General features: G+C 34.7%; 4 protein-coding genes and 1 non-coding gene across 5 annotated transcripts in view; 3 read left to right on the top strand and 2 right to left on the bottom strand.

The window, feature by feature from the left end:
* The window catches only part of LOC117782695 (insulin-like growth factor-binding protein complex acid labile subunit), a 6,537-nt gene extending 1,575 nt beyond the window's left edge, over window positions 1–4,962 (top strand). Inside the window, exons 3-4 of the mRNA XM_034619724.1 lie at window positions 38–232; window positions 4,883–4,962. Of these exons, the coding sequence (XP_034475615.1) occupies window positions 38–232; window positions 4,883–4,939 (252 nt within the window). The 3' untranslated portion in view covers window positions 4,940–4,962. The remainder of the gene's footprint in view (window positions 1–37; window positions 233–4,882) is intronic.
* A 1-nt stretch (window position 4,963) lies between these two features.
* On the bottom strand, window positions 4,964–7,206 carry LOC117782601 (long-chain-fatty-acid--CoA ligase heimdall). The gene is made up of 2 exons (XM_034619620.1): window positions 6,110–7,206; window positions 4,964–6,050 (listed from the first exon to the last, which is right to left on the bottom strand). The coding sequence occupies exons 1-2, from the start codon at window positions 7,204–7,206 to the stop codon at window positions 5,075–5,077; spliced, it is 2,073 nt and encodes a 690-aa protein (XP_034475511.1). The 3' UTR covers window positions 4,964–5,074.
* Window positions 7,207–34,951: 27,745 nt separating this feature from the next.
* Window positions 34,952–35,781, top strand: LOC117782698 (epidermal growth factor-like protein 7). The gene has a single exon (XM_034619726.1). It carries the CDS (start codon window positions 34,996–34,998, stop codon window positions 35,659–35,661), a length of 666 nt encoding a protein of 221 aa, XP_034475617.1. The 5' UTR covers window positions 34,952–34,995; the 3' UTR covers window positions 35,662–35,781.
* Window positions 35,782–38,366: 2,585 nt separating this feature from the next.
* Window positions 38,367–46,269, bottom strand: LOC117782694 (very long-chain-fatty-acid--CoA ligase bubblegum). The gene is made up of 6 exons (XM_034619723.1): window positions 46,086–46,269; window positions 42,530–42,791; window positions 42,111–42,456; window positions 41,550–42,049; window positions 39,439–40,030; window positions 38,367–39,373 (listed from the first exon to the last, which is right to left on the bottom strand). The coding sequence occupies exons 2-6, from the start codon at window positions 42,772–42,774 to the stop codon at window positions 39,050–39,052; spliced, it is 2,007 nt and encodes a 668-aa protein (XP_034475614.1). The 5' UTR covers window positions 42,775–42,791; window positions 46,086–46,269; the 3' UTR covers window positions 38,367–39,049.
* An 11,013-nt stretch (window positions 46,270–57,282) lies between these two features.
* Window positions 57,283–57,354, top strand: Trnaq-cug. The gene has a single exon. It is a non-coding gene; the product is annotated as a tRNA-Gln (tRNA).
* Window positions 57,355–72,089: the final 14,735 nt, after the last annotated feature.

Raw genomic sequence — 72,089 nt, 5'->3', positions numbered from 1 at the left:
TAACTGCAAATTTCTTGTCATAATACCATGAATATAGGCAAGTGGTGATGATGTAATACCGTTGACACCGTCTTTAACTTGGCCCAAAATACGCACAGATCGCTTTGATTCGCGATCAGTGATTATCTGGATGTTGGTCGCCATTGCTTTAGCTTTTGCTGGATTACGTTGGGGTCAACGATTTATGGATCGCAAGGAACACAGCGGAAATCACAAGAATACTAGGGGTGTGGTAAGTTCTGTGTGTATATTCATGATGTTGTATTAGTTTAGGGAAAAAAGCGAATATAGAGAGTCATTAGGGTCGTTCACCAGGCTCACTTGCTCCCTCATCATTTTTGTGATACCTCATTATGATACCTGAGTATGTATCATAAATATAAGTTGCCACTTTGTGATACTTTTCTACTTCCATTAGTTGTTATTATCGAATACATTTTTATATTAATTGAACGATTTGTTGTTATAAACGCAGCAGCGTTTCAATTACCTGATTAATAACAATATGAGATTATTTTAATTTAATTTTCTACATTGCTTCCAGAAAGTGTAGCATCGATTATTCAATTATAACTATTAGCTATTTTCTAGGCTAAAATTTAAAACGCTGAGGGGTTCAATGCCTTTATTTTTGTTGGCAACGTCGTCTAAAAATTCTAGCACAAGTATACAAATTTTGTTATAATAGAGAACGTGAACCATTGAACCATTTTAGCTCGGTACCCAAAAATTGTTGTCATATGGATAATCACCTGGATCTCAGATTCTATAAGAGCTATTTATTTACCAAATATGGTGACAGTGCGGCTATGTTGTGCACGCAGATCAAGTTTGCTTCAAAATTTTGCCACGCCCCACAATTGCCAAATTCAGCATACGTATGGATTATCATCTTTATGATGTATGCTGTAATCGGATAATAAACAAACAAGATTTTAAGCAAATAAGTTGTGCTTTGCAAACTGTCTCGAGGGATGGAGGGTAGCTGCAGGTTACAGCAAATGTTAATGTTATACTGGCAGGTTATGCTATTGTTATAATAGCATTCGTTAACTTTATATAATATAAGTTTGACATGGTATATCAATGCTGTGTTAATAATGTTAACATAATATAATTTAATGTTAATATCAGGGACCGTAATCGTTGTTATACCCGTTACTTAAAAAAATAAGAAAAATGGTATATTGTGTTCCTTGGAATGCATGTAACAGGGAGAAGAAGGCATCTCCGACCCTAGAAAGTATATATATTCTTTATTAAATATAGCCATAGCCGTTTGAGCGCCTAGATCTCATAGACTGTAAGAGATAGAGAAACCAAATTCTGCTCACAGATTTTTATAGAACTCACGCAGGTCAAGTTTATTTTTAAATTTTGACACGCCCCTTTGCCCCGCTAATCGCGAAAAACCACCACACCCACAGTTTCTGTTAATAATTTTCTATTATCCCACTGAATCGCATCAAGATCGCATCAAAATGGCGAATTATTGTTTCAATGCAATACAAGAAATTTCTATAAAGTACTTTTTTTTAATTGAAATAAGTAACGGGTAGCCTATGGTCGGGATCTATAGCCTTTCCGACTAGTAAGTTTTATTTAAAAAATGACGCTTTAATGATTATATAATATTTTTTTACGATTTTCTTCACCTATACTCATTATTTTTGAAAAAAAAGAAATAAAACTAAAAAAATAAGGATTATAAATGATTTTGATTTTTTTCGCTCAAAATAAAACTCAACAATAGTTGATGGCTTCTGTGTTAAACTTTTCGACATGTGATAAATCATACGAAAGGTATTAAATCATAGATCAAGAATATGTAATCATATCGTCTTTTTTTGTATTAAAAAAAAAAAAATCATTATTTACGGTCTCTGGTTAACATACATTATTCTGTAAACTCAATATCACTGCGGACGGCAGTTCGCGTTAGTGGCGAAAGCAGCAATATTTACAGCTAATATGGAAAATTTGCTACGACTGTCCGGTCAGATCGAGTTATATACCGATCGTAAGGCTTAGCCCAAACTAACAATATGTTATACTTCAACTTTTACATCTGGTTCATGAGATAGGGGGGTGTAAGAGGGAGGGGCAAAATTTAAATGATTGCAGCTAATGGTCTTTTGGCAAAATTTTTTTATTTCCTAAAAGTTCTTATCAAAAATACGCGTCGATTGACACCTCTATCAACCAACTGGTTCTGATGATAAATTAATTTGAAATTTTTAGTGGAATTCTTAAAATGAAATGAAAAGTCAGTTTTTTTGTCTGTATCAAACCACTGAAAAATTTTAGATTTCAGGATGGTGTTTTATTCCTCTATAAAAATCTAGAAAAGTTTGTTAAAGTTTGCTAAATTAAAACCGTTTTCAAACTATTAAAGCTATTGATATGTGCTATATATCGTTGGAGAGGTAAAATTGAGGGATTTGCACTTTTTTCTAAATTGCTCAGGTAAATTTAGGCGATTAAAGAAAAATTGACATTTAACATTTATTGACACCAAATTTTAATATGTTATCTATATATATAAAATTCTTTGACCAGTTCATTCATTCACTCACTTACTTGTCACAAAATGGGATATCAGAAATTTTATTGCTGGAATATGCTTTCGTCACTAGACTTTTACCTCGTGTAAAGTTTTTTTGGTGTGATATCAGAAATTGTTGCAATTGTTTTTGCTTTTGACATTGTAACTTTACTATTGACCGCATTCACCAGGCACGCTTGCTCCCCGAAATATTTTGTAATACCTCTGATACTTCTGGTGACCAGCACTGATATTGTATCATAATACCAAATTTTTTGTATCATGATACCTGAGCATGAATCATAAAAAGAGACTTCTACTTTGTGCTACTTTTCTGCTCCTGTCAGATTTTTTAATAGAAATACATGAGATGTTTAGCGAATTTGCAACTGCAAAAGCAGTGAATACAATTTATTTTAATTTATTAGATAGTTTTAATTTAATTTCTCATCTTCGTTGGCTTAAAATTTTTGTGAAACTTGTTTAGGGAGCATGTTTTCTGGTAAATGCGACTGTTCATGTAGGCAGATTGTAAAATATATAAATTTATTTGTTGAATTTCTTTCATATTTAAAAAAAATTGTTTCTTTAATTGTAAGAAAACTAGGTTGCTTCGCCCCATGCTCACTTCGCTCGCGTTGCTGCAGTCGAGTATACTCTACTGTCGGAGACCCCGTACTTACTATGGAAAAAAAAGTTTTTCATACTAAGACTTGATTTTCGCCCGATCGGTCCTATGACAGGTATATGATATAGTGGTTTGATTAGAACCAACTTTGGTCAGGATATATAAGTCTAAATTAAATGCATATTCTATTAGTTTGGTTACGATATCTCGTAAAACAAAAAAGTTGTTCATACTAAGACTTAATATTGGGCCGATCGGTCCTATGAAAGCTAAATGATATAGTGCTCCGATTTGAACCAACTTTGGTCAGGATATATAAAACCAAGTTAAATGCATATTGTATTAGTTTGGTTAAGATTTATTATAAAAGTCTTTCACAGTAGAACTTGATTTTCGCCCGATTGGTCTTATGACAGCTATATGATATAGTGGTCTGATAAGAACTAACTTCGGTCAGGATTTTTAAACCTAACCTAAATGCATATGCTATCAATTTGGTTAAAATATCTCACTAAACAGAAAAGTTTTTCATACTAAAACCTAATTTTGACCCGATCGGTTCTATGACAGCTTTATGATATAGTGGTCCGATTTGGTCCAACTTTAGTAAGGATATATAAAACCAAGTTGAATGCATATTGTATTAGTTTGGTTGTGATACCTCATAAAACCAAAAAGTTTTTCGTACTAAAACGTGATTTTCGACCGATAGAAAAATGTAATTATTCACTTAATATCTTACAAACCCCTCAACCAAAATGTATATTTCATATACCAAAAAACGCGAGATTGTTCGTTTTACAACATATTAATTTAACAGAAAACGTTAGAGCCGTTTTGTCAAACATCATCAAAATGTAAGCTAAAAAACATTATTTCACCTGTAAAATGTTACCTGAGTACTTTAGAAAAGCCCTCAAACACACCTTTCCAATGATGTATAGAACATATCTGTAGCTTCTACGGTTTGGAAACTGTTGAGGTTACGATTTTACCGGGATTTAGCGTTTTACCGCTAAACTAGCGGTTTTTAAAAAAAGTTGTAGAACAAACATTTCTAGATTTTCGAAAAGGAATAAATCCCCATCATTACATTTAAGCTTCTTTAGCGCTTTGATACAAACAGACAAACAGACAAACAAATTGACTTTTCATTTCATTTTGAAAAGTCCACTAAAATTTTCAAATTTATTTATCTTTTGAACCAGTTATCGGATTTGGGTGATTGAGGTATCAATCAACGCGTATTTTTAAGTAGAATTTTTAAAAAATAAAAAAATTTACCAAAACGCCCCAACGGCTCCATAATCTGCGATCATATACATTTTTCCCCTCCCACTTACACCCCCGTGTCTCATGACCCAGTCGAATTAGAAAAAGTTTTAGTATTCCATTTTATAAGTTAGGACTAAAACTTTCGATCGGTTTAAAGCTCGATCTGATCAGTCGTAGCAAATTTTAAAAACTTAGCTGTATATATTGTTAGTCGCCTTTCGCACCCTTCGTGATGATTTCGTCACTAACGCGAACTGCCGTCCGCAGTGATAGTCGCCTTCGCACCCTTATAAAGTTATAAAATTTATAAAATTTCCTTTTGAAATACTAAATATTAATTTCAGAATAATTTTAAGCCAATCCACCTTTAACATGTTAAAGAAAATTTTGCTGATCTTATGATGGCTAAGTCTTTCTTTTCTTTTCAATTTCAGAATACTATTAAAGTTGATGTGGAATCACAACGCTTGAAAAACGATCGTGAACGATAGTAATAAAGAAAATAAATGCAATACTTAGTTTCTTGTACGTAGTTTATAAGTAAATATCTGCGGTAGTTAAACAAATGTGTAAAATCGATGGTCAACCATTAAAACTTAAGGCTAAATTAAGTTCTAAACGCTGTTTCATTTGTAAAGTCGCTCGATCAGCTGTGCATACTTGGCGTGAACAATATTACGCCTGATCTTCAGTGTGGGTCCAAGTTCGCCAGTCAACAATGAGAACTCGTGAGGAATTAGAGCAAACTTTTGAACCCGCTGAGCATTCGAAATTGATTCTTTATTGGCCCGCTTGATACCAGCCTCAAGAGCTTCATAGAGCTTGGAGTCCGCATTGATTTTCAGGGCAGCGGAGACAGCATTTGCATCGTTGGGCAGGTGCAAATCAGCGGGAATGTTGAAAAGTTCAGAAAGACGTGTCTGATTTAGACCAATGCCCTGCAACCACTCAACAGTCTCCTCACGCAACGCATCCAATGGTTTTCCCGTTTCCGGATCTGATTTTGTCTTGAGAGCCAACAGCACCGACAAATACTTTCGATGGTCGCCGATCAATAAAGCATTGCTTACACACGGTAGCTCACGCTTGATCAACTCCTCGATGTGAACGGGTGGAATGTTTTCGCCACCGGCCGTGATAATCAGCTCCTTTAGTCTGCCCGAGATGACAACATTTCCGAACTTATCTACTGAACCTAAATCCCCGGTATGCAGCCAACCGTTCTCTTCTATAACCTCCTCAGTTTTTCCAGGTTCATTGAGGTAGCCCATGAAATTGGAACGTCCACGAATCAAAATCTCTCCTTGGCCGTTTGCATCTGGCTCAAGGATTTTTACCTCCGTTCCAGGGATTGGCGTACCGGAGCTATACAGATTGCTGATGTGTAAATGTAGAGTTATGGCTCCGGCTGTCTCCGACATGCCGTAGAGGTCACCCAGTGGCATGTCTAAGCCCAAAAAGAAATGCTTTAGCTCCGCTGAGACTGGGGCACCACCTGTGAAGAATATATGACATTGATCCAGGCCCAGCATCTGTTGTATGGGACGGATCAGACGAGACGCCAGCCAATATTTGGCCATGCTGTAAATCGAAGATTGTTTCCTATCAAAGGACAAACATATTAGAGATGAAGATTTAAAACAGTTTGTGTTCAAACTTACCCAGCAATTGTTGTCAGTTGATGCTGGGCGACAGCATCCCGTGCTTTTGCCAACAGCATGCGGGAATACGGCTTGGCCTTGGCCTCGGCAGCAACCAGACGTTCCTGAAACTTCTCAAAGACCCGTGGAACACCAAACATGCGAGTGGGTCTGGCCTTCTGGAAGGAGCGTACTAGTGTCCCTTTAAGGGCATCCTTATCGGCAAAGTAGACACAACCGCCATGCGACATGGCCAGGAATATGTCAAAGATTTGGGCCGCAATGTGACTCAGTGGCAAATAGCTGACCAAACGTTCCCCACCTTCAACGGCATTGTCCGTGTTCGCCGATACAACCTTCGTATCATATATGACGCTGTCGTGGGACAGCATCACAGCCTTTGGCATGCCGACGGTGCCAGAGGTGAAAATCAGCATGGAGCACTCATTCGCAAATATGGCATTTTCCCTACGCAGCAGCTCCTCCTTTAGTTCATCGCCATAGATGTGCTGCTGATCCTGCAGATACTGCCAGCTATAGTATCCAGGCTCCTGGTTCACAAAGGATTCATATGGTCCATGTAGCTGTATGACGGCCTTGAGACGTGGTAGTCTATGCTTGATGGCTTTAAGTTTTGCCATTTGCTTGTCGTCATCCACAACACAGACTGTCGCATCGCTGGTCTCCAATGAGTGAAAAACTGCCTCTGCGGAGTTGCTTGGATAGATGCCAGCCACGATGCCGCCAGCACGTAATGCTCCCAACTCGGTAAAGAACCATTCGGGACAGTTAAAAGCAAGGATGCCCACTGAACTGCGCTCCTCCAGGCCCACATGGATCAACATCAACGCCGCTTCCTCCACACTGTGCTCATACTCTGCATAAGTCACTGTTTTCCAGACATCTTTACCCACTTCTGGCGTTTCCCAGACCAAAGCTGGCAGAGTCGCATACCTCTGGCATATTTCGCGAAAGTATGACGGTATGGTCTGCGGCTCAATGGGATCATCCTCAGCTTTACGCAGCTTGACGGCCTCATTAACCGAGGTGCTCGTATAGCTCGTTGCGTGCTTTAGTTTGCCACTGATGTTATTCCGCTCCAGAGTCACGTCGTTCATGTTGAAAATGTTGAAATGAATAAACTGTCAGGCAACTGGCAGGTCTCTATTTAAGTCATTCTTCCCCGATACTTTGCTGCGTTTGATAAGGCAGGCAATGACGCGACCCAATCATTAAGCGGTTTTCGTAATCTCTTACAGAGCCCATGTCTGGTTCTAAGTGTGCCATGATCTACAGTACCATTGACTGACCCTTAGACATCTTATCGCTACCAGTCTGATAGAACCAGGCTCGAAAATTACTCACAATCTGGATCCGCTTTTTAACGGACGGCTTAACGACGGGCTTCACGATAAGGATTCCAAATTTCGAAACACTTAGAAATTACCTTCTCAGCTCAGTTGTCGGTGTACTTTATTTGATGAACAACATGTCATTATAGAGCCTATCAGAGCTCTTATTTTCAGAGAAGTCGTGCTTAATGTAATCAAAAGAACAAACTTTACTTACAATCTACATATTTCAATAATAATCTTACAACTTACATGCGTCATATGACTTGCAAATTATAAACAAAGCCGACAACTCGACGAAATCCTAAGAGATAAGGGAGTTCCAAGTGTAAGCAAATACTTCAAGGTGTCTTCAATTACACAAAAAGGCAACAAAATTGGAAAAAACAAAAAACAAAGAAGTCTGATTTTAAGAAATGCTTTCTAGAAACAGTGCAACATACAGATGGTTCGTTTCATCAGATAATTTATTAAAAAAAATTGTAAAATATTTTATGCGAAGCTAGAGTGAGAATACGATCCGAGGGTGTTAAGGTTATCTCTATGTACTGACTGTTTGTTAATCAACGCAAAGCTCAAGTAATTAGAGATATAACAAGAAATTTGACCCTGTATTCAATTTTTTAATTGACAGTTAACAGTTTTAACAGTTTTATGATACAAAATATACCAAAAACAAAATCTGTGGAATTGTTTTGATTTTTGAGCGATCTTGCCATCCGATTCCACCGCCAAGATCACTTCAAAGATGGCAGACTGATTTGCATGGCAACAAATTAGACAGACAGACAAAAACGAACATGGCTATATCAACTCAGCACCCCGTCCTGATCAAGAATCTATATACGGCTTACTTAATGCATTATCACTCGGCAAGCGAATACAAATCTAATTTATAAAGTTTTCTATGGTAGTACATTTCTTAACTACCCCACAAGAACATTATTAATTTTAATATTATTTTCCACCCTTCCGAAACTAACTACTTCGATTACATGTAGCTTTGTATTTGATTTTCCTCACTATTATACATTTAGAATTGCTTTCATTTATTTATATAAATTGAAAAGCATTTCGATCGACAACTAATATATACAGAATGTTCCTGACTTTCCACAATCTGTAGACCTGCATTACAGGAGTCTAGAGTCTAGGGTCTACGCCGTTGTAGCTAAGTTAATCAACAGGCAAGTAAATATGTACCCTTATACTAATACGCACATATGTATGTACGTATACTATACGTTTGTGTGTTTGTAATCACCCCATAGTTCTCTTTAATCCTTGTGTATAGCATAACCCTTGATCTGCAACCGATAGGGAATCGCGGCTCGAACTGTGACCTTCGAACTGTATGGACATGTCAGTAATTTGAATTGTTGTGTTATGGAAAGAGAAGGTTGGAGGGGGAGAGATAGGGAGCGAAAAGGGAACGGGATGGGAACTACCTACTTGTGTATTAGGTAGAGAGTCTCATACTAGCAAAGTACAACTGCTGTTGTCTCTGCAGCTGTAACGGTTGTTGGGCTTTACTCACCACCTTGCCCACCTTCGGACAGGTCACTCAGTTCGACATCGCTCCAAACACATGTACATACATACATACAAACATGAATAATACGCACACGAATACAATCTCAGACATGCATAAAAATGTACATATGTAGATATGTGTGTATGTATGTTTGTACAATGTACATTGTACATACGTACATACAAGGCAACGAAATAGAAGCAGAAAAACTGGCATACAGTGGGCTCGCCCCTGCTGGCTGTCAGCAACAACAAACAACAAACAGCAACAAAAGTAAAAGAAGAAGCAGCCGCAGTAGCAGAAAAGTCGACGTCGCAGTCGACGTCGCAGTCGACTTCTCTATTGCTGTGAACGGCAACAGAATCGCCGACTGTGCATTGATGTGCGCCTGTTCGAGCAACAGTCATTTTTTGTACAAATTTATAATTTATTGTTTAATTTATTTTATTGCAAAATGTCAAACCGCTTTGCCTTTATTGCACTCACACACATGTATGTGTATGTATGTATGCATGTATGTATGCATGCAAACATGCTTTATATGTACTATATTGTTGTTGCGTAAACAACAACAACAGCGATTATGATGTATTATTAACCCAATTGTAATTGTTGCAATTTGTAACTGCGGATTATCATTTGTCAAGCCGCAACAACAACATTATTATGAAATTATTTACCAATGAACAGCAGCCCATGAATACAAACAAGTGTAAATATGTAGTTTCCTTAAAAAAAATACATAAAAATGTAGTGCAGTGGGTCTTTGGCAAGGGAAAGGGGTGTAACTTGTTGGCATTAAAACTACAAATACAAATAGTTGCACATTTCGTTTGTTTTTTCTTTGTATTTGTGTCCAATGCGCACAACATGTGTACATAGAGAAGTTTCCGATGGGTAACGGTACACAAAAGATAAGTAAGTAAATTGAGAGTGTATCAGATACAGCGCACTGTGGAGCGAACTACACAATCATGAATGCAATATTTTTTACAAGTTATATACCGATCGAAAGGTTTAGTCCTTACTAACAAATTGGCATTGTGCACTGTGCGCCAAAAGGGTGAGCTTCTTTGTACATAAAAATTACTTTTAGCGCAGTGCCGAATGCGGCAGTTCGCGCTAGTGACGAAAGCAGCACGAAGGGTGCGAAAGGCGTCTAGCAATATATATAGCTAATATTGACAATTTGCTACGACTGTCCGATCAGGTCGACTTATATGCCGATCGAAAGGTTTAGTCCAAACTAACAAAATGACGTACTAAAACTTTTTCTAATTCACCTAGATTATGTGATAAGGGGGTGTAAATGGGAGGGGAAAAATTTAAATGATTGCAGCTAGTGGGGCTGTTGGGGCCTTTTGGTAACATTTTTTATTTTTTAAAAATTATTATTAAAAATACGCGTCGATTGATACTTCGATCACCCGAATTCGACAACTAGTTCAAAATATAATTAAATTTTTGGTGGACTTCTCAAAAGAAATAAAAAGTCAGTTTGTTTGTGTGTTTGTTTGTTTGTATTGAAACTCTAAAAAAGCTTAGATTTAATGATGAGGATTTATTCCTCTTCGAAAATCTAGATAGGTTTGTTCTACGACTCCTGAAAAAACACGCTAGTTTAGCGGGAAAACGCTAATTACCAAACAGTTTCCATTTAAATGATTTCCGCTAATTGCCAACCCCCGGCTCGCTCCGCTCGTGAGGTGCGGCTACAGTTGAGCACGCTCGACAGTAGGATACCCTAAGCCCATGTACTCTTTCTTAAAAGTTGATTTCCGACCAATAGTTCCTATAGCAATTATATGATATATAGAGTCAAATTAAATCAACTTATATGCATATTCTAACAGTTTTGATAAGATATCTCAAAAAACAAAAAACTTTTTCATACTAAGACATAACTTTTGATTGAGTATCTCTATTGCAGCTATATGATATAGTGGCTCGATTTAAACCAAACTTATTCAGGGTGTATAATATCAGCAGATGCATATTCTATCAGTTTGGATCTGATAACTCAACAAAAAAAAAAATTTCTTATACTAAAACTTAATTTTCGATGTATCGTTCCTATGGCAGCTATATTTTCAATTGTCTCAGGGTATAAAAATGACAAGCGCGAAACTATGAACAACTTTCGGCTTTCTTAAATCACTGTGTTTATCACTGCAAACTACGTTATTAATGCACCACTGAACTAATATATCACTCGGTATTATATTAAACGTATTTAAAATTAATTAGAAACTGTTAAGTTTTTTCTTACAATGATAATAAGCAGATACTTATTATACATATGTGTGAGGAATCGGTAATATTAATAATTAAAATTATTGTTTTGCAGCTTTCATTGCTCGGCAAAGATGCAAAAGTAGTGCTGCAAAATGATCGCGTTTCCTCTCATGCAATTTAATGCATAGCAATCAGCTTCTGCCCGACTATATTGAATATTGTGACGTCATACGGAAGTTTGCCATGCAAAAATACATATTTATATATTAACACAATTATATTTTAATCTAATTGTATTTTTGTATATACATAAACTATACATCAACAATTTCATTACATGATATCGATAATATTTTTGCTTATCGCTCGATTCTTTCTCGATATCCAAAAAAAATGGGTAATATTTCGAACTGGCTTTATGCGCGCCTCACTCGCACGTTCAATTTGCCATGCAAATGTAATTATTGAATTATTGAAATAAATGTAAATTCCGAAATATCTTCTATATTTATAAGTCAATCGCTTTGAAATTTTCAGGGTCGTTTAATAGACTTACGTCCCACCTGATTGTTCAGTTAAGGAGTGATATCTTAAAAATTGCGCCCGTAAACCATTTTGTGCGATTTGTGGGCGAAGGGGGCGTGACATCCAAAATTGAAAACAAACGTGACCTGACCGTGAACGTATGGTATCCAGGAACCTACCTACCTACATAAAAAGTTTGAAGTCTCTAGCTCTTATAGTCTCTGAGATCGACGCGTTCAAACAGACTTTATAATTACCCGCTAGTTAAGCGGAAAACGCTAAATCCCGCTGATAGTTTCCAAACCATAGAAGCTACAGATATGTTCTATATATTATTGGAAAGGTGTGTTTCAGGCTTACCTTTTTTTCTTAAATACTCAGGTAACATTTTACAGGTGAAATAAAGTTTCTTAGCTTACATTTTGGCGATTTGTCACAAAACGTCCCTAACGATTTTTATAAAATTTGAGTATATTGTAGTACGTAAAATTTTGCATTTTTTAGTATATGACACATAAATTTTGGCTGAGGGCTTGGAAGATATTACCCGTCGAAAATCACATTTAGTACGAAAAACTTTTTGGGCTTATGAGATATCTCAACCAAACTGATACAATATGCATTTAACTTGGTTTTATATATACTGACCAAAGATGGTATAAATCGGACCATTATATCATATAGCTGTCATAAGACCGATCGGGTCAAAATTAGGTTTTCGTATGAAAAACCAAATATAGTAACCAAACTGATACAATATGTATCTTACTTGGTTTTATATATCCTGACCAAAGTTGGTTCAAATCAGACCCCTATATCATATAGCTGTCATAGGACCGATCGGGCGAAAATCAAGTCTTAGTATGAACAACTGTTTTGTTTTTTGAGATAACCAAACTGATACAATATGTGTCTAACTTGGTTTTTATATAATCTGGCCAAAGTGGGTTCTTATCGAACTACTATATCATATAGCTGTTATAGGACCGATCGGGTGAAGTCCAAGTCTTAGTATGACAAATTTTTTTGTCATAGTAAGCACGGGGTCTCTGACAGTAAAGTATGCTCGGGCGGAGCACCCTAGTTATCTTTATAATTGAAGAAAAAAATAATTTTTAATATGAAAGAAATTTGACAAATAAATTGTATATTTTACTATCTGCCTGCATTAATGATAAAGTAACAATGTCAAAAGCAAAAGCAATTGCAAAAACATCTGATATCCCACAAAAAAAAGCTCTACACGTGGTAAAAGTCCAGTGACGAAAGCAATTGTGACGAACAAAATTCAGTTTAATATATAAATCTTAAATAAAAATATAAATTAATAATAAAAAAAAAAAATTGGCATTCGGCACTGCGCAAAAAGTAATTTTTATGTACAAAGAAACTCGTCCTTTTTGCGCACAGTGCACAATGCCAATTTTTTTTTTTTTTTTATTTTTTAGAATATTCATATAGCGCCCATAGAAAACTTTTTGTTTAATATATCATATAGCTGTCATAGGACCGATCGGGCGAAAATCAAGTCTTAGTATGAAAATCTATTATGTTTTAAAAGACATCGTAACCAATCTGATAGAATATACATTTAAGTTAACTAAATATTTAATTTTTTCCGTTATTGGTTTTTGCCATAGTAAGTACGGGGTCTCCGACAGTCGAGTATGCTCGACTGTAGCACCGGCCCACTAGTTATATCAGTGTTGTCCAAACGTTGAAAAAATTAGGCTCCAAAATAAATTTTCATAGCGCATTTGATAGGAAAAAGTATTTTATAGTCTACTTTGGACACCAGTGTTTTAAATGATATTTAAAAAATTAAAAAAAAAAACTAGGCTATAGTCGAGATCCCGACCATAAGATACCCGTTACTTACATTAAAACTTTAATACTTAAACTTAAATACGCCATAACTGCCGTTCTTCTTGTCCGATCTTGATGCGATTCCGTGGGATAATAGATAAAGCTAACAAATAACATTTATTATATATCCAGCTTTTAGATTGTTTTAATAATTTGGGTATGAAATTAATTGATTATTGATTATTGGCGATAAAAGGGGCGTGGCTATATTCTAAAACAAACTTGATTTGCTTGCAATATAGAGGAACCTGCATACCAAGTTTGGTGTATCTAGCTCTTATAGTCTCAGAGATCTAGATATTCATACTGGCAGACAGACAGACGGACATTGCTATATCGACTATTGATGCTGATCAAGAATATATATACATTAAAGGGTCGGAGATGCCTCCTTCTCCCTGTTACATACACTGACAAAAAAGACCAACTTCTAAAATCAAGAACATTCATCTTAAAAATATTGTTCTTAACATAAGATTATTTTAAGACCATATTACTAAAACGAAGATGATTAATCTAAATAACTTTAAATCTTAATATAAGAATAAAAATCTTATATTGTTAGAAAAGTAGGTACAACTTCGTGTCAAACAAATGGTGGCACCATGGCGCTCTGGTAAGAAAGGCCGTTTCAGTTGTGAAGCAGTAGGCTGCGGTTCGAATCCCACTTGTAACAAATTAAAATAACATTAATAAAGTTACTAAAACAGAATTAAATATAAATAAATTAAAATTTAAAAATAAAATAAATTATAATTATAAAAAATAATTTGTATTTATTTTATTTTAATTTTAAGAACATTTATTCTTAAAATAAAAACTTGGTCTTATTTAAAATGTTCTTAAAATCAAGATGTGATCTCTTAATTAAAGAATTTTATGTTCTCGACGCATTTTTTACACCAAAAATCTTAGTTCTGAGACCAAAATCTTGATTTTAGAACATTTTTTTTATCAGTGTACATTCCAACGAACACAATATACCCTTTTATTTATTTTTAAAGTAACGGATATAAAAACCTATTAAGTGTGTAAAAGTCTGGTGACAAGAACATTCAAATGCCCCAAAATGTATAATATATCTTCCTTTATTGCACGACTTATTAACATCCATTTTACACGACTTCAGAAAATGTATCTTTAGACCCCATACTTAAAAAAAAGTACAAGGGTCTATTACGTTTGTTTTAAAAAATTTGTGCGTAACAGGCAGAAGGAGGCGTGGCAGACCCTATAAAGTATAAATATTCTTGATCAGCATCAATAGCCGAGTCGATATAGCCATGGGTGTCTGTCCGTCAGTCCTTATGATATGATAAAAGATAGAGTATTCAAATTTGGGACACAGATTTTTATAGACCCCACGCAGATCAAACCACCACACCAATGACTGAGTGTCTAGATAAATTGTTGACAGATCGTCTCTATGATATAGTGGACGGATTTGAACCAAATTTTTTCAGGGTTTATAGTAATAGCGCAGATACTAATTCTATAAGTTTGGTTAAGATATCTCAAAAAACAAACAAAAAATTCATACTAAGACCTAATCCTCGACTAGACCTAATCTTGTCTAGATGAATTTTTGACAGATCGTCTCTATGGGAGCTATAGATATAGTGGACGGATTTTAACCAAATTGGTTTTAAGACCCCGTACTTAAAAAAAGTACAGGGGTCTATTGGGTTTGTTTTAACGAATATGTGCGTAACAGGCAGAAGGAGGCGTGGCAGACCCTATAAAGTATATATATTCTTGATCAGCATCAAAAGCCGATTCGATCTAGCAATGTCCGTCTGTCTGTTCGTCTATTTGGACGCGTCGATCTCAGAGACTATAAGAGCTAGAGACTTCAAACTTTTTATGTAGGTAGGTAGGTTCCTGGATACCATACGCAGGTCGCGTTTGTTTTCAATTTTGGATGCCACGCCCCCTTCGCCCACAAATCGCACAAAATGATTTACAGGCGCAATTTTTAAGATATCACTTCTTAACTAAACATTCAGGTGGGAAGTTAGTCTATTAAACGACCCTGAAAATTTCAAAGCGACTGACTCATAAATAGAAAAGATATTTCGGAATTACATTTAATTCAATAATTCAATAATTACATTTGCATGGTAAGTTTAACCTGCGAGCGAGACAGCATGTATACGTTTATATGCAAGGCGCGCACAAAGCCAGTACGAAATAGTACCCATTTTTTTTGGGTACCGAGTAAGAATCGAGCGATAAGCAAAAGTATTATCGATATCATGTAATGAAATTGTTGTTGTATATACAAAAATACAATTAGATTAAAATATAATTATGTTAATATATAAATATGTATTTTTGAATGGCAAAATTCCGTATGACGTCACAATATTCAATATAGTCGGGCAGAAGCTGATTGCTATGCATTAAATTGCATGAGAGGAAACGCGATCATTTTGCAGCACTACTTTTGCATCTTTGCCGAGCACTGAAAGCTGCAAAACAATAATTTTAATTATTAATATTACCGATTCCTCACACATATATATAATAAGTATCTGCTTATTATCATTGTAAAAAAAAACTTAACAGTTTCTAATTAATTTTAAATACGTTTAATATAATACCGAGTGATATATTAGTTCAGTGGTGCATTAATAACGTAGTTTGCAGTGATAAACACAGTGATTTAAGAAAGCCGAAAGTTGTTCATAGTTTCGCGCGTGTCATTTTTATACCCTGAGCCAATTGAAAATATAGCTGCCATAGGAACGATACATCGAAAATAAAGTTTTAGTATAAAAAAGTTTTTTTTTGTTGAGTTATCAGATCCAAACTGATAGAATATGCATCTGCTGGTATTATACACCCTGTATAAGTTTAGGAACTATTGGTCGGAAATCAACTTTTAATAAAGAGTACATGGGTTTAGGTATCCTACTGTCAGGCGTGCTCGACTGTACACCTCACGAGCGGACGAGCCGGGGTTGGCAATTAGCGGAAATCATTTAAATGGAAACTGTTTGGTAATTAGCGTTTTCCCGCTAAACTAGCGTGTTTTTTCAGGAGTCGGAGAACAAACCTATCTAGATTTTCGAAGAGGAATAAATCCTCATCATTAAATCTAAGCTTTTTTAGAGTTTCAATACAAACAAACAAACACACAAACAAACTGACTTTTTATTTCTTTTGAGAAGTCCACCAAAAATTTAATTATATTTTGAACTAGTTGTCGAATTCGGGTGATCGAAGTATCAATCGACGCGTATTTTTAATAATAATTTATAAAAAAAAAAAAATGTTACCAAAAGGCCCCAACAGCCCCACTAGCTGCAATCATTTAAATTTTTCCCCTCCCCTTATCACATAATCTAGGTGAATTTGAAAAAGTTTTAGTACGCCATTTTGTTAGTTTGGACTAAACCTTTCGATCGGCATATAAGTCGACCTGATCGGACAGTCGTAGCAAATTGTCAATATTAGCTATATATATTGCTAGTCGCCTTTTGCACCCTTCGTGCTGCTTACGTCACTAGCGCGAACTGCCGTATTCGGCACTGCGCAAACAGTAATTTTTATGTACAAAGAAGCTCACCCTTTTGGCGCACAGTGCACAATGCCAATTTTCGCTTTTTTTATATTTTTATTTAAAATTTTTAGATTAAACTGAATTTTGTTCGTCACAAAATTGGATACCAGAAATTTTGGGGCCAATAATTCCTTTCGTCACTAGACTTCTACCTCGTGTAGATGTTTTTTTGTGGGATTTTCTAATATCGCCACTGTGCACTTTAGAAAAAAATGTTCAAGCTTACCTTTCCAACGATATATAGGACATATCTGTAGCTTCTATGGTTTTAAGCTTTCGGGTTTCAATTTTAGCGGGATTTAGCGTTTTTCCGTTAAGCTAGCGTTTTTTTCCAAATGTCGTAAAACAAACATTTCTAGATTTTCGAAGAGGAGGAAGCCCTTGTCATAAAATCTAAGCTTTTTTTTTAGCGCTTTGATACAAACAAACAAACATACTGAATTCATTTCATTTTGAGAAGAAGAATTTTTAAAAAATAAAAAATTTTACCAGAAGACCCCAACGGCCCCATTAGCTGCATTCATTTAAATTTTGCTCCTCCCACTTACACCCCTTTTCTCATGAACCAGGTGAGTTAGCAAAAGTTTAAGTATGCCAATTTGTTAGTAAGGACTAAACCTTTCGATCGATCAGACAGTCATAGGAAATTTTCCATATAAGCTAAATATATTGCTAGTCGCCTATCGCACCCTTCGTGCTGCTTTCGTCACTAGCGCGAACTGCCGTCCGCAGTGATGTACATATGCACACACATATTCAAGCCCTCAAAGTGGCTGTAAAATTCACTTTAACGGAAGCAATGTGCTCCTGCTCTTGTGTATTCTTCTTCTTATTCATCTTCACCGTAATCGTATTGGACGTACAGTAACATGTGTTGTACATGCTATTTACACGCACGATTCGTGCTGGTAACGTAGGAGCGGGTATGTGTTTGGGGTATGCATGTGCATGTCTGTGACTTTTGTAGATTTGTTTGTGTACATATAGATATAGCAAAACAACCAGGCGCACAGCATTGATTAGCAAGCGAAAGAAGAGAACGGCCAAAGTCAAAGCAAAGCTAAAAGTTCATGCGAACAAGTGAGTGAGCAGCCGGGCAGGCAACAATAACAGCAACAAGTACACACAACACACAACAATAAAGAAACACACATTCATGCATAACAAAAACAACATCGATACTCATACAAAACTACTAAAGAGCCAGAGTCACGAGCCCGACGGACACCCGAGACGACGACGACGACGACGACGACAGATAAACAACATTTATATTCATGTACCCCTCAGTAACAAGAACAACAAGAGGAATAACAACTCCAACAACAACAACACAAGAAGTGCTGCACACATACGGCTAAACGTACACAAACATTAACGAAGTAAAAAAAATGAAAATCAAATAAAATGTGTACATATTGACAAACAAGCGAGCATATGTATGTAACATGTCTATATCTGGTCATACATACGTACAATTTACGTCGCACTCATATACATGCATTCACGATTCATTCACCCCGCCAAGAGGGGGCTTTGCAACTCATTCAAACGTATGAAAACAGCGTCAACGTCGACGCTAATCGTCGCAGTAGCATATCAGCAGCAGCGGCAGCAGCTGCAGTCGCTACGTAGGCCGACTCAGAAGACGGAAAAGCAAGCCAACAACGTGTTCATTCATATACATACCACTTGTATCTAAAATTGTTTTAATTCCATCATTAACACACGATGAAACCAAAAGCTGACAAGAGAGCAAACTAAACTAAGCAATGACACTGCAAAACGCGGCTGTGGCGGATGAAGAACATGATGTGTTACAGGTCAGCCGCTGAAACCGCGTTACCACGCGTTGTCGGTATTGTACCAATATGTTTAGCAGCAAATGCGCTGAGAGTAGCAAACCAAGTAACAATAAGAGCTGGCATGGTCACATAATACTACGGCAAATAATGTTAGGCACCGCCAGTGGTTACAGACAGGATAGCAGATATAAGAGGAGAAGGCGAGGAATATGGCGGCGAAGAAGAGGAGTACGCGAGAATGAAGAGGGCATGGCGGAGATGGTATAATGGCGCGAGGCGAAAATGTCACATGCAGCACAACAAATGCCATAATGCTGCACACAACCAGTCACCACAGCCATGCTGAGCCAGCAGCGCCGCCACGCGCTGACGCCCATGTTAGTTTTGTGCCGAATGGCAGGTGAATGAAGAGCGCGCCACCTTGTTGCCGCGTCGTCGCCGCGCCACGCCGCCACGCCACCACCAAACAGTTTCGTCGCCTGCTGTTGCCATTATAGCGCCCGCGCACGACGGTCGGTTGCCACGCCGCCTGCCATATCGTTCACGCCTGCCATGGCGCGTCACCCGTCGTCGCTGCCTACGCCGCCGTCTTCAACGTTCGTCGTTAACGCCAGCCTGTCGCCGTTACGTCACACGCAAACTTTGCTGCCGCCCCAGCCACGTCAACGCCCGTCCGTCAATATTGAGGTCTACAACCAAGTTTGGTGTCACGCGTTTGCTACCGTCGTCACGTCTTCCAGCAAACCACGTCGTCGCCCACGCCGTCGTCTTGCTGGAAAAAAACCAAGCCAACGCGTCAGTCATATTTGTTCTTATGTAATAAGCACATTTTACAGTAAGAGAAATTAAAAAAGTTTACGACATTATACCGCGGTAGATATGGTTATGTTAGAGAATTTAGCTGTAGAGAGCGAATATGAGAACCATATACATAACGTCCGCGGCGAAGCAGTGAGATGTTTACAATGTGATAGCATTTGCGGCGGATATAGAGGGTATAGGCATGATAAATGACAGAAGAATTAATGGTGAGAATCATACAATACACAAAATGGAAAAGGTAAACATATGAAGGTAACAAATAATATTCATTTATTTTATTTGATTGTGAGGCAGGCGGCGGCTGGCAGCTGCGTATGCGTTGCGGCATTTAAAATGTTCTTAAGCGGTAAGAGGTGTTCTGCCTTAGCTTAAGAAGATGTTCTCGACGCTTTAGCCGCCAAAAGCAGTTCTGAGACCAAAATCCGCGCCATTTTTTCAGTGCATGAAATGCGTTCAATAGTCGCCTGCTTTTTGCGCATACGGCGAAACCATTGCCGCTGTTCACCACGCGTCGTTGTCGATGTCATCAGCGCCGTCACGCGTGTGAGAAGGCCAGAAATGGCCGTTGACGTCAACGTCGCCGCCGTCAACGGCACAACGCCATAACGAAAGAAGCCGTGGTGTTTACGTTCAACGTCGCCCCACGCCGGTCGTCGTTTGCTACGTTTGTTCCGCCATTTTACCAGCGTCACGTCGTCGCTGCCGCCCGTTGTCTAAAAGACGTCATTTATCGCCGTTTATACCGCCGTCCCGTCTGTCGTGTCTCAAATTCAAACCGCGTTACTAAGAAATGTTATTGATGAAGCGAAAGATATTCGAGGAGATAACAAAGAAACACCTTGATTTCAGAGACTATTATAGCTAGAGCTACCAAACTTGTTGTCAGTACTGCTATGAAACTGAGATTTTTAGTGGATTTCTCAAAATGAATGAAATGATTTTATGATGAGGATTTATTCTTCTTCGAAAATCTAGAAATGTTTGTTCGACGACTTTTGGAAAATAACGCTAGTTTTGCGGGAAAACGCTAAATCCCGATGAAAATGTTTTTTGGCTCACATTTTGCCTATTTTGGAAAAATTGACATTCAACATTTTTATAAAATTTTAATATTGTATAGTCAATAAAATTTCGCGTTATTTAACATATCACGTAGAGTTGAAATATGACAGCAGCAATAACTTGACATAGCTGCAAAGCTATGTAGCAGACAGCTTTTGCGCGGCAAAAATAATCAGTGTTGCCAAAAAATTGTGTTGCCAGTGTTGCCAGAAAGTTTTTTTTTTAGCATTGCGGGCAGTTATAAGTTAAAAGAATTAATATGTTGGGGTCTTTCTACAACTATTTTTTAATATTAGTGAAATAGCAAGCAGAAACATTTAAAGCAACGAAATTTCTGATATCATCAAAAAAAACCACTTCACGAGGTAAAAGCTTAGTTACAAAAAGCTAGATGCGCCAATTGATATCCAATTTTGTGACGAACAATAAAAAATTTAATATGACTTGATTTCGACCGATTGTTTCTATGGGCGCTATATGATATAGTGGTCCGATTTTGAGGAATCTACACGGAAGTCATAAAAATCAAAAAAAGATATATTCATTAGCTTTATGGAAAAGTAAGGCTTTTGAATATCGGTTTTGCCATTCTCGAGTAATGATGACAAAAATGGGCGTACCTCTAAAACACGGCTCGAAAAAATCCAAATTTTAAAAAGTTCTAAGACAAAAACTCTCCCACAGAAAAAAAAAAAAAAATGTTTTTCGTCGTTTGGGGCCCTATGTCTATCCAAAAAATCGGTTTGGGTAAATTCAGAAGTAACTAGTGGGCCGGTGCTACAGTCGAGCATACTCGACTGTCGGAGACCCCGTACTTACTATGCCAAAAACCAATAACGGAAAAAGTTAAATATTTAGTTAACTTAAATGTAGATTCTATCAGATTGGTTACGATGTCTCATAAAACATAAAAGATTTTCATACTAAGACTTGATTTTCGCCCGATCGGTCCTATGACAGCTATATGATAAAGTGATCTGATTTGAATCAACTTTGGACAGAATATATATAAAAACAAGTTATATGCTTATTGTATCAGTTTGATTACAATATCTCATAAAACAAAAAAGTTTTTCATACTAAAACTTGATTTTTGACCGATTGTTCCTATGGGCGCTATACGATATAGTAGTCCGATTCGAACCAACTTTGGACAGAATATTTAAAACCAAGTTTAATGCATATTCTATTAATTAAGTTACAATATCTTATAAAACAAAAAAAATTTTAATACTAAGACTTGATTTTCACCCGATCGGTCCTATGACAGCTATATGATATAGTGGCCCGATTCGAACCAACTTTGGACCGGATATTTAAAACCAAGTTTAATGTATATTCTATTAGTTTGGTTACGATATCTCATAAAACAAAAAAGTTTTTCATACTATGATTTGATTTTCAACCAATCGGTCCTATGACAGCTATATGATATAGTGGTCCGATTGGAACCAACTTTGGACAGGATATATAAAACCAAGTTACATGCTTATTGTATTAGTTTTGTTTAGATATCTCATAAAACAAACAAATTTTTCATACCAAAACTTGATTTTCGACCGATCGGTCCTATGACAGCTATAAGATATAGAGGTCCGATTTGAACTTACTTCGGTCAGGATATATATGCATATTTAATCAGTTTGTTTACGATATCTCATAAAACAACAAAGTTTTTCATACTAAGACTTGAATTTCACCCGATCGGTCCTCTGACAGCTATATGATATAGTGATCCCATTTGAACCAACTTGGGACAGGATATATAAAACCAAATTATATGCTTATTGTATCAGTTTGGTTTAGATATCTCATAAAACAAAAAAGTTTTTCATACTAAAACTTCATGTTCGACAGATTGTTGGGCGCTATGTGATATAGTGGTCCGATCCAAAAAAAAAAAAAAAACTTAATCTGCCTGCAATATTGAGGAATCTACATACCAAATTTGGTGTGACTAGCTTTTAAATTGTTCTTAAAATTTGAATATGAAATTGTTATTTTCGATTTGTGGGCGATAAAGGGAGCATGGCCGAATTTGAAACAAACTTGATCTGCTTGCAATATAGAGAAACCTACATACCAAGTTTGGCTTCTTATAGTCTCTGAGATCTAGGTGTTCATACGGACAGATGGACAGACGGACATTGCTGTATCGACTTGGCTACTGATGCTGATCAAGAATATATACACTATATAGAATCTGCCACGCCTCCTTCTGCCTGTTACGCACATATTCGTTAAAACAAAACCAATAGACCCCTTTACTTTTTTAAAGTACGTGGTCTAAAAAAAACCTATAAATAAGGATTTTCCACATATTACATAGTAACGATCAACTCAATCAATTGTTCATTTAAATTTGCTTATAAACTGATATATTTTATAAAAGTCACTTAAATTTTTGTCAATTGCATATTATAATAGTTATATAAGTGATTACCAAATAAAAAAAAACCCCTTTAGAGGCCAAACATTGCAAAAGTTGTGATGCAAGCGAACGGCCATAATTTTTTACGCTCAAACCGTCTATAAACGGTCTTCAGCATTCTGCACTGTGCACAAAGATATATGCTACCATGAAATTAAAATTACTTTTTCAAGCAGTGCCGGATGCCCACTTTCGTTTTTTTTTTTATTTTATATTTTTATTTAAAGTTTTTATATTAAACGTTTTTTGTTCGTCACAAAATTGGATATCAGAAATTTTTGGGCTACAATATTCTTTCGTCACTAGACTTTTACCTCATGTAGAGATTTTTTTGTGTGAAATCAGAAATTTTTGAAATTGTTTTTTTTTTTTGACATTGTAACTTTATCATTAATGCAGACAGATAGTAAAATACGTTAATTTATAAAAATTTGTTTACATTAAAAAAAAAATTTGTTTCTTTAATAGTAAAGAGAAAAAGAACACATAAATTTGATAAGCGTTGCGGAAAGTCACAACAAATTTAAATAATTTAACCTAGTCTAAGGCCAGGTTACACTCAGAGCGAAACGACTGCGGAATTAAAAACTTCATACAAAGCAAACGGTAAAAAAAATTTTACGACTTGCAGTTTGATATTTGTTTCACACTTCTCGCTACGTAACGCTACGTATCGGCATAACGTTATGTTAACTATAACATGGCACTGTTAAAGCCACTCTTCGCAATTAGTATTATAAATAGGTTTGCAAACCTGTTTTCGTCAGTCAACAATGAAAAAATGAGCGCGCAAATTAAGAGCATAACAAGATAGCGTTGTTTTGTTTATTTTGGAAAAGTAGATAAGGTGCAGCTTATAAATGCCAATAAAATGAAGAACACAGATATGAATAAATATAAAAAAATAAAATAAAACTTTCTTCAATGATAACATTAATTAAATAAAATTGAATATGTGCAAAAAGCATGCATAACTATGAAGTTACATAACTACAAATAGCAAACATCATTAATTTAACGCTTTAGTGCAATTTATTTGGTAAAATTATTTTTTGTTATTTTGTTTTGTTTATGAACAGATGTTTTGGTTTAACAGGGCTCAATAAAAGCGCACGTTCGATTAAATACGTATACCGACAACAAAAGTACCAAAATTCTGAACCTAACATAACAGCCGATTTTATGCGAGGGAAAAGGGCAAACGTAACGATTTCAGTTCGCTCCGAGTGTAAACTACGTTTTAACCGAAATTTAAAAAAAAATCAAAACCAAACTGTCTGGCAACCCTGGCGGTTTCTGAATATCAAAACAAAATTGTCTGGCAGCACTGGTTATTTTTGCCGCTCAAAAGCTGTCTGCTACATAGGCTTGCTCCTGTGTGACGTTATTGCTGCTTTCATATTTTAGCCCACTAAAGTTTTCAAATCCAATTATTATTTAAACTAGTTGTTGAATTTGGGTGATCGAGGAATCAATCAACGCGTGTTTTTTTAGTAAACAATTAAAAAAAAAAAAAAAATTTACTAGAATTCCCCAACGGCCCCATTAGCTGCAATCCTTAAAATTTTTCCCCCTTTTTGAATTCTTACAAATTGACTTCATATTCGTGATCAGCGGCCCTTAAAACCCTCGGGAAACGAGTTTTAACGAGTTTCAAGTCCGATGAATTTTTCAAAAAAGTGTCCGCCATATTGATTTTTGGGGTTATTTTGAAAACCTGACGTGCTGGGGCAAAATGTACTTCGGATTCGGATTCAGCGACCCAAAATTTATTTAGTAAGCATAGTGAGACCCCCAGATCAGAAAATCACTTTATTTTTGTGTGGCTGTGTTATGCTCCGCTAATTCCGTCGTTTCACCCACTGTGCTATGGAAGCAATAGGATATGCTAGCAAGTTTGGTGTCTCTAGATCTTACATTCTCTGACATCTATGTGTTCGGACAGTGTTCAGACCAATACGATGAAGAACTTAGCGAGAATCAAATTTGAATCGACGAATCGTAAATATCTTTTCTTGGCTTTTTTTATGGATTTAAGTTGTTGCAGTTAGTGACTGGCAATGGCTGCAAGTTTAACAGAGGCAATAAGAGTTACGTCAAAGCTTTCTCTTGTCAACTCAACGACACTCAGTTTTTTGCTACGTCATTATACCGACGGAAGAGCAAGTTGAAACCCGCATTTAGCAGCAAGTACACACACCCCCACATTTGTTTAAATGTACATGAATGTACAAATGCATCAAAGTATTTACACACTAACATATTTGAATGTTGTCGCTCTCCATGTGCTGGTTGTTGTTGATACCCATTACATTTTATTTCCATGCCATTTCTGGTTTTTAGACCCCATACTTAAAAAAAGTACAGGGGTCTATTAAGTTTGTTTTAAGGAATATGTGCGTAACAGACTGAAGGAGGCAGACCCTATAGAGTATATACATATGTATATTCTTGTTCAGCATCAATAGCCGAGTCGATATAGTAATGTCAGTCTGTCCGTCTGTCTGTCTATATGTCTGTCTGTCTGTCCGTCCGTCCGTCTGTATGAACACCTAGATCTCAGAGACTACTTATAAGAGCTAGAGACACTAAACTTGGTCCACTATATCATATAGCGCTTATAGGAACAATCAGTCGAAAATCAAATTTTAGTATGAAAAACTATTCTTTTTATGAGATATCTCAACCAAACTGATACAATATGCATTTAACTTGGGTTTATATATCGTGACCAAAGTTGATTCAAATTGGACCCCTATATCATACAGCTGTCATATGACCGATCGTGCAAAAATCAAGTTTTAGTATGAAAAACTTTTTATTTATGAGATATCGTAAACAAACTGACAGAATATGCTTTTAGTTAATTTATACATCCTTACCAGAACAAATCGGTTTACTATATCATATATGAAGCTGCCATTGAAACAAGTAGTCGAAAATGTAATACAGCGCTCTGCAGGGGCGTCAAGTGAGCAGAATATTTTTGAATTTTTAGCAGTCTTAGCTTTTCCATAAGTACGGGGTCTCCTACAGTCGAGAATGCTCGACTGTAGCTCCGTCCATCTATGTAGTTGTTTTTTGTTTTGTGGCTCGCCGCTCTCATTCATTACAAACATATTAACATACATACATACATACATACATATGGATGGTACATACAAACATAAACACAATTTGAGAATGCCGAAGTCGACGTCGCTGTTACCGTTTTAGCTGTTGCGCCAGCAGCGAAAGCTACTTCTACTCGTACTACATGACCAACAACAACATCGACAACAACAATAATACACACATACGCACCAACACGTACTGCCTACATGGTTACGCTCGCTTGCTTGCTAATCATTGCTGTGCGCCTGCTTTGTGTTCATGTTTATTTGTATATATCGAGCAACACAATCGCACAAAGCTGATATGCAGAAACCCTGGGTACATACAACAACAACATACAAACTAGTAAACATTTCTACACACATTACTAATCATACAAATTCACACATATGTACATGCATTTAGACCGTTATGTACATGTGTACATATGTACATATTTATGCATAGTACCCACTATGTCGATATGTACGTGGAACAATAAGGTTTTGAGTATTAAAGTACGTACATGAAATGTACATATGTTTGTACATGTTAAACGTTTATTGTTGATGTATATCAGACGTATTGAAGGTCTCTAATTTTCTTCAGCTTTTTTACCATCATATGTATGTATGTACATATGTATTGTCAGTAGGCCTTTTAGTTATTATCCGACTCCTTTGATAATGTGAGGGTATATAAATTTACACGGCACATGAATATGTAACTATCAAAACGGAGCGTAATGCATTTACTCATTTTGTGGAATTTTGTATTTGTAACTAATTCCGTTAAAAGTGTATTCATTTACACTCATCGTTGCAAAGCGAAATCAAAAAAAACTCTTCACTAGGTAAAAGTCTTGTGACGAAAGGCTAGATGCCCTAAAATTTCCGATATCCAATTTTGTGACGACAATAAATAATGTAATATGAAAATTATATAAATATTATAATCATAATTAAAATTAAAAATAGTTCGGCAATCGCCACTGCGCAAAAAAACTATTTTTAGGTACAAGGAATGTGGGCTTTATTGCTCAATGTGCCGATTGCCGAACTACTTTTATTTTTAATTATGATTATAATATTTATACAATTTTCATTGGATATCAGAAATTTTGGGGCATCTAGCCTTTCGATACTAGACTTTTACCTTGTGAAGAGGTGTTTATAAAAGATATCAGTAATTTTTTTGATTCATAAGTTTCTGCTTGTTATTTCACAAATAATAAAAAACAGTTTTAGAAAAACCCCAACAATTTCACCCTTTTAACTTATAACTGCCTGCAAGGCTGCAAAAAAAATCTTTCTGGCAACACTGGTTATTACTGCAACGCAAAAGCTGTAAACTACATAGGTTTTCTGCTATGTCAAGTAACTGCTGCTGTCATATTTCAACCCTACGTAATACTTATATCCCACAAAAAAACCTCTACACGAGGTAAAAGTCTAGTGACGAAAGCAATTTCTAGCCCCAAAATTTCTGATATACAATTTAGTGACGAAAAAAATAAAGTTTTATATACAAATTTAAAAAAAATATATAAATTAATTTAAAACTAGTCGGCCGGTGCTACAGTCGAGCATACTCGACTGTCGGCGACCCCGTTCTTACTATGGCAAAAACTAATAATGGAAAAAATTAAAAAATATTTAGTTAACTTATATGCATATTCTATCATATTGGTTACAATGTCTCATAAAACATAAAAGATTTTCATACTAAGACTTGATTTTCGCCCGATCGGTCCTATGACAGCTTTAAATTATAGTGTTCCGATTTGCACCAACTTTGGACAGCATACATAAAGGGGACGTGAAAAAATTTTGTGACATTATTCCAAGCATAATTTTACTGGCACGATGCGATTCGTATTAAGGAGACCATGCACTCAGAAAAATATGCCTTCCTAAAGTTAGGTACTACCGTACTTGAATTTATACCGTTTCGTTCATAACATTTAAAGATTGCTGTATACTAAAAATCTTGAATAAAGTATGAATCGATTTTAAATTTTGCGTTCTGACTGTTCATTCCATTCTGTCCGAAAAAGTAGTCCGGCTTTCACCATACTTAGTCAGAATGACTATGGGAAATATCAAGGGCGTAGGCAGCTTTATAAAATTGATTTATACCAACCGAAAAGCAATTGTTGGTGTTCCTAAAAAAAAGAAACCATTGCTTTCAATTGTCTTAAAAAATTTGAGAGATTTGACAAACTTAAAAATGTATTAAATATAACTAAAATATCTTTAAATTGAATAAGAATGCAATAAAAATATGTTCGAAAATATAAAATCTCCGACATTATAGGACTAATAACATTTCATACGGTTGTTTTCAAAAACATTTCTCTTCAAAATCCCAAGAGATTTCTGGAACACACCAGTAAAGCAAATTTAAAAATTTTGTTACCAAATACTTCAATAATTAAAAATGTTGTTAATATTTTTTGCATCTTCTATGAATAGTACCACAGCTGATATATATGGCCGGTTTTTCAATGTCTAGTTAAGAGCTTTGATAACTATATCAGAAATATTTTGATGTAAAATCTATAGAAGTTAATGTGAAATTTGAAATGACCTCTTTGATAAAATGTAAGGAAACATTGAAAACCGGCCCTGATTGCCTTCCTCTCCCCCTTGCCCTTTGGAAAATATATTATAAGTGACTCCCGTTAAGATACCTCTAGAAACAACTGAGTTATTTGTACTAAACTAGTTAAAGATTTTTTAGACCCCTTACTTAAAAAAAGTACAGGGTCTATTAAGTTTGTTTTAAGGAATATGTGCCTACCAGGCAGAAGGAGGCGTGCAGACCCTATAAAGTATATATGTTCTTGATCAGTATCTATAGCCGAGTCAATATAGCAATTTCAGGCTGTCTGTCTGTCCGACCGTCTGTATGAACACCAAGCAACCAAACTTATAAAATATGCATTTAAGTGAGTTTTATACATCCTTACCGAAGTTGGTTCAAATCACCAACTAGGTAGTCACTTGTGGCCTTTATTATACCCGTTACTTAAAAAATAAGTAAAAGGGTATATTGTGTTCGTTGGAATGTATGTAACAGGGAGAAGGAGGCATCTCCGACACTATAAAGTATATATATTCTTGATCAGCATCAATAGCCGAGTCGATATAGCCATGTGTGTCTGTCCGTCTGTCCGTCTCTCCGTCTGTCCGTCCGTCCGTACGTATGAACAAAGAGACTATAAGAGATAGAGATACCAAACTTTTACTCAAGACTTCTATATACCCCACGTTTGGGGGTATACCTCAAGTTTGTTTCAAATTGAAGCTACGCCCCCCTCCGCCCCCGCAAATAGCGAAAAACCTTTCGCTCGTCTGTTTGAACAAAGGGATCTCAGAGACTATAAGAGATAGCGGAACCAAATTTGACAGACAGATTTCTATATATTTCATGCAGATCAAGTTTGTTTCAAATTTAGGCCACGCCCCCCTCCGCCCCCGAAAATCGCGAAAAACCACCACACCCACAGTTTTTATGATAATGAGTTTTTTGTGAAAATAAATGTCATCTATTAGTATTATCTATTATCACACTGAATTGCATCAAGATCGGACAAGTAGAACGGCAGTTATGGCGTTTAATTAATGTTTTCAAAGTAATTTCTTTAAACAAAAGGATCTCAGAGTCTAAAAGAGATAGAATAACCAAATTTGGCTCGCAGATTTCTCTACACACCACGTAGGTCAAGTTTGTCTTACATTTTTATCACGCCCCTCCGCCCTCGCAAATCGCGAAAACCACCACACCCACAGTATTTAAGATAAAACGTTTTTTATGGGTATTAGAGCTGCAAGCTGCCACATATCTATTATCCGGCAAAATCGCAGCAAGATCGGAAGTAGAACAGCAGCATTAACGCGCCAAGCTCTTGGGCAAAAGTAGCTCCTGAGTATGCAATAGTTTAATATTATTAGACTTCAAGAAAATGCACTCAAATAATTCTAACTGATTCTGGATGACGTGAATAGGTGATATTCGGCTTGAATCGCTACTCGACTCAACCCAAATGTTACCGATGAATCTTCAATGATGATGAAACTGGCATCTATCGAATCGTATTAAGTATTACCATTTTTGCATTTATGCAAGTGTAGTATGTTAAGTTGAGTGTCAAGTCACTGGTTACCATATAGAGAGGTCGCTAACTAAGGGATTGACATTTAGCAAAATTATAAACCTGAAGAAGTTGCTAATTTAAAATTTTGAATCGACAACTAAGTAAACAACAGCAACACAATATGCCAAGCAAACTCTTCTGCCATTCTTGTGCCTAAGAATTCTCAACTGGATCAGGCAATATAAAATAACAAAAATTAATAATAACAAAACTTTTTCCCTAAAAAAAATTCTAAAAAAAATACTTTTTATTTGTTAAGTAACGGTATCCTATAGTCGGGATCTCGACTATAACATTTCCCACTTGTTTTTTACTCTGTTCATTAACGATCTAGCCACTATTCTGTCCCATTCATATATATTATTGCATGCGGATGATGTAAAGCTTATCTTTTCATACACTGATCCCCTTGCTATGCAACTATGGTGCTCGGCCAATAAGTTGTATCTTAATTGTTCAAATTGTATGTTCATGACATTTAGTCGTACTAGCCCTTATTTAGTTTGACAATACCTCAAGCAACGTATAAAATCTGTAAAGATCTTGAGTTTTATTTGATTGCAAATTATGCTTCAATTTGCACATCTCCACTATAGTTAATGACGCCAAAGGAGTACTTGGTTTTATTAAACGTTGGTCGAAAGAATTTAATGATACTCTTTAGTTCGCCCCATCTTGGTATACTGTTCATGCATTTGGAGCCCACAGTATCGAATAAACCAGAATCGAATTAAATCAGTTCAAAAGCAATTTTGCTTTTCAGTTTTATGGTTTTAACTGGGACCCCAAATCTCTTCGACCACCACTTTAATTTTACTAATCGTAGGAAAACTTTGGTGTTGTTTCTTTCTTGCACAAATTGATTATTAAGAGATTGATTCAGTTCTCTGGCCCGCCTTACCTTTTGGTCCCCAGCAGGTTTTACGCGTCACATGGATTCTTTTTCGTGTTTATCTACTGATTATATGGCCTCTTCACGTTTTCTCCTCAGAGCTCTCCTCTACCTCTTCCCTAAATCTGCACTTTCCAATACCGATTGCCGAATCTCTGACTTACTAATACTAGCTGTTGTTATGTTATTTTATACCAGTTTAACTCATTCTATTATTATAACAACACTTATCTTATTGATCTGATTGGTTTTTCTAGGTTTCCCACCCTGTAAAGCCAAACGTTGATCATTTATACCTTTGCGCACCCCAGATCTAACTTTAATTTATCTTTTAACTTAATTTTACTATTCTGCACCTTTTCTACTGACCGTTTCTAGACGTGCATAAATAAATAAATAAATAAAATAAATAAATAAATAAATAAACAAATAAACAAAATAAATACATAAATAAATAAATAAATAAATAAATAAATAAATAAATAAAATAAATAAATAAAATAAATAAATAAATAAATAAATAAATAAATAAAATAAATAAAATAAATAAATAAAATAAACAAAATAAATAAATAAATAAATAAAATAAATAAATATATATATATATATATATATATATATATATATATATATTATATATATTATTTTATTTTATATATATATATATTATATATATTATTTATTTTATATATATACATATATATATTATATGGTTAAGCAATAAATAAAATATCATATAAGCTGTCATGGTGATCCCGATAGGGCGAAAACTGCAGTTCCGACAGTCGACAATGCTTGACTGTAGCTCCGTCCATTTAGTTTGCACTTAAATAGCTTTTTTACTAGAAACATGTACATTTTGGGATATTTATTTTTCCTTGTCGCACCTTAGAATTCTGAACTGGTTCTAGATTGTAAAATCAGCGTAGTGATGTAATTTTGGGTCGAAACTTCGATGTCTATGTTAATCGATATTTACAAAATGAAAATTCGGTGGTGTATAAAACATCGGTCAAAAACTTCGATGCATGGTGTCCTATATTCCGTTTTTTTAACAAAATTTAGTTAAAAAAAATTTATAAAAATTAAGCGTTGATATCCTATATATACGATACATATATAGTAGTAAGACTAATTTTGTTTTTATAACATTAACGATTTTTTTATTGACAATGTTTAAAATAAATAAATTCACAATAAATTCCGTTGATTCAATTCCGTTGATCCATATTTAGACCTCAGAGCTAAAAGACCCTGTACTTTTTTTGCTTACGGGGGTCTAAAAAGTGGGTTTGGTTCTTGTAATAGCCAAAAAGTTCAAATTGGTTGCCTAGTGTTATTGTCATCTTAGTTACTTTCTGACTCAATCGGTGTGTCAATAGTAAAATTTATTTAAATACTTAACCACATAAACCACATTTTATTGCTATTGCTTACATATATATTTATTTCTTTTTTTTAATGTTTTTTTAACATATTCTTGTTATATAAAATGTTTTATTTATGACTAAATCTTTCATGAAAATCCTCTTTAATATCCTACTGTACGATTTGAGTGGTATCCGAAAAATTCGAATTGGGATAATAGCTGATATTTCTGCTACGTGCTACAAAATGGTATATTATACCTGCAACGCTGCAAAAAATGACAATTGTTATAATCCCAATGAGCAGATATATCCACCAATGAAGGGGCAAGAAACAGCTCAAACTCCGAGAATCGCTGGGCTTATAACCCTTAATACACTTGCACTCATTCGTTCTATGACAGAAGCTATGCATACCGCATTTGGGCACACATTTGGGAAGGCATTTTGAGCTATTCTGGTCCCATTCGTAGCCCGTCGAACAGTCACATTTTTCGGGTGCCACACAATGACCATTTAAGCCACATCCTTTTTTACACACTGGTTGGCATTTATTCATCTTCTGATCCCATTTGTAGCCTGAGTCACAATCACACATCTCAGGAGCTTTGCATATACCATGGGCACCACATCCTTTTTTACACACTGGTTGACATCTCACAATCGTCTGATTCCATATGTAGCCTGTGTTACATTCACACTTTTCAGGAGCTTTGCAGAAACCATGAGGACCACATTCTTGTGAACACACTGGTTGACAAATATTATTTACTTCTGTAAAGCCCTCATAACAAGTACACACATGTGATGAACTGCAATTCTCATTTTGCTTACAACTGGGAGTACACACAGTTATACAGTTGGAAGTCTTCTGATCCCATTCGAAGCCTGTTTCACATCCACACTTCTCAGGAGCTTTGCATTTACCATGGGCACCACATCCATTTTTACACACTGGTTGACATTTCACAATCGTCTTATTCCATGTGTAGCCTGTGTCACATCCACACTTTTCAGGAGCTTTGCATTTACCATGCTCACCACATCCTTGTGAGCACCTTGGTTCACAAACATTATTCACTTTGGTGTAGCCCTCTTTACATTTACATTTATTACGCCGATAGCAGTAGTTATTATGGTTACATTTTGGATAACATTTTGGACGACAGCTAATTGATTCCTGATCCCATTCGAGTCCGGTTTCACAGGATCGGTTTTAGTGATGTTCTATTTTAAAAGGGAACAAATATTTTTGATCCTTGAAGCCAATTTAATTAATTTGATATATCTCACCTGTTGGTTCTCTGTTGTTCCGTTGCTTAAATGAAGGCAAACGATCAATCCGAAAATAAGGCCCAGTAGACCCTTCATTGAATTAACTCGATTCATTTAATAATACTCTTGCTCCCCGTTTCAGATGCACTAAGACTTCTGTGGGTATTCAGCAGCTTTTATAAGCTCTTTATACACCACAAATGCTTTTCATGAACCGATGTAATTATGGCGGTGAGTATAGGGGCAATATTTAGTAGACCCTGTATATAAGCATTATGTGAAGTTATGATGACTCACAAACTGAATGACTAAAAACTTGAGTAGAATTATTACGTATACCCTGTTGCCATTAAGAATGTATAAAGTATATACTATGCTAGTAGTATGTAGTAGTAATATATTCTTGATCAGTGTCAACAATCGAGTCGAAGTAGCCATGATATCCAATTTTTAGATATCCGTTATCTCGTTAAATTAAATATTCGAGCAGTAAGAATTAATAGCAGAAAAATATGCAATACAGTCACGTTTATTAGATAAATATTTCATATATGTATACAAAAATATAACCGACCAACCGGTTATCATACATGCTCGACGCAGTAAGTCTCCGATTCACTCGAAGTTGTGAAGCCTTATTTCGAGTCCGATCTCCGACTCAGACGTTGACTTTGGGTAGATTTCCAATGTTCTGACGGGGCATAGCCATAGTATAGCGATAAGGAAGTGCAAAACAGGGAGTTATCATGCGTCTGCGATGCATTGCGACCCCAGAGAAGTCCAAACAAAAGAATTGTGCTTTCACTTTTATCAGCGGCTGGAACTGCCTTTAGTGCCACATTTGTACCGAGTCAGTGAGCACTGCAGCGAGTCTCAATCGTCATATAACCACATTTGCCCCCATAAGGTCTTTGTGGAAGAAAGATGCTGGTGCTGATGATATTAGGCATTCATCTAAATATGATGCTGGCTCAGACGCAGGGCATAGCCATTACGAATGTTCACTGCCAGAAAAACATAAGCGTCAAGTATCAGGTGCCAATACCGAGGACGAGAACCAGGACCTTAGCCAATGATTATGTCAATGTGAGCAATTCGGATGCGGAGGAGATGTATATTGCTTTTGAAGAGCGTGTCAGATGGGATGTAGTGCAAATGTGCTGTCCCGGCTACCGTACGATCATCTTTGGCTTTTGTGAGCCCATTTGCCAGGATCCCTGTCCAACGCACAGCTACTGCCTGGAGCCGAACAAGTGTCGTTGCATAAGGGGTTATGAGCACTCGCATCATCCCAATAAACAGCATCAGCTCATTTGCCGTCCCATTTGTCAGGGTGGATGTCCGGAGCATAGTTATTGCATTGCCCACAATGAGTGTGAGTGTCGTCCTGGCTACAAGGATGTCAGCAGCTGGTTCAGCCTTAGTCTCAACTGTGAACGCATCCAGTGCGGCGTCGAGCAGCGATATGACATCCATCGGCGTACCTGTGTCAAGATCGAGATGACCATGGAGGAGTTAATGCAACGCGTCGCCGAGCGTCTTGAAAAGGGTCTGGAAACCGATACCCAGCAACCGTTAGAGGATCCTTAACTAGACTAATGCAGCTTCAAGCTTTTCAACAATCTTATTTGCTAATAATATTTACTCCGGTTTTAATATTTATAAGTTTAATAAAGAGACATGAAATTAACTGAAGCTTCGGCAAGACAATGAGAAATGTTCTTATGTGTAAAAAAGTGACAAAAACTAGTGAATCAAGTCGAATTTAATATCGGTCTTCCGGTTTTGCTCACCTTTTTTTTGTCAGCTACGTAATATATTTTCACTAGGCAACAGCCAAAATCTAAAATGAACCAAACCCACTTTCTTATTTATGTACTGGCCTCTTCCGGTTATCACTTATATTTTATGAATTTCAGTCCGATAATTTGAGTCAAATTTCCCATAAATTTTAAATTTCATTTTAAATTTCATAATAATTTATCTGATGATTCAAAATTGCTCCTAATATATTCAAATATTTTATAAATATTTTGTTTTCGCTTTGATTTTATGCTAACCATGTCATAATCATCAATTTCTCAATCTCAATCATCTCTACCGAATTTGAGCTCACTAGATAAATTTAATTCATAAAATCTGGCCGAAAGTGAAAAGCCGAACAGGTAAAGGAAATTCATTTCCGCAAAATCTAGCAGAAAGTGAAAAAACAGAAACAGGCCTGATTTGAGATCTAAAAAACTCGGTTTAAAAATCGTTATTCATTTTTTAACATGCGTTATCTTTATCTATGTATAAGCATAAGCACTGATAAAAAAAAATATTCTAAAATCTAGATTTTGGTCTCAGAACTAAGATTTTCGGTCTAAAAAACAAGTCGAGAACATAATATTCTTAAATTAAAAGAACACATCTTGAATTTAAAAACATTTAAAATAAGACCAAGTTCTTATTTTAAGAATAAATGATCTTAAAATTAAAAAATAAAGTAAATAAAAACTAACATTATATATATATATATGCACTTTTTTATTTTTTAGTTTTGATTTATTTACATTTTATTCTGTATTAGTAATTTTTAAAATGTTATTTTAATTTGTCACGAGTGGGATTCGAGCCGCCGCCTACTGCTTCACAACTGAAGCGGCCTCTCTAACCAGAGCGCCACGGCGCCACCATTTGGTTAAGACGAAATATTACCTATTTTTACTTTCCTAACAATTTAAGATTTTTATTCTTATATTAAGATTCTAAGATTTTTTAGATTAAAAATCTTAGTTTTTGTAATTTGGTCTTAAAATAATCTTATTTTAAAAACAAAATATTTAAGATGAATGTTCTTAATTTAGAAGTTGGTCTTTTTTTTCAGTGTATATGCATACTTTTATATGACAAATTGATGTGAAGTCATCAATTAATCAACTTTTGCACAGGAAATATGCATAAACATATATCTATATATAGATTCCACATAACTCGATATATCGATGTATCGAGTTGTTTTACACCACTAGTAAATATATATCTCTTTACGAAGTAAATGTGTAGTGACGAAAGTCTTTCCATGCCCCAAAATTTCTGATATCCAATTTTGTGACTAGCGATATTAAATTTACTATATAAATAATTTAAACAAGTGGGAAAGGCTTTAGTCGTGATCCCGATCATAGGATACCCGTTTATTTCAATATATATAAAAGTACTTTAAAGAAATTACTACCTAATGAAAACTACTGCATACTTTTAGGTGATTGTGTTGAAATAATAACTATATTAATAACTTTGGACAGCTCTGTGTGTGTGCCAAATTTGGTTACTCTATTTCTTTTAGTCTTTGAGATCCTTTTATTTATACAGACGAAAAGTCGGTTTTTCGCTATTTGCGGGGCGAAAGGGGGCGTGTCAAAAATTTAAAACAAACTTGACCTGCTCCAACGCATTTGGAGTCTGCGGGTGAAAGATCTAGCCGCTCACACAGACGGAAACACTCTAGATTTTCTCAGAGAAATAAATCCTCATCATCAAATCTAAGGTTGATTAGCGATTTGGTGCAAAGAGACGAACAAGCTGACTTTTCATTTCATATTGGAATGGTCACTAAATATTTCAAATTTATTTATCTTTTGAACCAGTAGCCAGATTTGGGTGATGCATCAATAAACGCGTATTTTGGATAAAAAGTAAAAAAAAATAAAAAAAATTTAACTAACTAAAAACTCACTTGACTTTTATCCGACAAAACTAATACTACACATAACATGAACAAATTTGTTAGTTTTGAGCTAAAAATACACGTGAACAACACCTTGCGGAGTTTCACAATTAAACATAAATACTGAAAATCTATTTTAACAACTTAATTAAGATTCATTTATTAACCATTTCGAGCAAAACTTTAAAATTAATATTTGCTTCTATTCTATCTATCCAGATTTAGAAAATCAAAACATTTTTAAAACACTTTACCAAAAAAAGTTTTGTTTGAATAAGGTGAAACACTTCTTGGGCTCAAACTGGAATAACTCTAGACGCGATTTTCAAAAATCACGCAAGCAAGAAAAGGCAATTTTTACAGAAGAAATTTTTTTTTTTAATTATCGTGTGTCGTGTTTCGTATGCCGTGTGTCGCTTACGTTATAATTGACAGGCCAATATCTATGTTAATATACACAATTAAATTTTTATATTTAGGGTGTTAATTTATTGACGCTTGTGTCTTTTTTGCAAAAAGCGCTAGACATATTCGCAATATTTGCAAATTATAAGTTGATAGTTATACAAAAATAAAAAGTGAATAATAAACAAAATACAAATTTATTGTATTCTCAGTGTATTAAGTTCACCAGATAATTAATTAACAAATTTACTCAAAAAGAAGAAGAGAGTATTAACGCTACAGCATATGGCCTGTTTGAGTGTGTGTTCGTTCTAAGTGTATCTTAGATCTGCTCTTTTTTACACCCGTTACTTAAAAAATAATTTAATTTTGATTTAAATTATCTTAATGTCGAGTTGCGTTCATACTTCTTAAATGTAAATAGCCATAAACGATGTCAAAATTGAAAATTGATATGCAAATTTATTGTAATAATTCAAGGAATTGGATTATAGAATTTCTCCATGCGTTTTAGTAAGTAAAACAAAAAAACATAAAATTAAAAAACTTATGAACTAAATCCCTATACAGTTTTTTATTGATAAAGCTGTAGGCAAGCTACAAGGACGCATTTAAATTGATAATTGTTAATCTCATTATCATAATTAACAACATCATCATCTTCAGCATTCATCATTATCATTGGCACTCTAACAAATTGAGTGAACAACCCTCTCTCTCTAGATATATTGGTAGATTTGGTAAGTATCTTAGTAGTTTAAGCTGGCACTCAATGGCTTTTAAGTCCGATAAATTCATTTAATTTTAAAGCTCAAGTTCCCATTGCTCTGGTAATTTTGGTTTGGTTTCACTAGTTTTGATCTAGGCATAAAGCTTCTCGATGATATCGGCATACATTTTGTTAACCACATTGCGCTTGACCTTTAGAGTGGGCCCCAGCTCACCGGTAACAATAGAGAAGTCATGGGGCAAGATGGCGAATTTCTGAACCTTTTGGGCATTCGAGATGGACTGTTTATTGGCACGCTTAATGCCATCCTCGATGGACTTCCAGACCTTGGGACAGGGTCCAGCATTGAGTATATCCGTAAGTGTCTTATGCTCAACTCCCAGAGACTTCATCCAGACTGATGATTCGTGCGTTAGCTCGTCTAATGGTGCACCCGTGTCCTTATCCACCTCGGTCTGTAAGACGTTCAATATTAGAATCACGAAATGTTTTAAATTAAAACATTTTCTATTGCCTTTACCTTAATGGAAACCAACACTGTAAGATATTTGCGCTGTTCACCTACTAAGAAGGCATTGGAAATGCCGTCCAGTTCCTTTTTGATAATATTCTCAATGTGCACGGGAGGAATATTCTCACCGCCAGCGGTAATGATGAGTTCCTTTGACCGGCCCGTAAGGCAGACGTAACCCTTTTCATCGATATAGCCCAAATCGCCGGAATGTAGCCAACAGTCATCGTCCAGCGATTCTTCTGTCTTCTCCTTGTTGGACACATAGCCCATGAATACGTGACGTCCTCGGATGCACAATTCACCATGTCCATTCTCATCTTGGTTAATAATCTTCGACTCACAGCCTGGCATAGATTTTCCGATGGTGTTCAAAAGCGAGCAATCGGGCTGGCAAAGTGTATGACAACCGCCCGTCTCGGACATGCCAAATGCATCCAATATCTTTAAGTCCAAGCTGAGGAAGTACTTCTTTGTCTCCGGCGACATGGGCGCAGCGGCGCTTACCAGGCTGACCACACGATCAAAGCCCAAGGCAGCCTTTACCTTGGACATGACGAGCGATTTGGCAATCTTGTAGCGAAAGCCTCCGCTGCTCTTGCTGCAACAAAAGTTGGAAAAAGTTTAATTAGAATTGTTGATTAGTTTGCTGGAAACTTGATAATTGCATGGGCCAAGGATAATGGACCTGACAGCCAAGACGCAAACGGGCATCTACTTGGAATGGTTGGTGCAAGCACAGTATGTGACAGGAAACTTGCAAAACATCAAGTTAATGGAAAAGGATATCACTTTTATTCCTATACACACGGGGCCTCAGACGAGAAAAAACACTATAATTAAGTACTATACATTTTTAAAATGTTTGTAAACTTTTTATTTGATTTCGAATTTTTGTTTTTAGCTTCTTTCAGAGTGGTTCATTTAACTAACTTTATAAAATAATTATTTTTCGCTGGAAGATTCAAGTAAGAAAGAATATATTTTAATCAATATTCCCGGCGTTACTTCTTTTTTATTTGTTGCCCATAAGTAGTTTTAGTAGAGACTACACAGTAAATTTAAAATTTAAGGCCTAGTTTTATCGAACATCAATCAGAAAGATGAATGGGTAAAGCTATAATGTAGTTGTTTTTTTTGTTTTTTAGAATGAAAGCTCATTTTTAAACTTAAGTAAAAGATATTAAATTAAAGTCCAAAGTACAAAATAACCTCATAATTATCTATGGGTTGTCTTTTTCTGTAGGACCACGAAACGGATCGGACAAAATTCCAAAAAAAAAACAATAATTTGGATAAGCTTTAAATAAATAATAAAAGAGAAATATGTGTTGGTTAAAAAAATTCTATTTAGGATTTCTATTGTACGTAAATATTATTATAGAAATAGAGATCTAAAAATCAAGCATGTATAGCTTTATTAGAGTTTAATTTTTTAAGTTAAAATACGATTTTCTTAGAATTATTACGCATGCGATACATATATTAGACTTTTATGACCTTTTTTGCACCAGTTAAGGTTTTAGTTAACTAACTAACTAGACTTTGATAAAACAGGTCTTCGACTTAGCCATATTGCTTTACCTTGATAGACAGGTCAATGTTGCATTAATCACTGGCCACATTAAAGCTCTGAAAATAGCTGTACGATGTGCAAATAACGGACTAGAATTTACAGGAGTTGCAGGAGATCATAGACAAGGACAGTCTCATTCTCAATCCTTTAAAGTTTAAACGAAGGACGTGCGCACATTCTTCTACTGGTACTTCTGCTGGTGGCATCGTGTTCAAACTGACGTATGAGTAATGTTGTTGTCTGTGATTTTGGTCTAAACCAGAGCATGCCGCTGGCTGCCTTTGGCTGCTTGGCTTGCATAATTTAGCGAAGGAAACGCGGCAGTGCCTCGCAGGGATTGCTCTCAGCTAGGATAGCCGTAAGTGAAGGCACCCTGTGATGTGAAGTGGTGGTTGGTGCATTGTAGATGGTGGGTGATGGGTTAAGCCGTTGCAGCCACTTTAACTGTGCATCCATTTTGCATAATTTATGCGCACGCAAAAGTTAAAGTTGAAGTAGGTTCCCTGCATCCCAGTGGCGGGATGGGAATGTAATAATAACTTACCCTTGATTCTCCATATAGTGCTTCAGTGTGATGCCCTTGGCCCAGCCGGCAATCATTTTACTAAAGCTGCCACTGGAGCTGGCAACAGCAACCATGCGCTCCTGGAACTTTTCAAAGACTCGAGGCACGCCCATGAATCTTGTGGGATGAGCATCCTGCAGTGACTTGACCAGCGTACCCTTAAGCGCATCCTTATCGGCAAACCATATGCAACCGGCCATTGAGGCAATTGTGTAGATGTCCACCGTCTGGGCTGCCACATGGGATAAGGGCAGATACGATACCATATTCTCCGAGCCCATAACAACCTTTTCCAGGCCCTTGGCAATGCCGCGTGTATTGAAGGCAATGTTATCATGCGAGAGCATCACGCCCTTGGGCATGCCCACTGTGCCGGAGGTGTAAACCAGGGAGCAGCACTCATTGATGGCAATATTCTCGAGGCGGCGTTTGTATTCCTCCTCCACATCAGCAACATTCATCGCCTCTATCTCAGACCACTATCAAGCAAGACGAATCAGTTAAGAAAAATAAATAAATACAATAGAGAGATAAACTTACCCTGTAGTATCCATCCTCCTTCTTGAGATATTCTGGATAAGGTTCCTGTATTTGAATTGCCGCCTTCAGATTGGGTAGCTTGTCGCGTATGGACTTGATTTTATCCATTTGCTTGGAATCATCCACAACGACAATCTGTGCCCGCGAGTCCAGCAGAACATGCTGCACTGCCTCGGCCGAATTGGTTGTATAGATACCCGCAATGATGCCTCGTGCGTGGATAGCACCCATCGCTGAGTAGAACCACTCGGCGCAATTGAAGGCCAACACGCCCACCGAGTGGTGATCCTGCAAGCCCAGTTTGACGAAAGCCTTGGCCGTCTGATGAACCTTTTCCTCATATTGCCTGCCGGATGAGATTGAAAATTGAGATTGAATATTAAACGAACGCTAATTGTGTTAGCCCTTTTGGTGCTCACTTGTAGGTGACTGTGGTGTATCCATTTTTACCACTCTTGGTACGCATCGCCGGATACTCGGGATAATTGTTGACACTTCGCTTGAGAAGGCCGGGAATGGAGATGGGCTCCTCTGCGCCTAGACCTTCTTTGTGCATACGTATCTTAACTGCCTCCTCAATATTGGTGGTCCGATAGACCTCCGAGGGCCTCAGGCGATTCGGGCCTGGGCGATTAAAGAGCGCTTCGTTCGGATTTGTGGCCATTTCTCTGTCTGACACGACTGAAATCAAATTAAGAAATCATTAGCTTTCCCAAATTCAGTTAATGCATAAAACAATCATCTACATTTAGCATGTGACATCCCAAAGTAATCGTATGACCTGTGACTAAAGTACAACAGTTTTCACAATCAGATAAGGGGTCCTAAGGAAGAGAAGCAGTGTCAAGGTTATCACCATACGCTTCACACACCAATTTGCAGCTTCTTATCATGATGTTTTAATTATGACTTAACACCTGATTAGAGGCGGCGAAGTATAGTTGTAAATAATTGTACTATAATTTATACATAACCATTTATTGTACATTTCAGTCATAAAAGCTTTGACTCCTCTTCTTAAATGTAGCTATAAATAAGCGTGTAAAATAATTTAGCTATAAATAATAATAATATTAATCATGTCATATATCATTTTGTAAATAGTTTTAATTTAGTTGTATATAGGAATTTTCACGGGTCAATAATGTACGTTCGCAAGCATTTAATTTTTGGATGAAATATATTACAACTTCTTTAGTCATTAACAAGCTTTATTATCTAAATTAAAATGTTTTCTTTGCATTTTGATTAATTTTTTGTTGATGAAAGAGATATTTTGTCGAATATTCGTTATAATATATAATATCAATTTTTTTGAGTAAACTGTCAAAAATATAGAAACATTTAATTAAGAAATAACTTGAAATTATTTCTGGAAGAAAATTTCGCAATATGTGAGTTTTTAATACATTTTTATATTTTGGCTCTGATTGACCTTTCTGTTAAATCTCCATATATCAACGACAAAACAACCTTTATGATACAACTTAGTGGTACTTAAAACAAAACTTAAAAAATATATCGCAATAACATTGAATGCAAAAAATACATTTTATTCATATTTTAAAAATATTGTCAAACTAAAGCGCTTAATGAAGTTTAATATAAATCTTCTGAATTTAATTTGTCAAAATATCTAAGAATTGACCGTAAATTACGAATATGGGTTACCATTTTCGAAAAATTCGATGCACCCTATTGTACATTGAGGGTAAAATTATTTAAACTTAATAATATTATTTTAATAATATCTGTGATTACATCTAACTAATTTATTTTATTTTAATTTTAAAATATATATTAAATGCATTTGTGTTGATTCAACTAAAAACATACTATCAATCCAATTTTCAGTCTAAAAAAATTTAAATTTTAAATAATTTTAAGTTTATTATCATTTATTAACATGACTGAATGAGAAATATTTTTTTAAAAAGAATTCTTATCTAAAATCATATCATACCATTTATCAGCACGGAAATTTGTAATTTCCATTGGTTGACATGACATTGGTTGGGTAATCATTCAGAACTTTTGGAGTCTTATCTTTAACTTACTTTTGATAAGAACACAGAAGTCAAGGCTTACCGTAGTTAACATACGAGTTTAGTTTTTGGGTACAAAGGGCTAAGACTTGGGGTATGTACATACATATATATAACAAGATATCTATCTATACATATTGTATATATGTGTATACACCTGTAGTTACAAAACGCTCATTTTGTTTAATTAATCAATAAAAAACGGGCAACCATTAAACTCTTTAGAATGATAACAGCAAATACCCGAAACAAATAACCAAAACCGATTTTTTTCTTAAGAATGGCAAAGAAAATAAATGAGTCCAAAGTTTATTGACAATTTTAGCCAGCTGATTTTTCATGTTTAGTTGAAAAAATTACAGTTGCCTGGTTAGTTAGAAGTCAACGTTCCGCCTATGATTAGATCGGATTGATTGATGGAGGCCTTCAGCTATGCAATTTACAAATTAATGACTGAAAGTCACCTAATGCATACGCGTATACAATAAAGACTCTTTAGTTACAATAAAAACAATACAAGTCATTTAACTGGGATTTAGCTAAATGGATTTTACTAGACTATTTATGAAAACATTTGCATTGTGTTCAGTTCTTATTTAATTAAGAAATCCATTAAAATTCAGCTAAAATTTCTGAGTTCTACCAATAAGTAACTGTTTATTTTAATTAAGAAATCAAAACAATTTTTGACAGTCTGCAATCAAACTGCAAAATTTAATGATTTTATGGAATGTTTCAGTAGTTTTAATATATATAATCTCTTAAAGTTTCTATAAAAATAGTAGAAATTTATTGAAATGAAACTCAAATAAATGATAATATATTCTTTAGTACTTATTTTTTTTAAAATAAATGGCGGTGCAAAAATGTAACAGTAATAATAATTTTTACTTACTAATAAGTATATTGAAATCTCATGAGCTACAATATTTCGCCGCTTTAAGGGGATTATGCATGGGTTTTTAGCGGGATGAACTTGTATGAGTTTGAATTTAACTGCTTATGTCACACCGTAAAGAAACAATCGAAAACTCCACAGGTTTGGCTATAAGAAATATCCACGTCGACATAATTGACTTAGCTTAAAATCTATGTACATTATTGTGTATGTGAATATGTGTGTTTGTATCTACTATACCATATTCAGAGGTTTTAGTAGTTTTATAGCAGTATTGAGAAACTAAAACTGAGCATGGAGGAGGAAACCGGCTTTTTGATAAGAATAGAAGTCTAGACATGTGCTGGTCGTACGATTCGCATCTGTATATACATAGTTCCCGCGAGTTTCGAATACAATATAACAGCATGTAATGACTAGTATACATATGTATATGTATATGTATACTCATGAATACATAGAGCTATAATTTCTCAAAATATATTACATGGGAACCAAGAAACTGCGTATGAAAACAAAAACTGATAATGAGAGCTGATCTAAAAATATTTGCCATTTGTGTGTGTGGTTTTTTTTCTTCTTTCTTTTTTCGGGGACAGAGAAACAGACGAAAAATGAAAAGAGAATGGCTTGTCACATAACTGAAGAATTTTATTATATTTTGTTATTGTTTTTTTGGAAAGTGGAATGAGAAAAGAGCTGGGCAAAGAGTTTGGTAAAGGTAAGAAACGCGATCAAAGCAAGAAATAAAAATAAGCCAAGCAAAATTTAGAAAAAAAATTAAAGAAACAACTGACGTCAAGGTGACAATGAACCCAAGAACAGTGCACTGACCCACTAAAATTTGAGACAACATTTAAAGAAAACTGAGAGAAAACAGAAAGAAAACACAAAACAGCCGGTAAGTATGGGAAAATGTATTTTGTAAGCTCACACGTGATTTTATGGGGAGAGTCTTTAAACGAACAAATCACGCACTTAATATTCTCATGTTATTGGTGGTATAATTATTATTTACTTAACCAAACTTACATAATTTATATGAATATTGTTTTTGTTGTTCAGCACGGCACTTGTATATTTTAATTAGTAATTCTTTATGGTTTTTCTTTCGTTTTCTTAGCTTGTAGCACGACAAACGCAGACGACCGCACGCAGCGAAGCCAAAGCGTAAACTGAAAGCAGAACAGGATCGGATGCTATAGAAATCGTCGATCAATGCTGTCGCTGCTTTTGTCGCTGCTTTTGTCACTGCTGCTGCTGCTGTTGCTGGCTTTGTTGTTGCTGCTGTCGATCGCTGTGAGTATGACAAAATTAGAGAGCTACCTGCTGGCGCTGTTCTGTTATCAGTTGTTCGCCTACATTGCGCACTCGCACTTGCACTCGTAAATGAAAATCGAATGCTCGATTCGTGCTAAGCGAGTGCCCAACACCGCAAACCAAATCTTTTGATCATTTCAGGCTGCGAAGAGAAAGAAATAACGTATTATAGCTTATCAGTCAGTAGGTTTTTTTTTGAGGCGTCGTGCCCTAAATGGTAAATGTTCGAAGTACAGGGGAATATTGATAAATTATGTCTGCTTTTATCGCAGTGAATTCTGTATGCAAGCGATATTGCAAGACTAACTTTTCGACAATTATTTTAGATGCATTCATTATAAGTATTTTCAAACCCACAAAAAAAACCTCTACACGAGGTAAAAGTCTAGTGACGAAAGCAATTTCTAGCCCCAAAATTTCTGATATCCAATTTTGTGACGAACAAAGTTCAGTTTAATCTAAAAATTTTAAGGTTTTTTTTGTGGGATATCAGAAATTTTTGCAATTGCTTTTGCTTTTGACTTTATAACTTTATCATTAATGCAGGCAAATAGTAAAATATATAAACGTATTTCATATTTAAAAAAATTTGTTTCTTTAATTATAAAGAAAAACTAGGGGGCTCCACTCCCTGCTCGCTTTGCTCGCGTTTCTACAGCCGAGCATACTCTACTGTCGGAGACTTTGTACTTACTATAAAAAAAGAGATTTTCATACCAAGACTCGGATTTCGCCCGATCGGTCCTATGACAGCAATATGATATAGTTGTCCGATTTGAACCCACTTTGGTCAGGATATATAAAACCAAGTTAAATGCATATTGTATCATTTTGGTTTAGATATCTCATAAAACCAAAATGGTTTTCGTACTAAAACGTGATTGTCGACCGATAGAAAAATGTATTTATTCACTTAACAGGTAATATCTTCCAAACCCCTCAATTGTACGTATTACAACATATTAAAATTTAAAAGAAATCGTTAGAGCCGTTTTGTCAGAAATCGCTAAAAAAACTTTATTTCACCTGTAAAATGTTACCTGAGTACTTAAGGAATAAAGCTTAAAGGCACGCATAAAAGCCCTCAATCACACCTTTCCAATGATATATAGAACATATCGGTAGCTTTTATGGTCTGGAAACTTTTGAGGTTTCAATTTTAGCGGGATTTAGCGTTTTCCCGCTAAACTAACCGTTTTTTCAAAAAGTCGTAGAACAAACATTTCTAGATTTTCGAAAAGGAATAAGTCCCCATCATTACATTTAAGCTTCTTTAGCGCTTTGATGCAAACAGACAAACAGACAAACAAAGAAACTGACTTTTCATTTCATTTTGAGAAGTCCACTAAATTTTCTTTTGAACCAGTTATGGGATTTGGGTGATTGAGGTATCAATCGACGCGTATTTGTAACTAAACCTTTCGATCGGTATATAACTCGATCTGATCGAACAGTCGTAGCAAATTTTCCAATTTAGCTGTATATAGTGTTAGTCGCCTTTCGGACCCTTCGTGATGCTTTCGTCACTAACGCGAACTGCCGTCCGCAGTGATTATAAGAAAAAATTATCATTTAAGAATTTAATTTAATTTTAATTTAATTTAATTTTCAACTAAACGTGCAAGTCGAATTTTGGAAAACTTAAATTGCAAGTGGGTTATCAGCTTTTGACTAGGTCTTTTATGACATAAAAACAAGGTTTCCGGAGCTATCCTGGAGGTGATACATAGGCCCTTATTTTATAAAAGTAAATTATGTTAAATCATTAAGATCAATATTTGTTTATACAATATTTGTGATACATAGGCCCTTATTTTATAAAAGTAAATTATGTAAAATCATTAAGATCAATATTTGTTTATCAGCGTAGAATGACATAGGGGCACACTATATATATTTAGTACACCTAAACCTTACAATATTTATACATACATAATACGTAAAGGTTTTACATGCATCATGTCTCTATATAGTAACTGAGAAATCTTTATTTAATTTATTTTGATGAAATGAACACAGAATAAATAACGAAAAAAAAGGAATAATAATCTTTACACATACATAGACCAAGTTATAATCGACTAAGATTAGCTTGAAATTGATATAAATCTATTTTTCGTTGCGTAGAAAAAATTACAATATAAATCCGTTCTTTCTATTAAAGTACGTATAAATATATGTGTTTGCAGCTTGTATTTAAATTTATAACATAATTATGCTAAACCTTGACAAATTTTATGAACTTGACTCCCCTTGATAATTACCAAGTTTGTATTTATGAACTATTTCAAATTAATTTGAATTAGGCAAAGAATTCTTTTTATCCCAAGCAGAATCGAAATATAATATACAACAAATGATGGACATAATTTTTTTTCGAAGTAATAATTATAGTAAAAAATCATTAAAATTAATAATTTTATATTGATATTGAAGTCAATTTAACGAACAAAGAGAATAATATTATCTCTTAAGGTCAAAAACCTGTTGTATTAATCAGAATTTGAAAATAATTTTCTTACTTATCGTACTTACAAGATTATATCGTATTGTATTCAACCCACAAAAAAAACCTCTACACGAGGTAAAGGTCTAGTTACGAAAGCAATTTCTAACCCCAAAATTTCCGATATCCATTTTTGTGACGAACAAAATTCAGTTTAATCTAAAAATTTTAAATTAAAAATGTAAATTAATAAAAAAAAAGCGAAAATTGGCATTGTGCACTGTGAGCAAAAAGGGTGAGCTTCTTTGTACATAAAAATTACTCTTTGCGCAGTGCCGAATGCCAATTTTCGCTTTGGTCAGAATATATAAGTCTAATTTAAATGCATATTCTATTAGTTTGGTTACGATGTCTCGTAAAACAAAAAGTTTTTCATACTAAGACTTAATATTCGACCGATTGGCTATATGATATAGTGGTCCGATAAGAACTAACTTCGGTCAGGATTTTTAAAACTGACTTAAATGCATAAGCTATCAATTTGGTTAAAATATCTCACTAAACAAACAAGTTTTTCATACTAAAACCTCATTTTGACCTGATCGGTCCTATGACAGCTATATGATATAGTAGTCCGATTTGAACCAACTTTGGTCAGGATATATAAAACCAAGTTAAATGCATATTTAAATACCAAAAAACTCGAAATTGTACGTTTTACAACATAATAACAGCCATAATAATTTAACATAAATCGTTAGAGCCGTTTTGTCAGAAATAGCCAAAACATAAGCTTGAAAACATTATATCACCTGTAAAATGTTACCTGAATACTTTAGAAAAAAAGGTACGCATAAAAGCCTTCAAACACACCTTTCCAATGATATATAGAACATATCTGTAGCTTCTATGTTGTGGAAACTGTTAAGGTTTCAATTTTAGCGGGATTTAGCGTTTTCCCGCTAAGCTAGCGGGAAATTGAAAAAGTCGTAGAACAAACATTTCTAGATATTCAAAGAGGAATAAATCCCCATCATTACATCTAAGCTTTTTTAGCGCTTTGATACAAACAGACAAACACAAAAAAAGAAACTAACTTTTCATTTCATTTTGAGAAGTCCACTAAAAATTTGAAATTTATTTATCTTTTGAGCCAGTTAACGGATTTTGGTCATCAAGTTATCAATCGACGCGTATTTTTGAGAAGAATTTTTAAAAAATAAATAATTTTACCAAAAAGCCCCAACGGCTCCATAAGCTGCGATCATACAAATTTTTTCCCTCCCACTTACACCCCCGTATCTCATGACCCAGGTGAACTAGAAAAAGTTTTAGTATGCCATTTTGTAAGTTAGGACTAAACCTTTCGATCAATATATAACTTGATCTGATCGGACAGTCGTAGCAAATTTTCCAACTTAGCTGTATATATTGTTAGTCGCTTTTCGCACCCTTCGTGCTGCTTTCGTCACTAACGCTAACTGCCGTCCGCAGTGATTGTTAGTCGCTTTTCGCACCCTTCGTGCTGCTTTCGTCACTAACGCGAACTGCCGTCCGCAGTGATAACTCGAAAAAAATTATAATTGATATCCAGTTTGATTAAATTTGTATAAAAAAGGCCACGCTGAAATCTTATCGGAATGAAACATTTTATTTCCCAACACAATGAGGACGTTCAGTAGGCTTTTTTGCAATCAGAAATCGCTCCTTATGATGGATCAGTAATTAGTACCTGTGGATTGGTATAATGCATACCGTTATATAAGATTCAGTTTGCTTCATATTAAAATTTGTATAAACAATCCTACTTGATCGTTTGTGTATACGAGTAAAGTCTATATTCATCGCTAGAAAGTCAATATCAAAATTATTTGTACGAAACTTTTATTTTGAAACCGATGCTATAATTCAATATTCTTGATTATTTTTTTAATGCAAAAAAAGTAATCAGTTATCAGAATCGGTGATCAGCTCCGACAGCTCCCACAGAGTCCACCGAATCATTTTGAAAAAAATTTCTTTGCGTACGTCCGTACCAAATTCTTTAGTAGATATTTCTTTTTACCTGAATTTGTCACTTTTATTCCCTGAGCCCATTGAAAATGGGAAAAAAGGGTATAGTGTGTTTGGCAGAATGTATGTTACAGCCAGAAGGGGACGTGTCAGACACACAAAGTACAAAAATATATTCTTGATCAGGATCAACAGCCGAGTCGATTGAGCCATGTCCGTCTGTCCGTCTGTTTGAACTCGTCGATCTCAGAATCCATAAGAGCTAAAGACTTCATACTTGCTATGTAGGTTCCTGGATACCATAGGCAGATCAAGTTTTAATTTTTGGAACAGACCACTATATCATATAGATGCCATAAGAACGAAACATCGAAAATGAAGTTTTAATATGAAAAAGTTTTTTGTTTGTTGAGATATCAGAACCAAACTAATAGAATGCTCATATAGGCTGGTATTACAATCCTGACCAAGTTTGGTTCAAATCGGTCTACTATACCATTTAGCTGCAATAGAGACGCTCAATCGAAAATAAGGTCTTAGTATGAATCAGTTTTTTGAGATATTTTAACCAAACTTATAGAATGTGCATTTAACTTGGTTTTGTACATCCTGACCGAAGTTCGTTAAAATCGGTCGACTATATCATATAGCTGTCATAGGACCGATCGGTAGAAAATCAAGTTTTTGTATGAAAAAGATTTTTGTTTTTTAAGACATCCTAACCAAACTAATAGAATATGCATTGATTTTGGTTTTGTACATTTTGACCAGATTTGGTTCAAATCAGTTCCATATATCATATATCTACCATAGGAACAATTGGTCGAAAATCAACTTTTATAAAAGAGTACCTGGGCTCAGGGAATCCTATTGTCGAGCGTGCTCGACTGTATCCACACCGCCCCCTTGTTCAAATTTATAAGCTGCATTGTAGAAATAAATTAAATTTAAATTGACTTTAAAATTATAAAATAGTTAACATCTATTCCAAAATTCAAATTTGGTCTCCCTACCTCTGTATTCTCTAAGATCACGACACTCATATAGTCAGGCGGACAGAGTGAAAATAGAGTGAAATAAAATGTATAAATTTTAAAATGTGCAAATGCAAATAAAAAAATTTCAACTGACCGATTCACAGCAGAGTTTTTGGCTGTTGCCAATTGTTCTGCTAGCCGCTTATCAATTTATACAAGCTTATAATTTGATAAACATGAACGCAGCAGTAGTTTGAGTCCATAAAATGAAGTATACATTTATAAAGGTAAATACCCACCTATAGCTAAACATACCAGAGTCGGCAGTTCTTTTAAAATTTATGCCCAGCTTGGTCACACTTCCGCGATACTCTAATCTTGGACAGCTACTTGGCAGGCCAAAGGTTCGATTAGGTGCCATTAGGATCAACTACCAAAAGCATGACGCGTTAACAACCTTGTATGCAGCTGCCTTAATCAAAGTGCCATTGATAAGATACAGCTGATGGTATAATACCCGTAGATTTTGTTGATTATCTCAAAAGCCATAATTGAACTTATATCTCTTACATTTTCGTTGTCATACACGAGCATTAGCAGGTTCAAGAGTGTTTAATCTTCGGTACATCTAAAATTATTTTTCTTTTTCATCTTTTTTATGCCGTGGATAATTTCTATGTTCAATAGATTTATTTGATTTTTATAGTTTGACATTAAAATATGCTATGTATTAGTTATTTTTGAATCGTCAGTATTTAAATTGGATTTGTTCTTATCAGTGCATGAAGAACGCGTGTTTCTTGCTAAGCAGATTAGATGCGATTTTTGTCAGGTGTTTGTGGATGTAGGTTAGAGACAAATTTATTTGATGAAATCCCAGAATTCATGTTAGCGATAAAGTTAATAAAAATTGTCATCGTGATAGAAGAAATATTATAAAACTCATATTTAATCATCAATAAAAGGGTTTAATTTATATTTATAAAATATTAACAATATATTAACAACCACATATGGTTGCTCTGGCCATATTATAATTACAAAAGTTAAAATTATACTTATTACATTTATTACAAATCGAAAAAAAAAATTAAAGCTAATGTTGAAAATAAAATATAAATTAATTACTTTAAAGGCCTTTAAACGCATATTTATTTTAAACACTGATTAAGCTTTCGTGAAAGCTTTGTCTCTCATCTAAGTTTTCAACCTATGAAATTGGATAGACTAAAGCTTTTGTTAAATTCGCCGTAAATTCGCCAAACAAAAAATGATAGAAATAAGTGTGCGTGCGTAAGTACCGTCCAGTTCCAGAATTTTTTTTCCTTTGTTTTCCAAGGACGATAAGAGTTTTGAATATAAATTTTAACTAATTTAATTAATGTAAAGGAAATATGTTACGGTAACATGAAATACATCAAAGTTCATATTAAAGTCGTATTTAACGATTTCAGTCAAAAGCTTCTATGCACGATTTATATGCTACAAATATTTTTCAGTGCTTTAAGACCCCGTACTTAAAAAAAGTACAGGGGTCTATTGAGTTTGTTTTAAAGAATATGTGCGTAACAGGCAGAAGGAGGCGTATGTAAGAACACCTAGATTTTAGAGACTATAAGAGCTGCAGACACCAAACTTGGTATGTAGGCTCCTCTATATTGCAAGCAGATTAAGTTTGTATCAGAATTTGGCCACGCCCCTTTTGGCGCCAAAAAAACAACATAGAAAATTTCATATTCAAATTATAAGAACAATTTAAAAGCTAGAGATACCAAACTTGGTATGTAGATTCCTCTATATTGCAGACAGATTTAGCTTGTATCGTTATTGGATCGGACAACTATATCATTTAGCTCCCATAGGACCGATCTGTAGAAAATCAAGCTGGTATGAAAATTTAGTTTGTTCTTTAAGATATCTTATCCAAAATGATAATTATAAAATTTAAATTATAAATTAGTGTTATTAATCCTGACCGAAGTTGGTTCAAAACGGTCTACTAAATCATTTAGCTGCAATTGGACCGATCGGGCGAAAATCAAATTTTTGTATGAAAAACTTTTTTGATTTATGAGATATCGTAACTTAAACTGATTGGATATGCATTTAATTTGGACTTATACAGTCGAGTAAACTAATATTTTTAAATTTTTTCCAGTCTTAGCTTTTGCCATAGTAAGTACGGGGTCTCCGACAGTCGAGTATGCTCGACTGTAGCCCACGAGCGAAGCGAGCAGTAAAGCGGGCGTGGCCGAATTCTAAAACAAACTTGATCTGCTTGCAATATAGAGGAGCCTACATACCAAGTTTGGTGTCTCCAGCGTCTATATGCTATCTGAGATCTCCATGTTTTCCGTGAGACATTGTCATAAGTTACTTTGCGAAACTATTTCGATGTATGAATGAGTATGTTAACTAATCACATTCGGATGGAGTGAATTTCACTTTTTTATTTTCGACAACTGTTGTATCATCAATAAATGATACGACATAAAAACAATGTCTGTAAAAAAAAATAAATTTTTTCGGAGGTCATCCTGAGGTGTCGTACCTGACGTAACTGTGACTTAACCCCAAAATATAATGATTTAAAAAACAAATATTATTTTATCTAGTAAGTCCTGACTTTTTACTTTCTAAAACCATATAAACTGTTAAGATTGGTGGAAAAACATTGGACTTACAGATTTTTTAAGAATACCAAAATTAGTACAAATCCGCTTTAATTGAGGCGGACAAGTTCTTTTGGAATGTGTGCAATGTATGAGGAAGTCATGTATTTTTGGCAAACGCTTAAATGAATTTTTTTGCTTGGTAAATTAATAATATGATTGTGAAAAAGTTGTGAGATGACCTGGCAATATTGCAGGTACCGGTACCGGTTGTAAAATTGTGGAATACAAGTACCTGATAAGAAATAATGGGGGGACCTTAGAATTAAAAAGTTCACATAATGTACTCTTACTATAAACACAGATCAAATTCCAAAATACTTCCGAAAAAAAAAAAATTCTACTTGACTAAGGACCTTAGCAAAATTAAACAGGTGCCCGACATAAGATTTTGGGAAGCTCATTCATTCGATGTGTTAAAAGCTGCGATCATAAATCTATGGGTTCACGCTGATCAACATAATTGAACGGGCTCTCTTTATTTTTTGACAGGTAGTCATATTCTTCAATTTTATGACCGGTAATTGCACCTATTATAGTACCAGACCGTTTCACAACATTATCACAACCATATTATTAAATTAATCAACCTAAAAAATGCATTCGAACATTTGATAAAAATAACGTGCATTCTTCATGCATTGCACACATTCCTAAAGAACGTGTCCGCCTCACATGTAACAGATTTGTACTAATTTTGATATTCTTAAAAAATCTGTAAATCCTGTGTTTTTCCACCGATCTTAACAATTGATATGGTTTAAGAAAGTAAACAGTCAGGACTTACTAAGAAAAATAAAATTAGTTTGTTAAATCATTATCTTTTGGGGTTAAATCACAGATATGTCGAACTTTTTGAGTTTTTGACTGATTTCTCAAAAGTGATCGTCGATGCGCCACCTCAGGATTACTTCAAAAAAAAAAGTTTTTTTTTTTACAGATATTGCTTTTTTATTGTACCATCCATTGATGATACAGCGTTTTCGAAAATAAATAAAAAGTAATTTTCACACCACGCTAATGTACATTTATACTATATGTGCACAAGGTACTTTGATATACATACATACGTATCAATTGCAATTTATGTATTGGTGAACTTTTTACCATCGACTAGAACCAATGATATGGCACAGTGGAAAGGGGTGGAGTTTATCAACTGCAAAAAGTGCACATAAAAGCGGGAACAGTCATCATTTATCCGTTTGTATCCTTGGAGCTGTTTATATGAGAAGAGAATCCCGTCAGGAAGATGATATGAATACGGAGCAACCATTTCGATATCTGTATGGACACTTCGATGTCAATTCCGATGCTGATTTTAATGTCATTTCATGTTAATGAGATTGTCGTCAAAAGTTGTCGCCAAGCGAATCAAATTACTGGCACAAAGTTGTTGTTATTTACGCCAAAGAAGACCTCCACGTCCACAGACTAAAATTATGCAAATGATTCGATAATAATATTGGCGTTTCGAGGAGTTGGGACAGTAGTGATAAAAATAAACTCTGAAACCATTTAAACACCGGTGAGCAAAGCAATGAACATGTCCTGGCAAGTTCATGTCACTTAAAAGTGCGTCGAGGATAAGGGGGTTGGGATGAGTGTAGAGAAAGTGTTAAACAGAGCCAGCGGGGATAACAAGTGTTTGCCTAATTAGCCAAGTTGCATATAGCGCGACACACAAAGCCAGACAATGAAAGACCGAACTGCATGTAATTGACTTTCTCCGCCCACACCAGCTACAGGGCCAACATAACAAAGGATGAAAGCTAAGTTAAAGTGTTCATAATTGACCGTAAAAAGTAAGAGTTTATGTAATACCTTTAATGTGATTTGATATGATTCGAATGGTCTACTTAAAGTTGACACTGTCTTCGAATACTCTTATTGTCTTTTTTAAAGCTAAGACTAATATAGTTACACCGACAGCTCAAGAAATCTTTAATAAAATTTAAATATCAAATTTTATTATAATATTGAAGGCTGAAAACTACCAAATGCTTTAAATAGGTTCAGTTCGGTGGCTCGAGCCATAGATCGTGATTCGTTTCACGAACCGGTTTATGTCCCTCTGAATCTACGGTTTTGATTCGAGCCTTGGTTCAATTTAATACATAATATATTTGTATTGCTTTTATTTTTCCATGATTTTTCAGGTCAAATAAATTTTTAAATACAAAATTTTTGTAATTTGTATAAATTAAAGCTTCATGTCTTATGTAAATACGAACTTTTATTAGAAGTGCATCAATTTTATGTAACTTTTTTCTTCGAGCCGAACCTATTAGTTGAGAAAGTGGTTTGGGCTCGCGCAGTAAATAATATCAAAGGTTAGGTTCATGACCCGGTTCTACTATTCCAAAAAAAAAAAAACCTGAATTGAACTGGTTCTGCAAGGTTCGGTTTGTAATTTTTATTGCGAGCATTTTCATCAATGTACTTATATGTGTCGAAAATAAAATAAAATAAAATATACAAACAACAACAACAAACCAGGACTACCAACTTTAAGAAAAACTTTTAAAGTTGGTTTGACCCTTTCATGGTTAATTATTGGACTTTCAATATTGAGTAGACATATTATTCAAGATCACTAAACATGTAGAAACATATGTAATTAAATTAATTGTTTTAAATATACTTATGCAAATGTTGCTATTTATAAACATATACGATGAGACCAGAAAAAGTATACATAAAAGTGTGTGTATACAAAAAAAAAAATATAATAAAAAAATTTTTATAAGTTAAAATAACTTTTGACTTAAGGCATTTATAGAACTGTGTGGTTGTTATATGGTTCTATGGTGTAATGGTTAGCACTTTGGACTCTGAATCCAGCGATCCGAGTTCAAATCTCGGTAGAACCTGAATAATTATTTAGTTTTTGTACCAAACTTGTATTGCATTTTAAAATATTTAAATAGTTTTTTTTTTAATTAGCAAAGCAATTAGTTGAAGCATAAATTAAAAAAAGCTCGAATGGCAACAACGGTAAAATGAACTCGGAACAACAACAGCGAACAATTTTCTTAACATTTGCAATCATTATTTTGGCTACCAAAATTAATTTAATTTTTCAATCACAACTAAACATTATTTCTATTAAATTAATTTTAAAAACTCACTCTCCTTTTGTCTGTTTCCAAGCACCGTAGAAATTTATTTATTTTTTTTTTTAAGTGAAGGGATACACCTTCCATAAGAGCAAGAAAGTATGCAATTCTTAATTGTTTTTTCTAAAAAACACTGTATATTCGAGTGAAGTGAATTTTACCTTTGTATTTTGAAACACTGATGATACTATATAAAATCAATATCTGTAAAAAAATCAATTTTTTTATTTGGCATTCTGATGTGGGGCAAAATCTCAACAAAAAAACCGACATACTTGCGATTTACCACACTCTACTGCAATATACTGTACATGCATGTAAATTTAAACGCATACAGCTTTCGCGGTCCATCGTCTTGTCGAGTGTATTAAGAATATTTATTACTAAAGCGTTCTAAATGGTCTCATGTGTAAACAAGTGAAGATAAACATTTTTGTTTTAAAAATTTGCACATTTGATTAGATATTGAAAAATGATTCAACTTTAAGGAACTGTATCTCCCACAATTTGTACCTGATTTTAAATCCTATTAGATTCATAGTCTTCAAACAATTCTCTTTCATATGCATGTATTACTTACTTAGGAACGCTTCCATAAAAAAAGATTATTGCCACGTTTTGCGGCTTGCGGCCCCAGTGTGAGCCAGCGCTAAGAATTTTACAACACACACATGTGCGTGCACACACACACACTTACACACACAGCTGCACTTGCATGTGCTGAGCTATCTTTAACCAGCACATAGTTTGCTGGTTCTAATAAAATCGCAGTGGCAATAAAAACGGGTGGAGCGAAAGTAAAGAAATGGCAAGAGAAGAGCATAGAGACAAAAGTTAGTCAGGGAGCGCTATAAAGCATCAGAAATCTGTGCAATATCATTAGACAATTTGTTTGTGTCATTTGCCACAACATTGTTTTGATTAATTTGGCACAAAACCGTATTAGCTTTTAAATGAATCTGTAAGATACTCCGACACTAAGCTGACCAGTGTTGGCAAATGCAACAGGTCTTAATAGTTTTAATCTAATCTGATGGTTTGCAATGCATAACTATTTGGCTAAGCAGTTATCTGTGAGCGACAGCTAAGTGTCAGTATTTACGATAATGAACTTTATATCATGAATGGATTATTCACTTTCAGAATCTTCGCGGTAAGTATCTGCCACCTGCAGCTGTGTATCTGTGTCATTAACTGGGTCAATTTATATGTAGAGATCTTTGAACTCATTTCCCTACAACTCATCAAGGATTCAACAGGCATTTCATGAGACGCCTTCTTGAAGCTAATTATAGACACACTTGCGACGCAAATATGAGGACAACTTAATCAATAATCGATAGTTGACAAATTAAGTAACATTTACGAGTATGAAACTGCTTGACTTAAATTTCATGACTTGAGTTTCGCAATGTCAAAGCTAATTAATTGGTTTTCTAACACAGACTGAGACTCAAACTGTAACCAAAATTGCAGCTGGTTACTTGACCAGTGGAGACAAGTCTCGTATGAAAATCTCTATGACTGTCATAGTGTCGGTTCAGTACTCAGTTCACTTGTCAAATTTCAATAATTTAGCACACGAATTTGTCCAGACAGAAGCTGTCAGCGATAAGCCAGACGAGCAACAAAGACAACATTTGGTAACAACTTGGCTAACCCTTAGAATAGGGTAAATCATGTTTTCGGGCATGTTCACATAATAAAGACTTTTGACAGAAGTTGTGAAGTGCAAAAAATAGACAAATCAGCAATAAAAAGTTTTTAATTAAATATATTTCATCAAATGAAATCTTTACCTTTATAAAAGTTTATAATTAATCAGTGCTACCCAAAATCAATCTATAAAACATTTATGTAGGGAATTTAAATTTTGGTCACCAATGATCTTAAATCCTTCCCTGTACTTAAACTTGAAAATTTTCTTCATAATTGGGTTATCATTTAAATATCGATTTAAAAGTGTATTTTAGTTGTTTGTGTCGGACAACTTGTATTTCTACTATATCTACTTTTGCCTTTGTTGGGGGATTGCTAAAATTGTCAACGTAAAATTAAATGAGATTCGTCTCGTAGCGTTTATTTAATGCGCCTCGTTGGTTTCTCCTATAAAACTCAACTTGCAATTTATTCTTTGTAGCAGAGGTGACATCGAGATAAACTGTTATGGCAATGTACCCGCAACACTCTCAATACATGTGGTGAACATCATTTGGGTTATTAAATTTAATAACAAATGTCTCAGCAGAAGAACCTTACATACAATTTTTCTTAAGACCTTGTACTTAAAACAAGGACAGGGGTCTATTGAGGCGTGGCAGACCCTATAAAGTATATATATTCTTGATCAGCATCAATAGACAAGTCGATATAGCAATGTCCGTCTGTCCATCTGTCTGTTTAAACACCTAGATCTCACCTAGATCTTAGAGACTATAAGAGCTAGAGACACCAAACTTGGTATGTACGTTCCTCTATATTGCAAGCAGATCAAGATTGTTTCGAAATTCGGCAGTACATCGCCCAAAAATCGACAAAATCCAAATTATAAGAGCACTTTAAAAGCTAGAGATTTTAGATTTTACATAGACAAAGAGAGTACTGTCCTAGATTTTTGATGATTTTTCATTCCGATCGGACAGTAAACAGCCAAGATATTCTAGCCCACACAAAAAACTCTACACGAGGTAAAAGTCTAGTGACGAAAGCAATTTCTAGCCCCAAAATTTCTGATATCCAGTTTTGTGACGAACAAAATTCAGTTTACTATAAAAATTTTAAATATAAATATAAATTAACAAAAACCCCTTAGCCAAAAAAGTATGCCTAAAAGCCTTCAAACACACCTTTCCAATGATGTATAAAACATATCTGTAGCTTCTATGGTTTGGAAACTGTTGAGGTTTCAATTTCAAACAAACAAACAGATTAACAAAGAAACTGACTTTTCATTTCATTTTGAGAAGTCCACTAAAATTTTCAAATTTATCTTTTATCTTTTTAACCAGTTATCGGATTTGGGTGATTGAGGTATCAATCGACGCGTATGTTTAAGTAGAATTTTAATTTTTAAAAAAATAAAAATGTTACCAAAAAGCCCCAACAGCCCCATTATTTGCAATCATTTAAATTTTTTCCCTCCCACTTAATAACATGAAAATTATGTTAACATATTAAATAACAAATTGGCGTCCTATCGATCATGGGCTTTTGTGGCCCAGTGGGTTGAGTCGCAGAGCTAAAGAGATGGTTGGCCAGCCGGTCGTGAGTTCAATCCGTGGCTTGAACGTTCCTTTTTTTTAATTCAATAATTTTGCATTGACATTCAATGTGTTTTTATTAATGTTATGATGACAAATATTATTAACATTTAATGTTAATAAACATTATTGAAATTTTGAAATAGAGTACTGTAACAAACAATATGACAATTTGACAAGTTATATGCAACACCCGAAGTTTTAAACTTTCTTTTAAAATTGAGTCGTGGGTTCGATTCCCGACTCCGTCAACTTTTTTTTAAATTTTATGGTTTTTTTGATAATTTTTTTTTTGTCATGTACATTATTATTTGTAGCATACACATACGTGATTTATATGATTGTGTGTTCTTAAAAAATCTCGGAAATGCACATAGCGCTTGGAAAAAATCAAGTCCTTAAAATATTTATTTTAACCAAACTAACAGCATATGCATCTGGGTTATTCTTTTAATTCATGACCGAAGTTAGTGCAAATCAGACCACCATGGCATAACATATAGCTGCCATATGACGCATCAAGCGAAAATCAAGTCTAAGTATGAACATCTTTTATGTTTTATGAGACATCGTAACCAAACTGATAGAAAATGCATTTAAGTTAACAAAATATTTTTATAAATAACTTTTTCCATTCGAGTCGAGTATGCAGTTTTGTGTCTGTGCAGAAGTTGTCAAAACAGGTATATACTACTGTGTCCAAAAAATAAGGTGACATTGTATTTATTTTGAAAATTCTTTATTTATTCTTCCAAATCAATTTCATCCCCTTCAAAGTAATCCCCTCCCGACACAATGCACTTCTGCCAACGTTTTTTCCAATTTTCGAAACACTGGTTGTAGTCACTTTCCGGGATGGCCTTTAGTTCCGTCTTCGTTGCGGCTTGAATCTCCTCTATCGTGTCAAAACGGTGTCCCCGGAGCGGTCTTTTGAGCCTGCTGAACAGCCAGAAGTCGCACGGTGCCAGATCAGGTGAATACGGTGGTTGCGGAACGATATGGGTTGAGTTTTTGATGAAATGATCACGAATTACGAGTGCAGTATGGGATGGTGCATTATCGTGGTGCAGAAACCAAGAGTTGTCTCTCCACAAATCTGGCCTTTTTTGACGGATACTGTTACGCAAACGACACATAACGCTCAGATAATATTCCTTGTTGACTGTTTGACCCGGTGGAAGGAACTCATAATGCACAACACCACGATAATCGAAGAAAACAGTCAACATGACCTTGATTTTGGAGCGACTTTGGCGCGATTTTTTTGGTCTCGGCTCTCCTTTGGCACGATATTCGCTCGATTGATCGGTTGTTTCGGGGTCGTAAGCATAGATCCAAGTCTCATCGCCAGTTATAATCCGTTTCATGACATCCTGGTAGTCGGAAAGCATCGTTTCACACTTCAACGCGACGCCCTTTTTCCAAAAAATTCAATGTTTTCGGTACCAGTCGAGATTTGACGCGCTTGAGGCCCAAAACATCCTTCAAAATGGTATTGACTGAGCCTTTTGATATGCCAACATCATCAGCAAGGTCTCTAATCGTTAATCGACGGTTTTTCAACACCAAATCTTTGATTTGTTGGACGTGAGCTTCGTTAGTTGAGGTTGATGGTCGCCCAGGACGCTCTTCGTCTTCGACACGTTCACGACCGGCTTTGAACTCACTATACCACTTGTAAACATTTTTTAGACATAGCCTCATCACCAAAGGCTTTCTGCACCATCCTCAACGTATCCGCAGCAGAAAATTGATTCCGCAAACAAAATTTAATGCAAATTCTTTGCTCAACAAATTTCGACATTGCAAAAACGAGAAACTCACTTTTAGCAGCTCACAAAACGACGCGTATCTCAAACAGTAATGAATATTTTCACATGAAATTTGACATAGATGTCACTCACAGTACTACCAACCTAAAAACAAAAAGAATTCTCCTAATCCTTCAAAGCGCGCAGTTTAAAATCAAATGTCACCTTATTTTTTGGACACAGTAGTATACACAATTACTCTTGCTAACAACATATATAAATTAATTTGTATCTTTAGTATATTTTTTTATTTTATTTATTATACTTGTATATGGTTCTCAGAACAAGTTAAAAAACAAAATTTCACCAAAAAAAAAAATACTTAAATATTTTCTTTTGCCCAGCTACCACTGCCCATCGTAGCTCCTTGACCCGAAGACCCCTAAGATACAAAAATCTATTGACCTTTTCATATTGCCGCATATTTCCAGCATGCAATTTATTGAACATTTAATGGGTTTGATTTACCAAAATGAGTCCTCGTTAAAAGAAGCAGGAATCGATTTGTAAGTTACATTGCTGAAATTGTTATCCTGAGCAATCCTACTATAAACCCAATCATCCCATGCTTTGAACGAGACATTTAAGAGCAGATAAGGACCAAAATGCCCATACGAAAATGTCCACTAAACCGGAGGAGAGACTTAAGGGCTATACAATTAAAGTCAATTCTATTATTTACTCTAAAGGCATCTCCCCAGATACTCCGAAATTTTGGAACGGATACTTCTAAATATAAATAGATCATATTCCACATTTAAAACACAAATTTATACAGCCACTATTAAAACTTTATTGATTTTGTGCAGAATTTCGAAAGTTCAATTCCTATTACAGTAGCTATTCGAGATATTGTGATTAAAATTCGAAGGGCAGTTTTTACATCAGCATTTCAAATTGGCTTTTTTAATAGACTCAAAATTGCAGTATCTGCCGAAACTCAAAACAGCTGATCTTGACAATGTTTCGTTGCTGGGTTGCCATGGTAAGTACATGGAATTCTGGTTGTGATGGTTTAAATTTAACTTTATGAGGCAATGGTTTGTTTCTAAGTGTGATGGGTTCAACTAAAATTAATTGTTTAAGCTTGGTCAACGTATTAGCTGGGACCGTGTGCTTTAGCCATATTGTAGTATTAATGATATATTCATAAAGAAAGCTGTATGCACTAGTTATGAACTGAATAAGCCCAGAAGTGGACAAAAAACTACCCATGTGCTGCAGCAAGCTATAAAAGTCCGTGAGGCAAGTTTGTAGATAGATTCGATTTATCAAATTTCGCATTATATGGGAAAGGGGCGTTGGTAAATTCTGTTCCTCTTCAGAGCCATTTATGGATGAATCTCCGGTCGGCAGTGTTTCTGGGACATCGGTATCTTTATTATGCGGCAAAGTGTAAGCTTTGCTAAGGCGAAGAGAGTTAGTCTCCTCTCCAGGGTTATAATGCTGTGGTGACAAAATTCCCGGGCTCAATTGTGCAAACGTAGTCTTGTTACGTAACACCACAGGCTTATATTGCCATTTTTTTTACTCCTTGGCGGCTGGTTGGCGCTTTTTACATTGCGTGGTAGAAATTCATCTAGATTTAGTTTCAAGCTCAGAGCATGCGTTGGTGTCCTTGCACTCAACAGGTGCATACTAACTTCTGGCGATATGCGTTTCATAATATCAGATATGCACATCGATGTACCCGAAAGCTTATAGTCCAGCTGATTGGTCAGATCACTCTCCATATAATTCTGTATTTTGTTTGTATTCACCATGTGTTGATAAGTCGAATTGTTGAATACAGAAGCCATCATCATCGAAGCACTTATTCAAAATAAATTAAAACAAAAAACAAGAAAAAAATTATCAAAAATAATGCACAAACATTGAATTTTGAAGAAAATGCGAATAAAAAAAAAATTAAAAATTAATTTACATCTACTGCTATCGGTTTCAGGCTATGTGTTCGTAATAAATCTTCTAAAATAGTTTTTTTCTTCAAATTGACAAAATTCAATTTCACGACCTACTAGATACAGTTGAAGTTTTCTTTGATTATAACTAAGGTTCAATAAATTTTAAAAATTTGCTAACATTTATTACCGCTTTGATAACCTTATATCGAATTTGGCACCAAAAACTGTGTTCATATGTGTAATTTAATGAGTAAGATAATCTAATGTCGACCTTGCAATTCTTACAAATTAAAAATAAATTAGAAATTCACAGTGTTATCTTAAAATATTTACAACAAAGAGAGACTATTTAAATTTTTTTTTAAATGTTCTATATTTTCTATTTTTTTATTACTAATGAAAATTTGCTACGATTGTCCGATCAGATCGAGTTATATACCGATCGTTGGGGACTTTTGGTAAAATAATTTATTTTTTTAAAATTTTAATTAAAAATACGCGTCGAAAGGTAAATAAATTTGAAAATTTTAGTGGACTTCTCAAAATTAAATGAATAGTCAGTTTGTTCGTTTGTTTGTTTGTTTGTATCAAAACGCTAAAATAGCTTAGATTTAATGATGACGATTTATCTAGATGTCTAGATATATTTGTTCTATGACTTTTTGAAAAAAACCGCTAGTTTAGCGAGAAAACGCTAAGTCCCGCTACCATTGAAAATTGAATTTGAAAGGTGTGTTTGAGGGCTTTTAGGCGTACCTTTAAACTTTTTTCTCTAAAGTACTCAGGTTACATTTTACAGGTGAAATAAGGTTTTGTAGCTTACATTTTGGCAATTTCTGACAAAACGGATCTAACGATTTTTATTAAATTTGAGTATGGTTTAGAACGTAAAATTTTCTTTGTATACTAAACATAAGCTTTGGCTGAGGGGTTTGGAAGATATAACCTGTTAACTGAATATAAACATTTTTCTATCGGTCAAAAATCACGTTTTAGTACGAAAAACTTATTGGTTTTATGAGATATCTCAGCTAAACTGCTTGGTTCAAATCGGAAAACTATATCGTATAGCTGTCATAGGACCGATTGGGTCCAAATTAGGTTTTAGTATGAAAAACTTTTATCTTTTATGAGATATTTTAACCAAATTGATAGAATATGCACTTAAGTAAGTTTTATACATTCTGACCGAAGTTGGTTCATGTCGGACCACTATATCATATAGCTGTCATAGGACCGATCGGGCGAAATTTTTATTTTTTTTCATAGGTTTGAAATTGCTTTCGTCACTAGACTTTCACCCCGTGTAGAGGTTTTTTTTGTGGGATCATATAGCTTCCATAGGATCGGTCGGTCGGAAATCACGTTTTAGTACGAAGAACTTTTTATTTTTTGGGATATCTCAATCTGACAGGAAATTAAAGTAGGTCTTTTACACTCTTACTGACTATTTTATATAGCTTGAAACAATCAGTCAAAATTTTAACGCCTCAAATCTTCGACGTGCCGAACGGCTTCAAACTGCCTGAGCACAGAGTATCCTGCTTTGATGTAATTGTGAACTGATTTTTAAATTTGGAGTAAGCATATTAATAACCTTCTCTCAAAGTATCAAAAACTTCTGATATCTTAAAGAAAAAACCTCTTAACGAGGTAAAAGTCTAGTGACAAAAGCCTTTCGACGCCCCAAAATTTCTGATATAAAAAAAATTAAATTCTGCACCATGCGCAAAAAGGATGAGCTCATTATTACTTAAAATTGTGCCGAATGCTATCTTTTTTTATTTATATATTTTTGTTTTAAATTTATAAATTCAATTAAATATTGTTAGTCACAAAATGATCCTATTAGTCGCAGCAGCGCCAAAGTAAATAAATTCCGTGAGGGACTTAAAACTATAGTGCTCTGCAGTCAGCTGACTATCACAAAACTAGACTATTAGTCGCAGCAGTGCCAAGGTAAATAAATTCCGGAAGAGACTTAAAACTATAGTTTTCTGCAAACAGCTGACATTCAAGATGCCGCAATCATATCAATAAATCATAAATCTTCGAAGTGCCAACTATATATATATATAACTTCCAAAAAAAAACCTCTTTACAAGGAACATTGGGCTAAATCGCGACATATTTGGCATAAAGTAGAAAATTTCATGAAAATAAAACTAATATTTAAGTATAACATAATCAATGTAAATACTTTATCTATGAATAATTAAAAATTATTTTCGCTAAAACTGCAACCATGCAATTTTTATCGGGCTTCAAATTCAGCTGTTTGCATTGATAAAACTGGCGGGAAATTTTGATTGACTTTGCGCGCATTTGCACACTTTTGGCGCAAAACTTATTGTTAATAATGGATATTGAAGCTGACCTTCAATGTATGTAGAATGGATAAACCAAAATATATGTTGTTAACATTTGCTATGTCATTTATGTGCATTGCTTTATTTTATCAAAAAATTAAGAAAGTTTAACAAAAATGCTCGTCATCTATGGAGTAAAAACTATATTTCTGCGTTTTTCTGTCATCTATAATCTATGTAAAAATAAAGTAGAAAGTGTATATTAATAAATGTTAATAATGCCTTTTCGGCTTTGACGGTACTTTTATTCGGCGATATCCGAATATATATGGGCATTTCCACAGAAATGTCAACCAGAGCCAAAATCTAAAAACTTTTTAAGTACTCACAACTTGCGAAATTTTCTTCCAGAAACACTTTTGTTTATTTAAACAATTTACACATGAATTAATTCACTTGGATGAATATACCGACAGCTTCTGTGACTTAATTCAGTTTTTCTATTTTTTGTCCGATTTCTTAAAAAAATTGAGCTTATGTATAGTAACAAATATTTCAGCAAAAAAAAAATGAATCAAAATGCAAAGAAAACATTTTAATTTAGATAATAAAGCTATTTAATGACTAAAGAAAATTTAATATATTTCGTAAAAAGTCAAAATAAAACATATGGAAAAAATCTTACGCTAGTGACCGTACGTTAGGGACCGGAACTATATTCAATTTAAAAAAAATCAAGAGATAATTTCTTGTGTAAATACATGATAGAATGCTACATTGTTCCTCTTTAAAAGAAATTTATCGCTGCTATTATTATGGAAACTAAAACTTGTTGAACCGTATGGGAAAAATTTTCGTTTTCTATCTTTTTTTTACATTAAAAGCGTACGAAAGTAAGTTAGTGACCCGTGAAAATGCCCATATGTAGTTTTGACCACCAAAAAAGTAGTCATAATTCATTTAATATTTATATGTTTTCATATAATAAAGACTATTTTACATTAACAAAATTAGTAAAAACTCTCAATTTTCTTGGAAATTTCCTTTTAATAAGAAGATTACGTATACTGTCAATTGAACTCCAAATGTTGTTCTCATATTTTGATTACTATATTTATTAAATATGTCAAGTTTCAACTCGATATCTGCATATATGACTTTATGCCAAATATTTCGCGATTTGGCCCAGTGTGCAAGGTAAGAGTCTAGTGACGAAAGTCTGTCTATGCCTTAAATTTTCTGATATCCAATTTTGTGGTACGCCTAAAATCCCTCAAACATTTCTCATCAACGATATATAGGACATATCTTTAGTCCCTATGGCTTGGAAACTGTTGTCCTTTAAATTTTAGTGGAATTTAGCGTTTTCCGGCTAAGCCAGCGGTTTTTTCAAAAAGTCGTGGAACAAACAATTCTAGATTTTTAAAGAGACATACAACACCTTGATGATGGCGCTTTGATACAAACAAATTGCTCATCTTAATTTGGAAAGGGCACTAAAAATTTCAAATTAAATTACATCTGAACCAGTTTGGAATTGGGTTATTGAGGTATAAATCGACGCATATTTTAATAGGAATTTAATAACATTAAAAATGTTACCAAAGGACCCTAATGGGACCATTAGCAGCAATCATTTAAATTTTGCCCCTCCCAAATAAATGGGTTATTATTTCATGAGCAACGTGAGTTAGAAAGTGTCATAGTATACAAATTTGTAAGTCAAGACTATAGCATTCGATCGAAATCTGATCGGTCAGTCGTAGCAAGTTTTCCATATTAGCTGTATATATTGTTTTGTGCTACTTTCGTCATTAGCGCGGACTGCCGTCCACAGTGATATATTTTTTGAAGTAAGTAGTGGACTGATTTAATGGAAGTTTGGAAATGATGTATAAGACTAACTTAAATGCAGAGTCAATCAGTTTGGTTACGATACCTCATAAAAGGTTTTCATACTAAGACTTGACTTTCGCCCGATCGGTCCTATGACAGCTATATGATATAGTGGGCCGATTCGAACCAACTTTAGTCAGGATATATAAAACCAAGTTCAATGCATATTGTATCAGTTTGGTTGAGATATCTCATAAAACCAAAAAGTTTTTCTTACATAAACTTGATTTTCGCCCGATTGTTCTTATTGGCGCTATATGATATAGTTGTGCGATCAAAAAAAAGAAAAAAACTTGATCTGATTGCAATATAGAGGAACCTTCATATCAAGCTTGGTGTCTCTAGCTCTTGTCGTTTCTGAGATCTAGGTGTTTATACAGACGGACGGACGAAACGACGGATGCTGATGAAGAATATATATACTTTATAGGGTTTGCCACGCCTCCTTCTGCCTGTTACTCTCATATTCTTTAAAGCAAACTAAATAGACCCCTGTTATTTAATTAAGAACGAGCTCTAAAAAGGCAACAAACAGAAATAATGTGTTTTTGTTACAGATATACCACATGTTTCAACCGTGATACAATATCAATACCAAATAGGCCAAGCCATTGTCGATTGAAACCGTTCATTGCATTTATCTGCAAAAATCTAGTGGCTATATACTTATATGCTAAAAGAGGCAAACATTTCATTCCTTTTATATAAGGAATACATTAAAGGGCAGCAAATGTCCGAATTCTTCGGAATGCTTCACCAGATAAATTCCTGTTTTCCTTTTCTCTTCTGTCTTTTTCGTATTTTAAACTGATAAACCGTTGAGATTTTCTTTATGAAGCGCATCAAAACAAGGGCAAAATCGGTTAAAAAAGTTCACAAACAAAAGTCAATACCAAAAGCAATATTAAAAAAAAAAAAACAGATCAAATATATAAATTTTTTACATCTTTTCCTTTTTTGTCTGCTCTCATAGTGCCAATAAAAAATAAATTGCAAAAAATATATTATTATTTTATTTTTTTTTGGCTGGTGCTTTGAGTGCATGTAACTGAATGCATATGAATAAACATTTGTGCGATTTTTTATGTAAATTCTTGGACAGTGAACTTTGATTGCTTGTGCAGGCAGTTTTACGAATACTTATAGACGGTGTAATATTGAGTAAGGGAAAGCTTATTGGGGTTGATCGAGTTTGTATATGTTAAAAAGAAATCATTTTAATTGTTTGTGGTCATTCATCTCAAGCTCTAAATATGTATTAATATTTTTTTAATTTCAGTATTTGTTCTAAGCTTTATTTTTGAAAACCATTTTTTTTTCTAAACAATATCTATTTATTAGTATCAGACATTTTATGATTGAGACTCAACAAATTAAAGAGCGACTAATGCAATTAAATTTTACTGTTCGTTTTTTCTTTACTATTTTCTATCTAATTAAATTGTGTCCTTTGATATCGTTGAATCAGGTACTAAAGATGTCAGCATCAGAACTTAAAGCACAAATAAAATTAATTAACTCAAGATTTAAGATAATCAGCGTGACATATTTATTGTCAGGATAAGTTCAACTTGGCAACCGACAATAAAAAAAAATATAAGAGGCAATTTTTCTTTTCGAGCAAGTCAAATTTATCAAAAAGTTAACGCCTTAGCTGACTTTTTACAGTCACAAAGAGGGGAAATATAAATTTGACGTATCACTTTGGACAATGTCATAACACTTAGAGCCTGTAGCAAGGCACAGGGTCAATGGCCTATGGCCAATGGTTAAACAAAAATCAAAATTGTCTGAACACTCTAAGCTGCTTCAAATCCGCGAAAAGCTCTGCCCACAACAACAATAATCAATATTCGTCCTAGCTGCTGGAAGACAACAAAGTGAAGGAACTTGAAGAGTAGAAGAGAGTAGAGTAAATCGGATTGGAGCAGTTGCGTGTTTGACATGTCATTCGAAGCCGACTGGACAAACACAGAACACGTTTCCTTGCGGCATCGTCAACAGGAAGCACATTAACCATTGGATACCAAGCATGGGAATAGTCTCTACTGAATAGTCAAGTTTGACTATATTCTGTATATGTTTGTGTGTTTGTCTGTTTGGCATTCGGGGAGACATTTAACTTGAAATGGCCTATGAATTATCTTAATTTTCGTTCCTAAAATGAGTCTAGTTGAAAGGGTCCCCAAATGCCAAAGTAAACTTGAGGACTAACAGGACTTAAAGTCAAGATAAAAATGACATTTTGACAGTATACTGGTGATTTTAACTCTAATTCATAATGTTTTTTTATTCTCAGTACCCAAAGGGGAAGGGAGTATAATAACTTAACATAGTGTCATCGTTTCAAATTGAGTGGAACACGAGTATTTATTAATTACCCTGAAATTTATTGTATTGATTCGATCCAATATCAAATTGTTGAAATATTTAATAGTTGACTTTACCAAATAAAGTTTCAGAAATTATACATGCTTTTAAAATCGCCTCCTGACAAGTATCCTCCAGATGCGATCACTTAATATCAGGCATCAAACCATGCACAAATTGGAAGTTTATCCCATAAAATAATAAAGAAAAATGCTTAATGAGAGTTCTTTGTATATGAAAATTTTTTAACCAACTTTCTTGCATCGCATAGTAACAGTTAGTATCTAGACCATATTCCAAACTCTACAAGCTAATGAAATATATACTATAAATCTATGTTGCTTTCATTTTTTGCAGGCGCAGGCAATTTATATGTAAAGTGCTTTTGCGCATTTCTAATAGTTATCTCGATTTCACTGAGCTTTCCTTTCTAACATTTTCTATTTATTTTCATTTTGAATTATGAGCATACGAAATTGCTACAAAGTAAAGTAAATTAAAATGTTAAAAAAAAAATAGCTAAAAATCTGAATAAACCCCATAGAAAAAGGAGGGTTGTGGTTTGGGCAGGTCAAACTTGACATGCGTGTTTTCTGATAAACATTTTATTTAGGTTCGAAAAGGGTTGACATGTGGGTGAAGCTATAGAAAAAGTTGAGAGTGGGTTTGTTTTTAGGTCAATAAACTTCATTAATGAGTTGGGCAATTGGAGAAACTTGATGATTTATGATCAAGTCTGTTTTCTATTTCCCTATTGAGTGCGTCAACGAATTGAGTTGCTTAATTTAAAGCTCGGGTTAATCGCAAAAAATCTATAAATAACATGTCGGATACTTAATGTGCCCCGCCAATGGATACTGTCTTACCCTCTATTTGCATATTTATCTAATACCGTTAACTTGGCCAGGCAACAGAAACAGGAGCAGGAGCAACAGCTGG

Source organism: Drosophila innubila (assembly GCF_004354385.1).
Source record: "Drosophila innubila isolate TH190305 chromosome 2L unlocalized genomic scaffold, UK_Dinn_1.0 5_B_2L, whole genome shotgun sequence".
Taxonomy (NCBI): domain Eukaryota; kingdom Metazoa; phylum Arthropoda; class Insecta; order Diptera; family Drosophilidae; genus Drosophila; species Drosophila innubila.
The sequence above is the reverse complement of the archived record's forward strand: the minus strand, read 5'-3'. Positions and strand labels throughout refer to the sequence as shown.

Coding starts and splice junctions, on each gene's coding strand:
- LOC117782601 (XM_034619620.1), bottom strand. CDS start 7,206: ATGAACGACGTGACTCTGGAGCGGAATAACATCAGTGGCAAACTAAAG. Junction 6,051..6,109: donor CAACTGACAACAATTGCTGG/GTAAGTTTGAAC, acceptor GTCCTTTGATAG/GAAACAATCTTCGATTTACA.
- LOC117782698 (XM_034619726.1), top strand. CDS start 34,996: ATGCTGGTGCTGATGATATTAGGCATTCATCTAAATATGATGCTGGCT.
- LOC117782694 (XM_034619723.1), bottom strand. CDS start 42,774: ATGGCCACAAATCCGAACGAAGCGCTCTTTAATCGCCCAGGCCCGAAT. Junction 42,457..42,529: donor TACACCACAGTCACCTACAA/GTGAGCACCAAA, acceptor CTCATCCGGCAG/GCAATATGAGGAAAAGGTTC. Junction 42,050..42,110: donor AGGAGGATGGATACTACAGG/GTAAGTTTATCT, acceptor CTTGCTTGATAG/TGGTCTGAGATAGAGGCGAT.